The following is a 71,311-nucleotide window of genomic DNA, read 5'->3' as shown; positions in this document are numbered from 1 at the left end:
TATCTTTTTTCTATGTTCTCAGGGTTTATTGTTTTGATCTTCTGATGTCAATTAGAAAACTTGGTTATTCATTTTCATAAATCTTTTTACTTATAAAGATTTGAACTTTTGAAGATTCCAGCGTACTTGTAAGTTTCTAAGGGTCAGATCGTCTACATTATTGCTCGCCTAAGGCTTAGTTCACCATATAGCAATGTATATATTGACCTATTTTCCTCTCGACTTTCTGTGTTTCCCTACATCTCACCTTTCTTTGCAGACAAGCCATTTGAAATACCCTTAACTTATTTCACAGCCAATAAGTCTTTGAAATAATGTGTATGTTTTAGCGAAATCTTCTTATATAATTAGGCAGAAAATCTGACATGCCATAGATTTCAAAATAGCATAATTTCATTCTTCTCTATGATGAATCTGTTGTATTACACCAACTTTGAATATTTAGCTTTGTCAATGGCATGTACTTTAAAAATGTTTTAGAGATCCTACCAGTCTTTGAAAACATCCTTGTTCCTTGTTTCAGTTCCAGTTTTATGTATATTTTCTGCCTTGAACCTGATTATTCCAACATGTGATGGATGGCCTAGGGAATCTAATTCTGGTATAGATTGTTTTTGCTAATTGTCTCCCCCTTGTAGCTGATTTCTTCATTATTGTGTAAACTTAGATCATGAGCTCATGTTTAGCTAAACAGTTGACATTGTAAGAGGCTTAGGTGTGAAAGCTCGTAAGCTTCATCAGAAAGTCGGCAAAGATTTATTTGTGTCCTTCCAATGAGTTGCCCGCTAGGACCCAGTTTTCTACAAGTGTTGGTCCAATACTTCCTCTAGAGGCAGGGACTCAGACAGGGCTGCTTTCTGGCCTCCGATCTGGGGCCGGGACAGTGAGCGGCGTGTGGCCCTGGCAGGAGCCTCTCCGCGTGTGTCCCAGAGACCCATCTGCCTGCACACTTCGGTCCCCTGGCAGGAAGCTACGATGCCCAGACCTATGGTTCCCTCTGCAGCGAATTTTACTGCACGGACAGGTTTCACACACACTTCAAGTAAGATGGCGGCCTGAGTGGAAAGGTGAGAGATTGGGCAGCTGTGCAGACAAAGAAGGCGCCCTTTGGCCAGGGCCTAAATGCTTGTGACACCCCACTGGGCCTGCCGGGCTCTGAGGGCCCTGCCCTGGGCCTCCTGCTTCCCTGCCCTTTGTTCAGTCACAGCAGAGATGGCCACACCCACTCCCACAGTGAGGGCAGTGTTCCAACCGCCCTCAGCCCCGCCCTTTCTCCGCAGGTTACCATGGACTACAGATGCTGCATTCTGAGGCCAGGGCGTTCAAAGAATGCCAAGGGCAGACATGATGACCTTAAATGATTTCCTCTTGTGTCAGTTTTGGTAAACGTTAGGAGCTAGTAAATGGTCCACTTTACAAAAATGTTCCAATTTACTGGCATTTCAGATTTCTCTGCTATAACATTGTCCTGATTCTCTCTGTATATTCTTTACTTATGTTTGTGTTTTCCTAAATCAAAGTGTGTCTTTTAAATCTTGTCAAAGAATATTCTTTGGAATTACTACATCACCTGAATTTTATACGTTTTCTGTTGTATTAAGTTCTGCTCATATTTTTATTTATCTTTTTACTATGTTCTCAGGGTTTATTGTTTTGATCTTCTGATGTCAATTAAAACACTTGGTTATTCATTTTCATAAATCTATTTACTTATAAAGATTTGAACTTTTGAAGATTCCAGCTTACTTGTAAGTTTCTAAGGGTCAGGTCCTCTACATTGTTGCGGGCCTAAGGCTTAGTTCACCATATAGCAATGTATATATTGACCTATTTTCCCCTCGACTTTCTGTGATTCCCTACATCTCACCTTTCTTTGCAGACAAGCCATTTGAAATACACTTAACTTATTTCACAGCCAATAAGTCTTTGAAATAATGTGTATTTTTTAGCGAAATCTTCTTATATAATTAGGCAGAAAATCTGACATGCCATAGTTTTCAAAACAGCATAATTTCACTCTTTTCTATGATGAATCTGTTGTATTACACAACCTTTTAATATTTAGCTTTGTCAATGACATGTACTTTAAATATGCTTTAGAGATCCTTCCAGACTTTGAAAACATCCTTGTTCCTTGTTTCATTTCCAGTTTTATGTATATTATCTGCCTTGCACCTGATTATTCCAACATGTGATGGATGGCCTGGGGAATCTAATTCTAGTATTGATTGTTTTTGCTAATTGTCTTCCCCTTGTAGCTGATTTCTTCATTATTGTGTAAACTTAGATCATGAGCTCATGTTTAGCTAAACAGTTGACATTGTAAGAGGCTTAGGTGTGAACGCTCGTAAGCTTCATCAGAAAGTCGGCAAAGATTTATTTGTGTCCTTCCAATGAGTTGCCCGCTAGGACCCCGTTTTCTACAAGTGTTCGTCCAATACTTCCTCTAGAGGCAGGGACTCAGACAGGGCTGCTTTGTGGCCTCCGATCTGGGGCTGGGGCAGTGAGCGGCGTGTGGCCCGGGCAGGGGCCTCTCCGCGTGTGTCCCAGTGACCCATCTGCCTGCACACTTCGGTCCCCTGGCAGGAAGCTACGATGCCCAGACCTATGGTTAGCTCTGCAGCGAGTTTTTCTGCACGGACAGGTTCCACACACACTTCAAGTAAGATGGCGGCCTGAGTGGAAAGGTGAGAGTTTGGGCAGCTGTGCAGACAAAGAATGCACACTTTGGCCTGGGCCTAAATGCTTGTGACACCCCACTGGGCCTGCCGTGCTCTGAGGTCCCTGCCTTGGGGCCCCTGCTCCTCTGCCCTTTGTTCAGTCAGAGCAGAGATGGCCACACCCACTCCCTCAGTGAGGGCAGTGTTCCAACCGCCCTCAGCCCCGCCCCCTCTCCCCAGGTTACCATGGACTACAGATGCTGCATTCTGAGGCCTGGGCGTTCCGAGAATGCCAAGGGCAGACATGATGACCTTAAATGATTTCCTCTTGTGTCAGTTTTGGTAAACTTTAGGAGCTAGGAAATGGTCCACTTTACAAAAATGTTCAAATTTACTGGCATTTCAGATATTCTCTGCTATAACATTGTCCTGATTGTCTCCGTATATTCTTTACTTATGTTTTTGTTTTCCTTAATCAAAGTGTGTCTTTTAAATCTTTTCAAAAATATTCTTTGGACTTACTACATCACCTGAATTTTATACGTTTTCTGTTGTATTAAGTTCTGCTCATATCTTTATTTATCGTTTTTCTATGTTTTCAGGGTTTATTGTTTTGATCTTCTGATGTCATATAAAACACATGGTTATTCATTTTAATAAATCTTTTTCCTTATAAAGATTTGAACTTTTAAAGATTCTTAGGCTTACTTGTAAGATTCTAAGGCTCAGGTCCTCTACATTTTTGCAGGCCTAAGGCTTGGTTCAATATATAGCAATGTATATATTGACCTATTTTCCCCTCGACTTTCTGTGATTCCCTACATCTCACCTTTCTGTGCAGACAAGCCATTTGAAATATCCTTAACTTATTTCAAAGCCAATAAGAGTTTGAAATAATGTGTATTTTTTAGAGAAATCGTCTTATAGAATTAGGCAGAAAATCTGACCAGCCATAGTTTTCAAAACAGCATAAATTCACTCTTCTCAAAGATTAATCTGTTGTATTACACAACCTTTGAGTATTTATCTTTATCAATGACATGTACTTTAAAAATGTTTTAAACACACTACCAGTCTTTGAAAACATCCTTGTTCCTTGTTTCAGTTCCAGTTTTATGTATATTTTCTGTCTTGCACCAGATTATTCCAACATCTGATGGATGGCCTTGGGAATCTAATTCTGGTATTGATTGTTTTTGCTGATTGTCTCCCCCTTGTAGCTGATATCTTCATTATTGTGTAAATTTAGATCATGAGCTCATGTTTAGCTAAACAGCTGACCTTGTAAGAGGCTTAGGTGTGAACGCTCGTAAGCTTCTTCAGAAAGTCGGCAAAGATTTATTTGTGTCCCTCCAATGAGTTGCCCGCGAGGACCCTGTTTTCTACAAGTGTTGTTCCAATACTTCCTCTAGACGCAGGGACTCAGACAGGGCTGCTTTGCGGCCCCTGATCTGGGGCAGTGGCAGTGGGTGGCCTGTGGCCCGGGCAGGAGTCTCTCCGCGTGTGTACCAAGGACCCATCAGCCTGCGAACTTCGGTCACCTGGCAGGAAGATACGATGCCCAGATCTATGGTTACCTGTGCAGCGAGGTGTATTGCGTGGACAGGTTTCACACACACTTCAAGTAAGAGGGCGGCTTGAGTGGATAGGTGAGAGTTTTTGTATCTGTGCCGACAAAGAAGGCGCTCTTCGGCATGGACCTAAATGCTTGTGACACACCACTGGGACTGCCGGGCTCTGAGGGCCCTGCCCTGGGCCCCTGCTCCCCTGCCCTTTGTTCAGTCACAGCAGAGATGGCCACTCCCACTCCCTCAGTGAGGGCAGTGTTCCAACCTCCCTCACCCGCCCCCCTCTCCACAGGTTACCATGGACTACAGATGCTGCATTCTGAGGCCAGGGCATTCCGAGAATGCCAAGGGCAGACATGATGACCTTAAATGATTTCCTCTTGTGTCAGTTTTGGTAAACTTTAGGAGCTAGGAATTGGTCCACTTTACAGAAATGTTCTAATTTACTGGCATTTCCTATATTCTCTGCTATAACTTTGTCCTGATTCTTTCTGTATATTGTTTACTTATGTTTTTGTTTTCCTTAATCAAAGTGTGTCTTTTAAATCTTTTCAAAGAATATTCTTTGGACTTACTAAATCACCTCAATTTTATACGTTTTCTATTGTATTAAATTCTGCTCATATCTTTATTTATCTTTTTTCTATGTTCTCAGGGTTTATTGTTTGGATGTTCTGATGTCAATTAAAACACTTGGTTATTCATTTTAATAAATCTTTTTACTTATAAAGATTTGAACTTTTGAAGATTCCAGCTTACTTGTAAGTTTCTAAGGGTCAGGTCCTCTATATTGTTGCTGGCCTAAGGCTTAGTTCACCCTATAGCAATGTATATATTGACCTATTTTCCCCTCGACTTTCTGTGATTCCCTACATCTCACCTTTCTTTGCAGACAAGCCATTTGAAATACCCTTATTTCACAGCCCATAAGTCTTTGAAATAATGTGTATTTTTTAGAGAAATCTTCTTATATAATTAGGCGGAAAATCTGACTTGCCATAGTTTTCAAAACAGCATAATTTCACTCTGCTCAATGATGAATCTGTTGTATTACACAATCTTTGAGTATTTACCTTTGTCAATGACATGTTCTTTAAAAATGTTTTAGAGATCCTACCAGTCTTTGAAAACATCCTTGTTCCTTGTTTCAGTTCCAGTTTTATATATATTTTCTGCCTTGCACCTGATTATTCCAACATCTGATGGATGGCCTAGGGAATCTCATTCTGGTATTGATTGTTTTTGCTGATGGTCTCCCCCTGTAGCTGATTTCTTCATTATTCTGTAAATTTAGATCATGAGCTCATGTTTAGCTAAACAGCTGACCTTGTAAGAGGATTAGGTGTGAACGCTCGTAAGCTTCATCAGAAAGTCGGCAAAGATTTGTGTCCCTCCAATGAGTTGCCCACGAGGACCCCGTTTTCTACAAGTGTTGGTTCAATACTTCCTCTAGAGGCAGGGACTCAGACAGGGCTGCTTTGCGTCCCCAGATCTGGGGCAGTGGCAGTGGGCGGCCTTTGGCCCGGGCAGAAGTCTCTCCGCGTGTGTCCCAGGGACCCATCTGCCTGCGAACTTCGGTCACCTGGCAGGAAGCTACGATGCCCAGACCTATGGTTAGCTGTGCAGCGAGGTGTATTGCGCGGACAGGTTTCACACACACTTCAAGTAAGAGGGCGGCCTGAGTGGATAGGTGAGAGTTTGGGCAGCTGTGCAGACAAAGAAGGCGCTCTTCGGCCTGTGCCTAAATGCTTGTGACACCCCAATGGGACTGCCGGGCTCTGAGGGCCCTGCCATGGGCCACTGCTCCCCTGCCCTTTGTTCAGTCACAGCAGAGATGGCCACTCCCACTCCCTCAGTGAGGGCAGTGTTCCAACCGCCCTCAGCCCCGCCCCCTCTCCCCAGGTTACCATGGACTACAGATGCTGCATTCTGAGGCCTGGGCGTTCCGAGAATGTCAAGGGCAGACATGATGACCTTAAATGATTTCCTCTTGTGTCAGTTTTGGTAAACTTTAGGAGCTAGGAAATGGTCCACTTTACTGAAATGTTCTAATTTACTGGCATTTCCTATATTCTCTGCTGTAACATTGTCCTGATTCTTTCTGTATATTCTTTACTTATGTTTGTGTTTTCCTAAATCAAAGTGTGTCTTTTAAATCTTTTCAAAGAATATTCTTTGGACTTACTACATCACCTGAATTTTATACGTTTTCTGTTGTATTAAGTTCTGCTCATATTTTTACTTATCTTTTTTCTATGTTCTCAGGGTTTATTGTTTTGATCTTCTGATGTCAATTAAAACACTTGGTTATTCATTTTCATAAATCTATTTACTTATAAAGATTTGAACTTTTGAAGATTCCAGCTTACTTGTAAGTTTCTAAGGGTCAGGTCCTCTACATTGTTGTAGGCCTAAGGCTTAGTTCACCATATAGCAATGTATATATTGACCTATTTTCCCCTCGACTTTCTGTGATTCCCTACATCTCACCTTTCTTTGCAGACAAGCCATTTGAAATACACAACTTATTTCACAGCCAATAAGTCTTTGAAATAATGTGTATTTTTTAGCGAAATCTTCTTATATAATTAGGCAGAAAATCTGACATGCCATAGTTTTCAAAACAGCATAATTTCACGCTTTTCTATGATGAATCTGTTGTATTACACAACCTTTTAATATTTAGCTTTGTCAATGATATGTACTTTAAATATGCTTTAGAGATCCTTCCAGACTTTGAAAACATCCTTGTTCCTTGTTTCAGTTCCAGTTTTATGTATATTATCTGCCTTGCACCTGATTATTCCAACATGTGATGAATGGCCTAGGGAATCTAATTTTGGTATTGATTGTTTTTGCTAATTGTCTCCCCCTTGTAGCTGATTTCTTCATTATTGTGTACATTTAGATCATGAGCTCATGTTTAGCTAAACAGTTGACATTTTAAGAGGCTTAGGTGTGAACGCTCGTAAGCTACATCAGAAATTCGCAAAGATTTATTTGTGTCCTTCCAAAGAGTTGCCCGCTAGGACCCCGATTTCTACAAGTGTTGGTCCTATACTTCCTCTAGAGGCAGGGACTCAGACAGGGCTGCTTTGTGGCCCCCGATCTGGGGCCGGGGCCGTGAGCGGCCTGTGGCACGGTCAGGAAGCTCTCCGCGTGTGTCCCAGGGACCCATCTGCCTGCGAACTTCGGTCCCCTGGCAGGAAGCTACGATGCCCAGACGTATGGTTAGCTGTGCAGCGAGGGGTACTGCGTGGACAGGTTCCACACACACTTTAAGTATGAGGGCGGGCTGAGTGGAAAGGTTAGTGTTTGGGCAGCTGTGGAGACAAAGAAGGCGCACTTTGGCCAGGGCCTAAATGCTTGTGACACCCCATTGGGCCTGCCGGGCTCTGAGGGCCCTGCCCTGGGACCCCTGCTCCCTTGGCTTTGTTCAGTCACAGCAGAGATGGCCACACCCACTCCCTCAGTGAGGGCAGTGTTCCAACCTCCCTCAGCCCCGCCCCCTCTCCGCAGGTTACCATGGACTACAGATGCTGCATTCTGAGGCCAGGGCATTCCGAGAATGCCAAGGGCAGACATGATGACCTTAAATGATTTCCTCTTGTGTCAGTTTTGGTAAACTTTAGGAGCTAGGAATTGGTCCACTTTACAGAAATGTTCTAATTTACTGGCATTTCCTATATTCTCTGCTATAACTTTGTCCTGATTCTTTCTGTATATTGTTTACTTATGTTTTTGTTTTCCTTAATCAAAGTGTGTCTTTTAAATCTTTTCAAAGAATATTCTTTGGACTTACTAAATCACCTCAATTTTATACGTTTTCTATTGTATTAAATTCTGCTCATATCTTTATTTATCTTTTTTCTATGTTCTCAGGGTTTATTGTTTGGATGTTCTGATGTCAATTAAAACACTTGGTTATTCATTTTAATAAATCTTTTTACTTATAAAGATTTGAACTTTTGAAGATTCCAGCTTACTTGTAAGTTTCTAAGGGTCAGGTCCTCTATATTGTTGCTGGCCTAAGGCTTAGTTCACCCTATAGCAATGTATATATTGACCTATTTTCCCCTCGACTTTCTGTGATTCCCTACATCTCACCTTTCTTTGCAGACAAGCCATTTGAAATACCCTTATTTCACAGCCCATAAGTCTTTGAAATAATGTGTATTTTTTAGAGAAATCTTCTTATATAATTAGGCGGAAAATCTGACTTGCCATAGTTTTCAAAACAGCATAATTTCACTCTGCTCAATGATGAATCTGTTGTATTACACAATCTTTGAGTATTTACCTTTGTCAATGACATGTTCTTTAAAAATGTTTTAGAGATCCTACCAGTCTTTGAAAACATCCTTGTTCCTTGTTTCAGTTCCAGTTTTATGTATATTTTCTGCCTTGCACCTGATTATTCCAACATCTGATGGATGGCCTAGGGAATCTCATTCTGGTATTGATTGTTTTTGCTGATGGTCTCCCCCTGTAGCTGATTTTTTCATTATTCTGTAAATTTAGATCATGAGCTCATGTTTAGCTAAACAGCTGACCTTGTAAGAGGATTAGGTGTGAACGCTCGTAAGCTTCATCAGAAAGTCGGCAAAGATTTATTTGTGTCCCTCCAATGAGTTGCCCACGAGGACCCCGTTTTCTACAAGTGTTGGTTCAATACTTCCTCTAGAGGCAGGGACTCAGACAGGGCTGCTTTGCGTCCCCAGATCTGGGGCAGTGGCAGTGGGCGGCCTTTGGCCCGGGCAGAAGTCTCTCCGCGTGTGTCCCAGGGACCCATCTGCCTGCGAACTTCGGTCACCTGGCAGGAAGCTACGATGCCCAGACCTATGGTTAGCTGTGCAGCGAGGTGTATTGCGCAGAGAGGTTTCACACACACTTCAAGTAAGAGGTCGGCCTGAGTGGATAGGTGAGAGTTTGGGCAGCTGTGCAGACAAAGAAGGCGCTCTTCGGCCTGTGCCTAAATGCTTGTGACACCCCAATGGGACTGCCGGGCTCTGAGGGCCCTGCCATGGGCCACTGCTCCCCTGCCCTTTGTTCAGTCACAGCAGAGATGGCCACTCCCACTCCCACAGTGAGGGCTGTGTTCCAACCTCCCTCACCCCACCCCTCTCCGCAGGTTACCATGGACTAAAGATGCTGCATTATGAGGCCAGGGCGTTCCGAGAAGGACAACGGCAGACATGATGACCTTAAATGATTTCCTCTTGTGTCAGTTTTGGTAAACTTTAGGAGCTAGGAAATGGTCCACTTTACAGAAATGTTCTATTTTACTGGCATTTCCTATATTCTCTGCTGTAACATTGTCCTGATTCTTTCTGTATATTCTTTACTTATGTTTGTGTTTTCCTAAATCAAAGTGTGTCTTTTAAATCTTTTCAAAGAATATTCTTTGGACTTACTACATCACCTGAATTTTATACGTTTTTTGTTGTATTAAGTTCTGCTCATATCTTTATTTATCTTTCTTCTATGTTCTCAGGGATTATTGTTTTGATCTTCTGATGTCAATTAAAACACTTGGTTATTCATTTTCATAAATCTATTTACTTATAAAGATTTGAACTTTTGAAGATTCCTGCTTACTTGTAAGTTTCTAAGGGTCAGGTCCTCTACATTGTTGCGGGCCTAAGGCTTAGTTCACCATATAGCAATGTATATATTGACCTATTTTCCCCTCGACTTTCTGTGATTCCCTACATCTCACCTTTCTTTGCAGACAAACCATTTGAAATACCGTTAACTTATTTCACAGCCAATAAGTCTTTGAAATAATGTGTATTTTTTAGCGAAATATTCTTATATAATTAGGCAGAAAATCTGACCTGCCAGAGTTTTCAAAACAGCATAATTTCACTCTTCTCTATGATGAATCTGTTGTATTACACAACCTTTTAGTATTTAGCTTTGTCAATGTCATGTACTTTAAAAATGTTGTAGAGATACTTCCAGGCTTTGAAAACATCCTTGTTCCTTGTTTCAGTTCCAGTTTTATGTATATTATCTGCCTTGCACCTGATTATTCCAACATGTGATGGATGGCCTAGGGAATCTAATTCTGCTATTGATTGTTTTTGCTAATTGTCTGCCCCTTGTAGCTGGTTTCTTCATTATTGTGTACATTTAGATCATGAGCTCATGTTTAGCTACACAGCTGACCTTGTAATAGGATTAGGTGTGAACGCTCGTAAGCTTCATCAGAAAGTCGCAAGGATTTATTTGTGTCCCTCCAATGAGTTGCCCGCTAGGACCCCGTTTTCTACAAGTGTTGGTCCTATACTTCCTCTAGAGGCAGGGACTCAGAGAGGGCTGCTTTGCGGCCCCCGATCTGGGGCCGGGGCAGTGAGCGGCCTATGGCCCGGTCAGGAAGCTCTCCGCGTGTGTCCCAGGGACCCATCTGCCTGCGAACTTCGGTCCCCTGGCAGGAAGCTACGATGCCCAGACCTATGGTTAGCTGTGCAGCGAGGGGTACTGCGTGGACAGGTTCCACACACACTTCAAGTATGAGGGCGGGCTGAGTGGAAAGGTTAGTGTTTGGGCAGCTGTGCAGACAAAGAAGGCGCCCTTTGGCCTGGGCCTACATGTTTGTGACACCCCATTGGGCCTGCCGGGCTCTGAGGGCCCTGCGTGGGACCCCTGCTCCCTTGCCTTTGTTCAGTCACAGCAGAGATGGCCACACCCACTCCCTCAGTGAGGGCAGTGTTCCAACCTCCCTCAGCCCCGCCCCCTGCCCGCAGGTTACCATGGACTACAGATGCTGCATTCTGAGGCCAGGGCGTTCCGAGAATGACAAGGGCAGACATGATGATCTTAAATGATTTCCTCTTGTGTCAGTTTTGGTAAACTTTAGGAGCTAGGAAATGGTCCACTTTACAGAAATATTCAAATTTACTGGCATTTCCTATATTCTCTGCTATAACTTTGTCCTGATTCTTTCTGTATATTGTTTACTAATGTTTTTGTTCTCCTTAATCAAAGTGTGTCTTTTAAATCTTTTCAAAGAATATTCTTTGGACTTACTAAATCACCTCAATTTTATACATTTTCTGTTGTATTAAATTCTGCTCATATCTTTATTTATCTTTTTTCTATTCTCTCAGGGTTTATTGTTTTGATCTTCTGATGTCAATTAAAACACTTGGTTATTCATTTTTATAAATCTTTTTACTTATAAAGATTTGAACTTTTGAAGATTCCAGCTTACTTGTAAGTTTCGAAGGGTCAGATCGTCTACATTATTGCTCGCCTAAGGCTTAGTTCAACATATAGCAATGTATATATTGACCTATTTTCCCCTCGACTTTCTGTGTTTCCCTACATCTCACCTTTCTTTGCAGACAAGCCACTTGAAATACCTTTAACTTATTTCACAGCCAATAAGTCTTTGAAATAATGTGTATGTTTTAGCGAAATCTTATATAATTAGGCAGAAAATCTGACATGCCATAGTTTTCAAAACAGCATAATTTCACTCTTCTCTATGATGAATCTGTTGTATTACACAAACTTTGAATATTTAGCTTTGTCAATGGCATGTACTTTAAAAATGTTTTAGAGATCCTACCAGTCTTTGAAAACATCCTTGTTCCTTGTTTCAGTTCCAGTTTTATGTATATTTTCTGCCTTGCACCTGAGTATTCCAACATGTGATTGATGGCCTAGGGAATCTAATTCTGGTATTGATTGTTTTTGCTGATTGTCTCCCCCTTGTAGCTGATTTCTTCATTATTGTGTAAATTTAGATCATGAGCTCATGTTTAGCTAAACAGCTGACCTTGTAAGAGGCTTAGGTGTGAACGCTCGTAAGCTTCTTCAGAAAGTCGGCAAAGATTTATTTGTGTCCCTCCAATGAGTTGCCCGCGAGGACCCCGTTTTCTACAAGTGTTGTTCCAATACTTCCTCTAGACGCAGGGACTCAGACAGGGCTGCTTTGCGGCCCCCGATCTGGGGCAGTGGCAGTGGGCGGCCTGTGGCCCGGGCAGGAGACTCTCCGCGTGTGTACCAAGGACCCATCAGCCTGTGAACTTCGGTCACCTGGCAGGAAGGTACGATGCCCAGATCTATGGTTAGCTGTGCAGCGAGGTGTATTGCGTGGACAGGTTTCACACACACTTCAAGTAAGAGGGCGGCCTGAGTGGATAGGTGAGAGTTTGGGTATCTGTGCCGACAAAGAAGGCGCTCTTCGGCATGGGCCTAAATGCTTGTGACACACCACTGGGACTGCCGGGCTCTGAGGGCCCTGCCCCGGGCCCCTGCTCCCCTGCCCTTTGTTCAGTCACAGCAGAGATGGCCACTCCCACTCCCTCAGTGAGGGCAGTGTTCCAACCTCCCTCACCCGCCCCCCTCTCCACAGGTTACCATGGACTACAGATGCTGCATTCTGAGGCCAGGGCGTTCCGAGAATGCCAAGGGCAGACATGATGACCTTAAATGACTTCCTCTTGTGTCAGTTTTGGTAAACTTTAGGAGCTAGGAAATGGTCCACTTTACAGAAATGTTCTATTTTACTGGCATTTCCTATATTCTCTGCTGTAACATTGTCCTGATTCTTTCTGTATATTCTTTACTTATGTTTGTGTTTTCCTAAATCAAAGTGTGTCTTTTAAATCTTTTCAAAGAATATTCTTTGGACTAACTACATCACCTGAATTTTATACGTTTTTTGTTGTATTAAGTTCTGCTCATATCTTTATTTATCTTTCTTCTATGTTCTCAGGGATTATTGTTTTGATCTTCTGATGTCAATTAAAACACTTGGTTATTCATTTTCATAAATCTATTTACTTATAAAGATTTGAACTTTTGAAGATTCCTGCTTACTTGTAAGTTTCTAAGGGTCAGGTCCTCTACATTGTTGCGGGCCTAAGGCTTAGTTCACCATATAGCAATGTATATATTGACCTATTTTCCCCTCGACTTTCTGTGATTCCCTACATCTCACCTTTCTTTGCAGACAAACCATTTGAAATACCGTTAACTTATTTCACAGCCAATAAGTCTTTGAAATAATGTGTATTTTTTAGCGAAATATTCTTATATAATTAGGCAGAAAATCTGACCTGCCAGAGTTTTCAAAACAGCATAATTTCACTCTTCTCTATGATGAATCTGTTGTATTACACAACCTTTTAGTATTTAGCTTTGTCAATGACATGTACTTTAAAAATGTTGTAGAGATACTTCCAGACTTTGAAAACATCCTTGTTCCTTGTTTCAGTTCCAGTTTTATGTATATTATCTGCCTTGCACCTGATTATTCCAACATGTGATGGATGGCCTAGGGAATCTAATTCTGCTATTGATTGTTTTTGCTAATTGTCTCCCCCTTGTAGCTGGTTTCTTCATTATTGTGTACATTTAGATCATGAGCTCATGTTTAGCTAAACAGCTGACCTTGTAATAGGATTAGGTGTGAACGCTCGTAAGCTTCATCAGAAAGTCGCAAGGATTTATTTGTGTCCCTCCAATGAGTTGCCCGCTAGGACCCCGTTTTCTACAAGTGTTGGTCCTATACTTCCTCTAGAGGCAGGGACTCAGAGAGGGCTGCTTTGCGGCCCCCGATCTGGGGCCGGGGCAGTGAGCGGCCTATGGCCCTGTCAGGAAGCTCTCCGCGTGTGTCCCAGGGACCCATCTGCCTGCGAACTTCGGTCCCCTGGCAGGAAGCTACGATGCCCAGACCTATGGTTAGCTGTGCAGCGAGGGGTACTGCGTGGACAGGTTCCACACACACTTTAAGTATGAGGGCGGGCTGAGTGGAAAGGTTAGTGTTTGGGCAGCTGTGGAGACAAAGAAGGCGCACTTTGGCCAGGGCCTAAATGCTTGTGACACCCCATTGGGCCTGCCGGGCTCTGAGGGCCCTGCCCTGGGACCCCTGCTCCCTTGGCTTTGTTCAGTCACAGCAGAGATGGCCACTCCCACTCCCTCAGTGAGGGCAGTGTTCCAACCTCCCTCAGCCCCGCCCCCTCTCCGCAGGTTACCATGGACTACAGATGCTGCATTCTGAGGCCAGGGCATTCCGAGAATGCCAAGGGCAGACATGATGACCTTAAATGATTTCCTCTTGTGTCAGTTTTGGTAAACTTTAGGAGCTAGGAATTGGTCCACTTTACAGAAATGTTCTAATTTACTGGCATTTCCTATATTCTCTGCTATAACTTTGTCCTGATTCTTTCTGTATATTGTTTACTTATGTTTTTGTTTTCCTTAATCAAAGTGTGTCTTTTAAATCTTTTCAAAGAATATTCTTTGGACTTACTAAATCACCTCAATTTTATACGTTTTCTATTGTATTAAATTCTGCTCATATCTTTATTTATCTTTTTTCTATGTTCTCAGGGTTTATTGTTTGGATGTTCTGATGTCAATTAAAACACTTGGTTATTCATTTTAATAAATCTTTTTACTTATAAAGATTTGAACTTTTGAAGATTCCAGCTTACTTGTAAGTTTCTAAGGGTCAGGTCCTCTATATTGTTGCTGGCCTAAGGCTTAGTTCACCCTATAGCAATGTATATATTGACCTATTTTCCCCTCGACTTTCTGTGATTCCCTACATCTCACCTTTCTTTGCAGACAAGCCATTTGAAATACCCTTATTTCACAGCCCATAAGTCTTTGAAATAATGTGTATTTTTTAGAGAAATCTTCTTATATAATTAGGCGGAAAATCTGACTTGCCATAGTTTTCAAAACAGCATAATTTCACTCTGCTCAATGATGAATCTGTTGTATTACACAATCTTTGAGTATTTACCTTTGTCAATGACATGTTCTTTAAAAATGTTTTAGAGATCCTACCAGTCTTTGAAAACATCCTTGTTCCTTGTTTCAGTTCCAGTTTTATATATATTTTCTGCCTTGCACCTGATTATTCCAACATCTGATGGATGGCCTAGGGAATCTCATTCTGGTATTGATTGTTTTTGCTGATGGTCTCCCCCTGTAGCTGATTTCTTCATTATTCTGTAAATTTAGATCATGAGCTCATGTTTAGCTAAACAGCTGACCTTGTAAGAGGATTAGGTGTGAACGCTCGTAAGCTTCATCAGAAAGTCGGCAAAGATTTGTGTCCCTCCAATGAGTTGCCCACCAGGACCCCATTTTCTACAAGTGTTGGTTCAATACTTCCTCTAGAGGCAGGGACTCAGACAGGGCTGCTTTGCATCCCCAGATCTGGGGCAGTGGCAGTGGGCGGCCTTTGGCCCGGGCAGAAGTCTCTCCGCGTGTGTCCCAGGGACCCATCTGCCTGCGAACTTCGGTCACCTGGCAGGAAGCTACGATGCCCAGACCTATGGTTAGCTGTGCAGCGAGGTGTATTGCGCGGACAGGTTTCACACACACTTCAAGTAAGAGGGCGGCCTGAGTGGATAGGTGAGAGTTTGGGCAGCTGTGCAGACAAAGAAGGCACTCTTCGGCCTGTGCCTAAATGCTTGTGACACCCCAATGGGACTGCCGGGCTCTGAGGGCCCTGCCATGGGCCACTGCTCCCCTGCCCTTTGTTCAGTCACAGCAGAGATGGCCACTCCCACTCCCTCAGTGAGGGCAGTGTTCCAACCGCCCTCAGCCCCGCCCCCTCTCCCCAGGTTACCATGGACTACAGATGCTGCATTCTGAGGCCTGGGCGTTCCGAGAATGCCAAGGGCAGACATGATGACCTTAAATGATTTCCTCTTGTGTCAGTTTTGGTAAACTTTAGGAGCTAGGAAATGGTCCACTTTACAGAAATGTTCTAATTTACTGGCATTTCCTATATTCTCTGCTGTAACATTGTCCTGATTCTTTCCGTATATTCTTTACTTATGTTTGTGTTTTCCTAAATCAAAGTGTGTCTTTTAAATCTTTTCAAAGAATATTCTTTGGACTTACTACATCACCTGAATTTTATACGTTTTCTGTTGTATTAAGTTCTGCTCATATTTTTACTTATCTTTTTTCTATGTTCTCAGGGTTTATTGTTTTGATCTTCTGATGTCAATTAAAACACTTGGTTATTCATTTTCATAAATCTATTTACTTATAAAGATTTGAACTTTTGAAGATTCCAGCTTACTTGTAAGTTTCTAAGGGTCAGCTCCTCTACATTGTTGTAGGCCTAAGGCTTAGTTCACCATATAGCAATGTATATATTGACCTATTTTCCCCTCGACTTTCTGTGATTCCCTACATCTCACCTTTCTTTGCAGACAAGCCATTTGAAATACACAACTTATTTCACAGCCAATAAGTCTTTGAAATAATGTGTATTTTTTAGCGAAATCTTCTTATATAATTAGGCAGAAAATCTGACATGCCATAGTTTTCAAAACAGCATAATTTCACGCTTTTCTATGATGAATCTGTTGTATTACACAACCTTTTAATATTTAGCTTTGTCAATGATATGTACTTTAAATATGCTTTAGAGATCCTTCCAGACTTTGAAAACATCCTTGTTCCTTGTTTCATTTCCAGTTTTATGTATATTATCTGCCTTGCACCTGATTATTCCAACATGTGATGAATGGCCTAGGGAATCTAATTCTGGTATTTATTGTTTTTGCTAATTGTCTCCCCCTTGTAGCTGATTTCTTCATTATTGTGTACATTTAGATCATGAGCTCATGTTTAGCTAAACAGTTGACATTTTAAGAGGCTTAGGTGTGAACGCTCGTAAGCTACATCAGAAATTCGCAAAGATTTATTTGTGTCCTTCCAAAGAGTTGCCCGCTAGGACCCCGATTTCTACAAGTGTTGGTCCTATACTTCCTCTAGAGGCAGGGACTCAGACAGGGCTGCTTTGTGGCCCCCGATCTGGGGCCGGGGCCGTGAGCGGCCTGTGGCACGGTCAGGAAGCTCTCCGCGTGTGTCCCAGGGACCCATCTGCCTGCGAACTTCGGTCCCCTGGCAGGAAGCTACGATGCCCAGACGTATGGTTAGCTGTGCAGCGAGGGGTACTGCGTGGACAGGTTCCATACACACTTTAAGTATGAGGGCGGGCTGAGTGGAAAGGTTAGTGTTTGGGCAGCTGTGGAAACAAAGAAGGCGCACTTTGGCCAGGGCCTAAATGCTTGTGACACCCCATTGGGCCTGCCGGGCTCTGAGGGCCCTGCCCTGGGACCCCTGCTCCCTTGGCTTTGTTCAGTCACAGCAGAGATGGCCACTCCCACTCCCTCAGTGAGGGCAGTGTTCCAACCTCCCTCAGCCCCGCCCCCTCTCCGCAGGTTACCATGGACTACAGATGCTGCATTCTGAGGCCAGGGCATTCCGAGAATGCCAAGGGCAGACATGATGACCTTAAATGATTTCCTCTTGTGTCAGTTTTGGTAAACTTTAGGAGCTAGGAATTGGTCCACTTTACAGAAATGTACTAATTTACTGGCATTTCCTATATTCTCTGCTATAACTTTGTCCTGATTCTTTCTGTATATTGTTTACTTATGTTTTTGTTTTCCTTAATCAAAGTGTGTCTTTTAAATCTTTTCAAAGAATATTCTTTGGACTTACTAAATCACCTCAATTTTATACGTTTTCTATTGTATTAAATTCTGCTCATATCTTTATTTATCTTTTTTCTATGTTCTCAGGGTTTATTGTTTGGATGTTCTGATGTCAATTAAAACACTTGGTTATTCATTTTAATAAATCTTTTTACTTATAAAGATTTGAACTTTTGAAGATTCCAGCTTACTTGTAAGTTTCTAAGGGTCAGGTCCTCTATATTGTTGCTGGCCTAAGGCTTAGTTCACCCTATAGCAATGTATATATTGACCTATTTTCCCCTCGACTTTCTGTGATTCCCTACATCTCACCTTTCTTTGCAGACAAGCCATTTGAAATACCCTTATTTCACAGCCCATAAGTCTTTGAAATAATGTGTATTTTTTAGAGAAATCTTCTTATATAATTAGGCGGAAAATCTGACTTGCCATAGTTTTCAAAACAGCATAATTTCACTCTGCTCAATGATGAATCTGTTGTATTACACAATCTTTGAGTATTTACCTTTGTCAATGACATGTTCTTTAAAAATGTTTTAGAGATCCTACCAGTCTTTGAAAACATCCTTGTTCCTTGTTTCAGTTCCAGTTTTATATATATTTTCTGCCTTGCACCTGATTATTCCAACATCTGATGGATGGCCTAGGGAATCTCATTCTGGTATTGATTGTTTTTGCTGATGGTCTCCCCCTGTAGCTGATTTCTTCATTATTCTGTAAATTTAGATCATGAGCTCATGTTTAGCTAAACAGCTGACCTTGTAAGAGGATTAGGTGTGAACGCTCGTAAGCTTCATCAGAAAGTCGGCAAAGATTTATTTGTGTCCCTCCAATGAGTTGCCCACGAGGACCCCGTTTTCTACAAGTGTTGGTTCAATACTTCCTCTAGAGGCAGGGACTCAGACAGGGCTGCTTTGCGTCCCCAGATCTGGGGCAGTGGCAGTGGGCGGCCTTTGGCCCGGGCAGAAGTCTCTCCGCGTGTGTCCCAGGGACCCATCTGCCTGCGAACTTCGGTCACCTGGCAGGAAGCTACGATACCCAGACCTATGGTTAGCTGTGCAGCGAGGTGTATTGCGCGGACAGGTTTCACACACACTTCAAGTAAGAGGGCGGCCTGAGTGGATAGGTGAGAGTTTGGGCAGCTGTGCAGACAAAGAAGGCGCTCTTCGGCCTGTGCCTAAATGCTTGTGACACCCCAATGGGACTGCCGGGCTCTGAGGGCCCTGCCATGGGCCACTGCTCCCCTGCCCTTTGTTCAGTCACAGCAGAGATGGCCACTCCCACTCCCTCAGTGAGGGCTGTGTTCCAACCGCCCTCAGCCCCGCCCCCTCTCCCCAGGTTACCATGGACTACAGATGCTGCATTCTGAGGCCTGGGCGTTCCGAGAATGTCAAGGGCAGACATGATGACCTTAAATGATTTCCTCTTGTGTCAGTTTTGGTAAACTTTAGGAGCTAGGAAATGGTCCACTTTACAGAAATGTTCTAATTTACTGGCATTTCCTATATTCTCTGCTGTAACATTGTCCTGATTCTTTCTGTATATTCTTTACTTATGTTTGTGTTTTCCTTAATCAAAGTGTGTCTTTTAAATCTTTTCAAAGAATATTCTTTGGACTTACTACATCACCTGAATTTTATACGTTTTCTGTTGTATTAAGTTCTGCTCATATTTTTACTTATCTTTTTTCTATGTTCTCAGGGTTTATTGTTTTGATCTTCTGATGTCAATTAAAACACTTGGTTATTCATTTTCATAAATCTATTTACTTATAAAGATTTGAACTTTTGAAGATTCCAGCTTACTTGTAAGTTTCTAAGGGTCAGGTCCTCTACATTGTTGTAGGCCTAAGGCTTAGTTCACCATATAGCAATGTATATATTGACCTATTTTCCCCTCGACTTTCTGTGATTCCCTACATCTCACCTTTCTTTGCAGACAAGCCATTTGAAATACACAACTTATTTCACAGCCAATAAGTCTTTGAAATAATGTGTATTTTTTAGCGAAATCTTCTTATATAATTAGGCAGAAAATCTGACATGCCATAGTTTTCAAAACAGCATAATTTCACGCTTTTCTATGATGAATCTGTTGTATTACACAACCTTTTAATATTTAGCTTTGTCAATGATATGTACTTTAAATATGCTTTAGAGATCCTTCCAGACTTTGAAAACATCCTTGTTCCTTGTTTCAGTTCCAGTTTTATGTATATTATCTGCCTTGCACCTGATTATTCCAACATGTGATGAATGGCCTAGGGAATCTAATTTTGGTATTGATTGTTTTTGCTAATTGTCTCCCCCTTGTAGCTGATTTCTTCATTATTGTGTACATTTAGATCATGAGCTCATGTTTAGCTAAACAGTTGACATTTTAAGAGGCTTAGGTGTGAACGCTCGTAAGCTACATCAGAAATTCGCAAAGATTTATTTGTGTCCTTCCAAAGAGTTGCCCGCTAGGACCCCGATTTCTACAAGTGTTGGTCCTATACTTCCTCTAGAGGCAGGGACTCAGACAGGGCTGCTTTGTGGCCCCCGATCTGGGGCCGGGGCCGTGAGCGGCCTGTGGCACGGTCAGGAAGCTCTCCGCGTGTGTCCCAGGGACCCCTCTGCCTGCGAACTTCGGTCCCCTGGCAGGAAGCTACGATGCCCAGACGTATGGTTAGCTGTGCAGCGAGGGGTACTGCGTGGACAGGTTCCACACACACTTTAAGTATGAGGGCGGGCTGAGTGGAAAGGTTAGTGTTTGGGCAGCTGTGGAGACAAAGAAGGCGCACTTTGGCCAGGGCCTAAATGCTTGTGACACCCCATTGGGCCTGCCGGGCTCTGAGGGCCCTGCCCTGGGACCCCTGCTCCCTTGGCTTTGTTCAGTCACAGCAGAGATGGCCACACCCACTCCCTCAGTGAGGGCAGTGTTCCAACCTCCCTCAGCCCCGCCCCCTCTCCGCAGGTTACCATGGACTACAGATGCTGCATTCTGAGGCCAGGGCATTCCGAGAATGCCAAGGGCAGACATGATGACCTTAAATGATTACCTCTTGTGTCAGTTTTGGTAAACTTTAGGAGCTAGGAATTGGTCCACTTTACAGAAATGTTCTAATTTACTGGCATTTCCTATATTCTCTGCTATAACTTTGTCCTGATTCTTTCTGTATATTGTTTACTTATGTTTTTGTTTTCCTTAATCAAAGTGTGTCTTAAATCTTTTCAAAGAATATTCTTTGGACTTACTAAATCACCTCAATTTTATACGTTTTCTATTGTATTAAATTCTGCTCATATCTTTATTTATCTTTTTTCTATGTTCTCAGGGTTTATTGTTTGGATGTTCTGATGTCAATTAAAACACTTGGTTATTCATTTTAATAAATCTTTTTACTTATAAAGATTTGAACTTTTGAAGATTCCAGCTTACTTGTAAGTTTCTAAGGGTCAGGTCCTCTATATTGTTGCTGGCCTAAGGCTTAGTTCACCCTATAGCAATGTATATATTGACCTATTTTCCCCTCGACTTTCTGTGATTCCCTACATCTCACCTTTCTTTGCAGACAAGCCATTTGAAATACCCTTATTTCACAGCCCATAAGTCTTTGAAATAATGTGTATTTTTTAGAGAAATCTTCTTATATAATTAGGCGGAAAATCTGACTTGCCATAGTTTTCAAAACAGCATAATTTCACTCTGCTCAATGATGAATCTGTTGTATTACACAAATTTTGAGTATTTACCTTTGTCAATGACATGTTCTTTAAAAATGTTTTAGAGATCCTACCAGTCTTTGAAAACATCCTTGTTCCTTGTTTCAGTTCCAGTTTTATGTATATTTTCTGCCTTGCACCTGATTATTCCAACATCTGATGGATGGCCTAGGGAATCTCATTCTGGTATTGATTGTTTTTGATGATGGTCTCCCCCTGTAGCTGATTTCTTCATTATTCTGTAAATTTAGATCATGAGCTCATGTTTAGCTAAACAGCTGACCTTGTAAGAGGATTAGGTGTGAACGCTCGTAAGCTTCATCAGAAAGTCGGCAAAGATTTATTTGTGTCCCTCCAATGAGTTGCCCACGAGGACCCCGTTTTCTACAAGTGTTGGTTCAATACTTCCTCTAGAGGCAGGGACTCAGACAGGGCTGCTTTGCGTCCCCCGATCTGGGGCAGTGGCAGTGGGCGGCCTTTGGCCCGGGCAGAAGTCTCTCCGCGTGTGTCCCAGGGACCCATCTGCCTGCGAACTTCGGTCACCTGGCAGGAAGCTACGATGCCCAGACCTATGGTTAGCTGTGCAGCGAGGTGTATTGCGCAGACAGGTTTCACACACACTTCAAGTAAGAGGGCGGCCTGAGTGGATAGGTGAGAGTTTGGGCAGCTGTGCAGACAAAGAAGGCGCTCTTCGGCCTGTGCCTAAATGCTTGTGACACCCCAATGGGACTGCCGGGCTCTGAGGGCCCTGCCATGGGCCACTGCTCCCCTGCCCTTTGTTCAGTCACAGCAGAGATGGCCACTCCCACTCCCACAGTGAGGGCTGTGTTCCAACCTCCCTCACCCCACCCCTCTCCGCAGGTTACCATGGACTAAAGATGCTGCATTATGAGGCCAGGGCGTTCCGAGAAGGACAACGGCAGACATGATGACCTTAAATGATTTCCTCTTGTGTCAGTTTTGGTAAACTTTAGGAGCTAGGAAATGGTCCACTTTACAGAAATGTTCTATTTTACTGGCATTTCCTATATTCTCTGCTGTAACATTGTCCTGATTCTTTCTGTATATTCTTTACTTATGTTTGTGTTTTCCTAAATCAAAGTGTGTCTTTTAAATCTTTTCAAAGAATATTCTTTGGACTTACTACATCACCTGAATTTTATACGTTTTTTGTTGTATTAAGTTCTGCTCATATCTTTATTTATCTTTCTTCTATGTTCTCAGGGATTATTGTTTTGATCTTCTGATGTCAATTAAAACACTTGGTTATTCATTTTCATAAATCTATTTACTTATAAAGATTTGAACTTTTGAAGATTCCTGCTTACTTGTAAGTTTCTAAGGGTCAGGTCCTCTACATTGTTGCGGGCCTAAGGCTTAGTTCACCATATAGCAATGTATATATTGACCTATTTTCCCCTCGACTTTCTGTGATTCCCTACATCTCACCTTTCTTTGCAGACAAACCATTTGAAATACCGTTAACTTATTTCACAGCCAATAAGTCTTTGAAATAATGTGTATTTTTTAGCGAAATATTCTTATATAATTAGGCAGAAAATCTGACCTGCCAGAGTTTTCAAAACAGCATAATTTCACTCTTCTCTATGATGAATCTGTTGTATTACACAACCTTTTAGTATTTAGCTTTGTCAATGTCATGTACTTTAAAAATGTTGTAGAGATACTTCCAGGCTTTGAAAACATCCTTGTTCCTTGTTTCAGTTCCAGTTTTATGTATATTATCTGCCTTGCACCTGATTATTCCAACATGTGATGGATGGCCTAGGGAATCTAATTCTGCTATTGATTGTTTTTGCTAATTGTCTCCCCCTTGTAGCTGGTTTCTTCATTATTGTGTACATTTAGATCATGAGCTCATGTTTAGCTAAACAGCTGACCTTGTAATAGGATTAGGTGTGAACGCTCGTAAGCTTCATCAGAAAGTCGCAAGGATTTATTTGTGTCCCTCCAATGAGTTGCCCGCTAGGACCCCGTTTTCTACAAGTGTTGGTCCTATACTTCCTCTAGAGGCAGGGACTCAGACAGGGCTGCTTTGCGGCCCCCGATCTGGGGCCGGGGCAGTGAGCGGCCTATGGCCCGGTCAGGAAGCTCTCCGCGTGTGTCCCAGGGACCCATCTGCCTGCGAACTTCGGTCACCTGGCAGGAAGCTACGATGCCCAGACCTATGGTTAGCTGTGCAGCGAGGGGTACTGCGTGGACAGGTTCCACACACACTTCAAGTATGAGGGCGGGCTGAGTGGAAAGGTTAGTGTTTGGGCAGCTGTGCAGACAAAGAAGGCGCCGTTTGGCCTGGGCCTACATGTTTGTGACACCCCATTGGGCCTGCCGGGCTCTGAGGGCCCTGCGTGGGACCCCTGCTCCCTTGCCTTTGTTCAGTCACAGCAGAGATGGCCACACCCACTCCCTCAGTGAGGGCAGTGTTCCAACCTCCCTCAGCCCCGCCCCCGGCACGCAGGTTACCATGGACTACAGATGCTGCATTCTGAGGCCAGGGCGTTCCGAGAATGACAAGGGCAGACATGATGATCTTAAATGATTTCCTCTTGTGTCAGTTTTGGTAAACTTTAGGAGCTAGGAAATGGTCCACTTTACAGAAATATTCAAATTTACTGGCATTTCCTATATTCTCTGCTATAACTTTGTCCTGATTCTTTCTGTATATTGTTTACTAATGTTTTTGTTCTCCTTAATCAAAGTGTGTCTTTTAAATCTTTTCAAAGAATATTCTTTGGACTTACTAAATCACCTCAATTTTATACATTTTCTGTTGTATTAAATTCTGCTCATATCTTTATTTATCTTTTTTCTATTCTCTCAGGGTTTATTGTTTTGATCTTCTGATGTCAATTAAAACACTTGGTTATTCATTTTTATAAATCTTTTTACTTATAAAGATTTGAACTTTTGAAGATTCCAGCTTACTTGTAAGTTTCGAAGGGTCAGATCGTCTACATTATTGCTCGCCTAAGGCTTAGTTCAACATATAGCAATGTATATATTGACCTATTTTCCCCTCGACTTTCTGTGTTTCCCTACATCTCACCTTTCTTTGCAGACAAGCCACTTGAAATACCTTTAACTTATTTCACAGCCAATAAGTCTTTGAAATAATGTGTATGTTTTAGCGAAATCTTATATAATTAGGCAGAAAATCTGACATGCCATAGTTTTCAAAACAGCATAATTTCACTCTTCTCTATGATGAATCTGTTGTATTACACAAACTTTGAATATTTAGCTTTGTCAATGGCATGTACTTTAAAAATGTTTTAGAGATCCTACCAGTCTTTGAAAACATCCTTGTTCCTTGTTTCAGTTCCAGTTTTATGTATATTTTCTGCCTTGCACCTGAGTATTCCAACATGTGATTGATGGCCTAGGGAATCTAATTCTGGTATTGATTGTTTTTGCTGATTGTCTCCCCCTTGTAGCTGATTTCTTCATTATTGTGTAAATTTAGATCATGAGCTCATGTTTAGCTAAACAGCTGACCTTGTAAGAGGCTTAGGTGTGAACGCTCGTAAGCTTCTTCAGAAAGTCGGCAAAGATTTATTTGTGTCCCTCCAATGAGTTGCCCGCGAGGACCCCGTTTTCTACAAGTGTTGTTCCAATACTTCCTCTAGACGCAGGGACTCAGACAGGGCTGCTTTGCGGCCCCCGATCTGGGGCAGTGGCAGTGGGCGGCCTGTGGCCCGGGCAGGAGACTCTCCGCGTGTGTACCAAGGACCCATCAGCCTGCGAACTTCGGTCACCTGGCAGGAAGGTACGATGCCCAGATCTATGGTTAGCTGTGCAGCGAGGTGTATTGCGTGGACAGGTTTCACACACACTTCAAGTAAGAGGGCGGCCTGAGTGGATAGGTGAGAGTTTGGGTATCTGTGCCGACAAAGAAGGCGCTCTTCGGCATGGGCCTAAATGCTTGTGACACACCACTGGGACTGCCGGGCTCTGAGGGCCCTGCCCCGGGCCCCTGCTCCCCTGCCCTTTGTTCAGTCACAGCAGAGATGGCCACTCCCACTCCCTCAGTGAGGGCAGTGTTCCAACCTCCCTCACCCGCCCCCCTCTCCACAGGTTACCATGGACTACAGATGCTGCATTCTGAGGCCAGGGCGTTCCGAGAAGGACAACGGCAGACATGATGACCTTAAATGACTTCCTCTTGTGTCAGTTTTGGTAAACTTTAGGAGCTAGGAAATGGTCCACTTTACAGAAATGTTCTATTTTACTGGCATTTCCTATATTCTCTGCTGTAACATTGTCCTGATTCTTTCTGTATATTCTTTACTTATGTTTGTGTTTTCCTAAATCAAAGTGTGTCTTTTAAATCTTTTCAAAGAATATTCTTTGGACTAACTACATCACCTGAATTTTATACGTTTTTTGTTGTATTAAGTTCTGCTCATATCTTTATTTATCTTTCTTCTATGTTCTCAGGGATTATTGTTTTGATCTTCTGATGTCAATTAAAACACTTGGTTATTCATTTTCATAAATCTATTTACTTATAAAGATTTGAACTTTTGAAGATTCCTGCTTACTTGTAAGTTTCTAAGGGTCAGGTCCTCTACATTGTTGCGGGCCTAAGGCTTAGTTCACCATATAGCAATGTATATATTGACCTATTTTCCCCTCGACTTTCTGTGATTCCCTACATCTCACCTTTCTTTGCAGACAAACCATTTGAAATACCGTTAACTTATTTCACAGCCAATAAGTCTTTGAAATAATGTGTATTTTTTAGCGAAATATTCTTATATAATTAGGCAGAAAATCTGACCTGCCAGAGTTTTCAAAACAGCATAATTTCACTCTTCTCTATGATGAATCTGTTGTATTACACAACCTTTTAGTATTTAGCTTTGTCAATGACATGTACTTTAAAAATGTTGTAGAGATACTTCCAGACTTTGAAAACATCCTTGTTCCTTGTTTCAGTTCCAGTTTTATGTATATTATCTGCCTTGCACCTGATTATTCCAACATGTGATGGATGGCCTAGGGAATCTAATTCTGCTATTGATTGTTTTTGCTAATTGTCTCCCCCTTGTAGCTGGTTTCTTCATTATTGTGTACATTTAGATCATGAGCTCATGTTTAGCTAAACAGCTGACCTTGTAATAGGATTAGGTGTGAACGCTCGTAAGCTTCATCAGAAAGTCGCAAGGATTTATTTGTGTCCCTCCAATGAGTTGCCCGCTAGGACCCCGTTTTCTACAAGTGTTGGTCCTATACTTCCTCTAGAGGCAGGGACTCAGAGAGGGCTGCTTTGCGGCCCCCGATCTGGGGCCGGGGCAGTGAGCGGCCTATGGCCCTGTCAGGAAGCTCTCCGCGTGTGTCCCAGGGACCCATCTGCCTGCGAACTTCGGTCCCCTGGCAGGAAGCTACGATGCCCAGACCTATGGTTAGCTGTGCAGCGAGGGGTACTGCGTGGACAGGTTCCACACACACTTCAAGTATGAGGGCGGGCTGAGTGGAAAGGTTAGTGTTTGGGCAGCTGTGCAGACAAAGAAGGCGCCCTTTGGCCTGGGCCTACATGTTTGTGACACCCCATTGGGCCAGCCGGGCTCTGAGGGCCCTGCGTGGGACCCCTGCTCCCTTGCCTTTGTTCAGTCACAGCAGAGATGGCCACACCCACTCCCTCAGTGAGGGCAGTGTTCCAACCTCCCTCAGCCCCGCCCCCTGCCCGCAGGTTACCATGGACTACAGATGCTGCATTCTGAGGCCAGGGCGTTCCGAGAATGACAAGGGCAGACATGATGATCTTAAATGATTTCCTCTTGTGTCAGTTTTGGTAAACTTTAGGAGCTAGGAAATGGTCCACTTTACAGAAATATTCAAATTTACTGGCATTTCCTATATTCTCTGCTATAACTTTGTCCTGATTCTTTCTGTATATTGTTTACTAATGTTTTTGTTCTCCTTAATCAAAGTGTGTCTTTTAAATCTTTTCAAAGAATATTCTTTGGACTTACTAAATCACCTCAATTTTATACATTTTCTGTTGTATTAAATTCTGCTCATATCTTTATTTATCTTTTTTCTATTCTCTCAGGGTTTATTGTTTTGATCTTCTGATGTCAATTAAAACACTTGGTTATTCATTTTTATAAATCTTTTTACTTATAAAGATTTGAACTTTTGAAGATTCCAGCTTACTTGTAAGTTTCGAAGGGTCAGATCGTCTACATTATTGCTCGCCTAAGGCTTAGTTCAACATATAGCAATGTATATATTGACCTATTTTCCCCTCGACTTTCTGTGTTTCCCTACATCTCACCTTTCTTTGCAGACAAGCCACTTGAAATACCTTTAACTTATTTCACAGCCAATAAGTCTTTGAAATAATGTGTATGTTTTAGCGAAATCTTATATAATTAGGCAGAAAATCTGACATGCCATAGTTTTCAAAACAGCATAATTTCACTCTTCTCTATGATGAATCTGTTGTATTACACAAACTTTGAATATTTAGCTTTGTCAATGGCATGTACTTTAAAAATGTTTTAGAGATCCTACCAGTCTTTGAAAACATCCTTGTTCCTTGTTTCAGTTCCAGTTTTATGTATATTTTCTGCCTTGCACCTGAGTATTCCAACATGTGATTGATGGCCTAGGGAATCTAATTCTGGTATTGATTGTTTTTGCTGATTGTCTCCCCCTTGTAGCTGATTTCTTCATTATTGTGTAAATTTAGATCATGAGCTCATGTTTAGCTAAACAGCTGAAATTGTAAGAGGCTTAGGTGTGAACGCTCGTAAGCTTCTTCAGAAAGTCGGCAAAGATTTATTTGTGTCCCTCCAATGAGTTGCCCGCGAGGACCCCGTTTTCTACAAGTGTTGTTCCAATACTTCCTCTAGACGCAGGGACTCAGACAGGGCTGCTTTGCGGCCCCCGATCTGGGGCAGTGGCAGTGGGCGGCCTGTGGCCCGGGCAGGAGACTCTCCGCGTGTGTACCAAGGACCCATCAGCCTGCGGACTTCGGTCACATGGCAGGAAGATACGATGCCCAGATCTATGGTTAGCTGTGCAGCGAGGTGTATTGCGTGGACAGGTTTCACACACACTTCAAGTAAGAGGGCGGCCTGAGTGGATAGGTGAGAGTTTGGGTATCTGTGCCGACAAAGAAGGCGCTCTTCGGCATGGGCCTAAATGCTTGTGACACACCACTGGGACTGCCGGGCTCTGAGGGCCCTGCCCCGGGCCCCTGCTCCCCTGCCCTTTGTTCAGTCACAGCAGAGATGGCCACTCCCACTCCCTCAGTGAGGGCAGTGTTCCAACCTCCCTCACCCGCCCCCCTCTCCACAGGTTACCATGGACTACAGATGCTGCATTCTGAGGCCAGGGCGTTCCGAGAATGCCAAGGGCAGACATGATGACCTTAAATGACTTCCTCTTGTGTCAGTTTTGGTAAACTTTAGGAGCTAGGAAATGGTCCACTTTACAGAAATGTTCTAATTTACTGGCATTTCCTATATTCTCTGCTGTAACATTGTCCTGATTCTTTCTGTATATTCTTTACTTATGTTTGTGTTTTCCTAAATCAAAGTGTGTCTTTTAAATCTTTTCAAAGAATATTCTTTGGACTTACTACATCACCTGAATTTTATACGTTTTCTGTTGTATTAAGTTCTGCTCATATTTTTACTTATCTTTTTTCTATGTTCTCAGGGTTTATTGTTTTGATCTTCTGATGTCAATTAAAACACTTGGTTATTCATTTTCATAAATCTATTTACTTATAAAGATTTGAACTTTTGAAGATTCCAGCTTACTTGTAAGTTTCTAAGGGTCAGGTCCTCTACATTGTTGTAGGCCTAAGGCTTAGTTCACCATATAGCAATGTATATATTGACCTATTTTCCCCTCGACTTTCTGTGATTCCCTACATCTCACCTTTCTTTGCAGACAAGCCATTTGAAATACACAACTTATTTCACAGCCAATAAGTCTTTGAAATAATGTGTATTTTTTAGCGAAATCTTCTTATATAATTAGGCAGAAAATCTGACATGCCATAGTTTTCAAAACAGCATAATTTCACGCTTTTCTATGATGAATCTGTTGTATTACACAACCTTTTAATATTTAGCTTTGTCAATGATATGTACTTTAAATATGCTTTAGAGATCCTTCCAGACTTTGAAAACATCCTTGTTCCTTGTTTCATTTCCAGTTTTATGTATATTATCTGCCTTGCACCTGATTATTCCAACATGTGATGAATGGCCTAGGGAATCTAATTCTGGTATTGATTGTTTTTGCTAATTGTCTCCCCCTTGTAGCTGATTTCTTCATTATTGTGTACATTTAGATCATGAGCTCATGTTTAGCTAAACAGTTGACATTTTAAGAGGCTTAGGTGTGAACGCTCGTAAGCTACATCAGAAATTCGCAAAGATTTATTTGTGTCCTTCCAAAGAGTTGCCCGCTAGGACCCCGTTTTCTACAAGTGTTGGTCCTATACTTCCTCTAGAGGCAGGGACTCAGACAGGGCTGCTTTGTGGCCCCCGATCTGGGGCCGGGGCCGTGAGCGGCCTGTGGCACGGTCAGGAAGCTCTCCGCGTGTGTCCCAGGGACCCATCTGCCTGCGAACTTCGGTCCCCTGGCAGGAAGCTACGATGCCCAGACGTATGGTTAGCTGTGCAGCGAGGGGTACTGCGTGGACAGGTTCCACACACACTTTAAGTATGAGGGCGGGCTGAGTGGAAAGGTTAGTGTTTGGGCAGCTGTGGAGACAAAGAAGGCGCACTTTGGCCAGGGCCTAAATGCTTGTGACACCCCATTGGGCCTGCCGGGCTCTGAGGGCCCTGCCCTGGGACCCCTGCTCCCTTGGCTTTGTTCAGTCACAGCAGAGATGGCCACTCCCACTCCCTCAGTGAGGGCAGTGTTCCAACCTCCCTCAGCCCCGCCCCCTCTCCGCAGGTTACCATGGACTACAGATGCTGCATTCTGAGCCCAGGGCATTCCGAGAATGCCAAGGGCAGACATGATGACCTTAAATGATTTCCTCTTGTGTCAGTTTTGGTAAACTTTAGGAGCTAGGAATTGGTCCACTTTACAGAAATGTTCTAATTTACTGGCATTTCCTATATTCTCTGCTATAACTTTGTCCTGATTCTTTCTGTATATTGTTTACTTATGTTTTTGTTTTCCTTAATCAAAGTGTGTCTTTTAAATCTTTTCAAAGAATATTCTTTGGACTTACTAAATCACCTCAATTTTATACGTTTTCTATTGTATTAAATTCTGCTCATATCTTTATTTATCTTTTTTCTATGTTCTCAGGGTTTATTGTTTGGATGTTCTGATGTCAATTAAAACACTTGGTTATTCATTTTAATAAATCTTTTTACTTATAAAGATTTGAACTTTTGAAGATTCCAGCTTACTTGTAAGTTTCTAAGGGTCAGGTCCTCTATATTGTTGCTGGCCTAAGGCTTAGTTCACCCTATAGCAATGTATATATTGACCTATTTTCCCCTCGACTTTCTGTGATTCCCTACATCTCACCTTTCTTTGCAGACAAGCCATTTGAAATACCCTTATTTCACAGCCCATAAGTCTTTGAAATAATGTGTATTTTTTAGAGAAATCTTCTTATATAATTAGGCGGAAAATCTGACTTGCCATAGTTTTCAAAACAGCATAATTTCACTCTGCTCAATGATGAATCTGTTGTATTACACAATCTTTGAGTATTTACCTTTGTCAATGACATGTTCTTTAAAAATGTTTTAGAGATCCTACCAGTCTTTGAAAACATCCTTGTTCCTTGTTTCAGTTCCAGTTTTATGTATATTTTCTGCCTTGCACCTGATTATTCCAACATCTGATGGATGGCCTAGGGAATCTCATTCTGGTATTGATTGTTTTTGCTGATGGTCTCCCCCTGTAGCTGATTTCTTCATTATTCTGTAAATTTAGATCATGAGCTCATGTTTAGCTAAACAGCTGACCTTCTAAGAGGATTAGGTGTGAACGCTCGTAAGCTTCATCAGAAAGTCGGTAAAGATTTATTTGTGTCCCTCCAATGAGTTGCCCACGAGGACCCCGTTTTCTACAAGTGTTGGTTCAATACTTCCTCTAGAGGCAGGGACTCAGACAGGGCTGCTTTGCGTCCCCAGATCTGGGGCAGTGGCAGTGGGCGGCCTTTGGCCCGGGCAGAAGTCTCTCCGCGTGTGTCCCAGGGACCCATCTGCCTGCGAACTTCGGTCACCTGGCAGGAAGCTACGATGCCCAGACCTATGGTTAGCTGTGCAGCGAGGTGTATTGCGCGGACAGGTTTCACACACACTTCAAGTAAGAGGGCGGCCTGAGTGGATAGGTGAGAGTTTGGGCAGCTGTGCAGACAAAGAAGGCGCTCTTCGGCCTGTGCCTAAATGCTTGTGACACCCCAATGGGACTGCCGGGCTCTGAGGGCCCTGCCATGGGCCACTGCTCCCCTGCCCTTTGTTCAGTCACAGCAGAGATGGCCACTCCCTCTCCCACAGTGAGGGCTGTGTTCCAACCTCCCTCACCCCACCCCTCTCCGCAGGTTACCATGGACTAAAGATGCTGCATTATGAGGCCAGGGCGTTCCGAGAAGGACAACGGCAGACATGATGACCTTAAATGATTTCCTCTTGTGTCAGTTTTGGTAAACTTTAGGAGCTAGGAAATGGTCCACTTTACAGAAATGTTCTATTTTACTGGCATTTCCTATATTCTCTGCTGTAACATTGTCCTGATTCTTTCTGTATATTCTTTACTTATGTTTGTGTTTTCCTAAATCAAAGTGTGTCTTTTAAATCTTTTCAAAGAATATTCTTTGGACTTACTACATCACCTGAATTTTATACGTTTTTTGTTGTATTAAATTCTGCTCATATCTTTATTTATCTTTCTTCTATGTTCTCAGTGATTATTGTTTTGATCTTCTGATGTCAATTAAAACACTTGGGTATTCATTTTCATAAATCTATTTACTTATAAAGATTTGAACTTTTGAAGATTCCTGCTTACTTGTAAGTTTCTAAGGGTCAGTTCCTCTACATTGTTGCGGGCCTAAGGCTTAGTTCACCATATAGCAATGTATATATTGACCTATTTTCCCCTCGACTTTCTGTGATTCCCTACATCTCACCTTTCTTTGCAGACAAACCATTTGAAATACCGTTAACTTATTTCACAGCCAATAAGTCTTTGAAATAATGTGTATTTTTTAGCGAAATATTCTTATATAATTAGGCAGAAAATCTGACCTGCCAGAGTTTTCAAAACAGCATAATTTCACTCTTCTCTATGATGAATCTGTTGTATTACACAACCTTTTAGTATTTAGCTTTGTCAATGACATGTACTTTAAAAATGTTGTAGAGATACTTCCAGACTTTGAAAACATCCTTGTTCCTTGTTTCAGTTCCAGTTTTATGTATATTATCTGCCTTGCACCTGATTATTCCAACATGTGATGGATGGCCTAGGGAATCTAATTCTGCAATTGATTGTTTTTGCTAATTGTCTCCCCCTTGTAGCTGGTTTCTTCATTATTGTGTACATTTAGATCATGAGCTCATGTTTAGCTAAACAGCTGACCTTGTAATAGGATTAGGTGTGAACGCTCGTAAGCTTCATCAGAAAGTCGCAAGGATTTATTTGTGTCCCTCCAATGAGTTGCCCGCTAGGACCCCGTTTTCTACAAGTGTTGGTCCTATACTTCCTCTAGAGGCAGGGACTCAGAGAGGGCTGCTTTGCGGCCCCCGATCTGGGGCCGGGGCAGTGAGCGGCCTATGGCCCGGTCAGGAAGCTCTCCGCGTGTGTCCCAGGGACCCTTCTGCCTGCGAACTTCGGTCCCCTGGCAGGAAGCTACGATGCCCAGACCTATGGTTAGCTGTGCAGCGAGGGGTACTGCGTGGACAGGTTCCACACACACTTCAAGTATGAGGGCGGGCTGAGTGGAAAGGTTAGTGTTTGGGCAGCTGTGCAGACAAAGAAGGCGCCCTTTGGCCTGGGCCTACATGTTTGTGACACCCCATTGTGCCTGCCGGGCTCTGAGGGCCCTGCGTGGGACCCCTGCTCCCTTGCCTTTGTTCAGTCACAGCAGAGATGGCCACACCCACTCCCTCAGTGAGGGCAGTGTTCCAACCTCCCTCAGCCCCGCCCCCTGCCCGCAGGTTACCATGGACTACAGATGCTGCATTCTGAGGCCAGGGCGTTCCGAGAATGACAAGGGCAGACATGATGATCTTAAATGATTTCCTCTTGTGTCAGTTTTGGTAAACTTTAGGAGCTAGGAAATGGTCCACTTTACAGAAATATTCAAATTTACTGGCATTTCCTATATTCTCTGCTATAACTTTGTCCTGATTCTTTCTGTATATTGTTTACTAATGTTTTTGTTCTCCTTAATCAAAGTGTGTCTTTTAAATCTTTTCAAAGAATATTCTTTGGACTTACTAAATCACCTCAATTTTATACATTTTCTGTTGTATTAAATTCTGCTCATATCTTTATTTATCTTTTTTCTATTCTCTCAGGGTTTATTGTTTGGATGTTCTGATGTCAATTAAAACACTTGGTTATTCATTTTTATAAATCTTTTTACTTATAAAGATTTGAACTTTTGAAGATTCCAGCTTACTTGTAAGTTTCTAAGGGTCAGATCGTCTACATTATTGCTCGCCTAAGGCTTAGTTCAACATATAGCAATGTATATATTGACCTATTTTCCCCTCGACTTTCTGTGTTTCCCTACATCTCACCTTTCTTTGCAGACAAGCCACTTGAAATACCTTTAACTTATTTCACAGCCAATAAGTCTTTGAAATAATGTGTATGTTTTAGCGAAATCTTCTTATATAATTAGGCAGAAAATCTGACATGCCATAGTTTTCAAAACAGCATAATTTCACTCTTCTCTATGATGAATCTGTTGTATTACACAAACTTTGAATATTTAGCTTTGTCAATTGCATGTACTTTAAAAATGTTTTAGAGATCCTACCAGTCTTTGAAAACATCCTTGTTCCTTGTTTCAGTTCCAGTTTTATGTATATTTTCTGCCTTGCACCTGAGTATTCCAACATGTGATTGATGGCCTAGGGAATCTAATTCTGGTATTGATTGTTTTTGCTGATTGTCTCCCCCTTGTAGCTGATTTCTTCATTATTGTGTAAACTTAGATCATGAGCTCATGTTTAGCTAAACAGTTGACATTGTAAGAGGCTTAGGTGTGAACGCTCGTAAGCTTCATCAGAAAGTCGGCAAAGATTTATTTGTGTCCCTCCAATGAGTTGCCCGCTAGGACCCCGTTTTCTACAAGTGTTGGTCCAATACTTCCTCTAGAGGCAGGGACTCAGACAGGGCTGCTTTGCGGCCTCCGATCTGGGGCCGGGGCAGTGAGCGGCGTGCGGCCCGGTCAGGAGCCTCTCCGCGTGTGTCCCAGTGACCCATCTGCCTGCACACTTCGGTCCCCTGGCAGGAAGCTACGATGCCCAGACCTATGGTTATCTCTGCAGCGAGTTTTACTGCATGGACAGGTTCCACACACACTTCAAGTAAGATGGCGGCCTGAGTGGAAAGGTGAGAGTTTGGGCAGCTGTGCAGACAAAGAATGCGCTCTTTGGCCTGGTCCTAAATGCTTGTGACACCCCACTGGTACTGCCGGGCTCTGAGGGCCCTGCCTTGGGCCCCCTGCTCCCCTGCCCTTTGTTCAGTCACAGCAGAGATGGCCACACCCACTCCCTCAGTGAGGGCAGTGTTCCAACCGCCCTCAGCCCCGCCCCCTCTCCCCAGGTTACCATGGACTACAGATGCTGCATTCTGAGGCAAGGGCGTTCCGAGAATGCCAAGGGCAGACATGATGACCTTAAATGATTTCCTCTTGTGTCAGTTTTGGTAAACTTTAGGAGCTAGGAAATGGTCCACTTTACAGAAATGTTCTAATTTACTGGCATTTCAGATATTCTCTGCTATAACATTGTCCTGATTGTCTCTGTATATTCTTTACTTATGTTTTTGTTTTCCTTAATCAAAGTGTGTCTTTTAAATCTTTTCAAAAATATTCTTTAGACTTACTACATCACCTGAATTTTATACGTTTTCTGTTGTATTAAGTTCTGCTCATATCTTTATTTATCTGTTTTCTATGTTTTCAGGGTTTATTGTTTTGATCTTCTGATGTCATATAAAACACATGATTATTCATTTTAATAAATCTTTTTCCTTATAAAGATTTGAACTTTTAAAGATTCCAGCTTACTTGTAAGATTCTAAGGCTCAGGTCCTCTACATTTTTGCAGGCCTAAGGCTTAGTTCAACATATAGCAATGTATATATTGACCTATTTTCCCCTCGACTTTCTGTGATTCCCTACATCTCACCTTTCTGTGCAGACAAGCCATTTGAAATATCCTTAACTTATTTCACAGCCAATAAGTGTTTGAAATAATGTGTATTTTTTAGAGAAATCGTCTTATAGAATTAGGCAGTAAATCTGACCAGCCATAGTTTTCAAAACAGCATAAATTCACTCTTCTCAAAGATTAATCTGTTGTATTACACAACCTTCGAGTATTTATCTTTATCAATGACATGTACTTTAAAAATGTTTTAGAGATCCTACCAGTCTTTGAAAACATCCTTGTTCCTTGTTCCCACGTGCCATCTGCCTTGTGGTCGGGAAAGCAACAGGCTGCACAAACAGCCGTCCCCCACTACGACGCCCACGGGCCTCACAGGCAGGCTCCTGACAAAGGGCCCTCGGCCCGCGGTGAAGTGCAGGGCAGCGGGTGTCTGCCTTCTCTCCGCCTCTGCCCTGGCTAGAATGCCTGCTAGCCCCCAGCTGCTTGCCGCTGCCCACCTGAGCCTGCAGCTCCCAGGAGGCAGAAACTGGCCTCTTGGCCATCGCGTCCCTGGGGAGCAGGCTCGGGGCCTGGCCGCCACTTGGCCGCCGCTCAGGGGAAACGTGCCCGTGGATTAGGTCCCCAGACACCCCACCCCTCGACCCCACACCTCCCCTGGGAGACATGCCCTCCCCGACACCCATGTCCTTCCTGGGCACCTGCCCTGAGCTGCTGATCCCTCCTGTGTCCAGGGGATCCCTCCCCACACAGAGCACCTGGGGTTACCTGCAGCTTCCTGGCCATGGCCACCACCTCGTGGTCTGGGGGGTTGTACTTGTAACAGTTGGAGAACATCAACCGGATGTCGGCTGCAAAGCCCTGTGCGTCTGGGTACTCACGGCTGTCCATCTTCTTCTGTAACACACAAGCCACGGGGCGTGAGGGCACCGCTGTGCCTCGGGACCCTCCGCATGTCCACCGCCAGCCCGAAACCTCGTCTGGGAGCCCAGGGAGAAGGTGGAAGGGTGGCCCCGAGGGCTTGGAGGGGAGGGTCCAGGACCCCACAGAGAGGCTGACACTCTGGGAGAAAGAAAAAGGTGCTCCCAAAAGTCCCAGCTCCCGCAACCAAAGTCCCCAGCTCTACGTTTCGGCTAACTTTTCACACGCCGATATCCCCATTGGCAGGAGCTCCGGTGGGGAGTAAGCAACTTGTGGTGAAAAGTCACTCTCTACCAGTTTAGGGGGCTACTCAGTCCTCAGAATGAGACATTTAATTTTCTCCCCTGAGAATTCAGGTGCTGTTAGCTAGCCTGCTTCACAGAGCACCAGGTCGTCCCACTGCCCCGCCGGGAGCACGGGATGACTGGCTCTGCATGTGGGGACAGAAGTGCAGCCAGCCAGGGACCACAATGTGGCAGCTAAGATCGGGGCAGACGGGGCAACGGCTCTCGAGGGAGAGAGCTCCCCACGCCTAGACGGGTTCACACAGATATGAGCTCATCGGTCAAGGACCTCGTGTCGGGGGTATGAGGCGCCCGCTCATGCTGGGGGCCATGCTCTGCTGCAGCAGGACACTGTGAGCTGGAGCCTAACCACCTACCTCGCCGGCACCTAGACTAACAAAGTCCTGGCCTCGATGGAGGGGTTGGTGGTGGTCAGACTCTACAGCCTAGGACAAAACCGTCCTCCTCTGCCCCGCCTGGAGAGCTTCCAACAGCACTGGGGCTGCCTAGCTCCAGCCCTCTGCACAGCCTCCCCAGTCTGGGGTAGCTCAGCCAGGAAGGAGAAATGGGCACCCGAGACCCTCTCAACTTCTGTAAGATTCTCAGACTCTGGCCCTAATCTGACAGCCGGCCACTTTCCTGGTGCATGTGGGAGCCCAAGTACCACTGCCCCACAGTCAAAACCTGCTGGAAAGAGCCAGCCTGAGCCAGGAGCTAATCCAGAGAGATGGAACCAAACCATTAGCTAGAAACATCTCTGGAAAGGGTGGCAACGATACCAGAGGTTAGGTCTTCTCTCCACCCACCTCTGCTTTGCTTGGATTTTTGACCCTCTGTTCCTATCTTACTCACACAAATTAAAAGAAAAAATCAGTCAAAGAAAAGTAGCTGACACCCCTGGGCTCCCAGTAGGAGCAGGGCCACTGCAGCACTGAGCGAGTCCAAGAAAGCCGGAGCCCTGCCCTCGCAGTCAGGAGGAGGATCAGAGAAGGTGACGAAGCTGCTCAGTCACCCAGCCCAGCCAGGCCCTCCTGACTCAGCCAGTTCCCCGAGAACCACTGCCCTAGGTGGCCAGGTCTGTCCTGTCCCTTGGCGGGGAGAAAGACTTCCATTAAGGAGAGTCCGCCCCAGACAGGTACTCGAGGCAGAATGACTGAACCCAGCGGCTCAGGGCCCAGACCCCATGGGTGCAAAGAAACCACCTGCCCCTTTTGTGGGGTTACCGTTCCAGGTAACGGTCCAATGGCCAGGGACGTTCCTCAGACCGTCAGAGACTGATCCAGACCGAGGAAGGGCAGCCGTGCTGGGGCCCAAGCCCGACGGGGGCTCAGGAAGCCCTCCTGCATGCACTCAGGGAAGACCCCGGGTCCCCTGCCCTCGAGGCTGCCGCTGCCAGCCGGGGAATTTTCTCCATCTCTGCCTGGCCCAGACCTGCTCTTCTCTGCTTGTACACAACTGAGCTGACCTGGAGGAAACCCCACAAAAGCCAAGGGGGAAGCCCCCAGTGCAGGAAGACCCTGCTGCGGGAATCGGGAGGCCGGGGCTCCTGGTCTCAGCTCCGCCACCACCCCCTCCAGCGCCCACTTCTGTCCAGGGAGGGGCTGGGCCGTGGGAAAGGGCCACCTTGCCTAACATTATGACAAAGACCTGCAAACGCACTGGGATGAAAGTGAACGAGATGACGAGACCGGCTCAAGAGGAACAGATGACCAGGAAGCTGCCGGTCCCGTGAGCGTAGGGCAGAGCACACTTTCCTCCCCGACCCTGCCAGACCCACGCCAGGGCCCCAGGCCGGCCCTGAGGCCCCGTGTGCTGCTGGAGGGCAGGCCAAGGGAGCCGGGCGATGCCCCAAGCCTACCGAGCTGCCCCCAGGCTGGCATAAGACACCAGCACCGCGACAGCCGCTCGGGACGCCAGGCCACCCTGCAGATGCCAGGGGCCGCCCAGACGGGGAGCGGGCCCGGCCGGCTCGCCGCCCGCGTACCTTGACGGTGCTCAGGTCCATCGGGTGCTTGACGATGTCATGGTAGTCGTGCAGCTCCAGGGCCGCGGCATCCACTGGCTTGTAGAAGGGCCAGGCATAGGCCGCATGCTTCTTGGACAGCATCTCCCTGAGGATACTGTCGCAGTGCTGCAAGTGCTCCGAGAGCCGGCCCTTCTTGCCCGCGTGCTGGGGCACCTCGCCGTCCTCTAGGTCCTTCTTGGGCGGCTTGATGGGGCGGCCCCCGCTCTCCCGCCGCGCCACCACCTTGGCCTGCTTGGGGTCCGACAGCGGTGGGGGCGACTCGCTGCGGCTGGCGGTGATGGCGGACGTCGTGGGCGTGGTCGTGTCTGCTTTCCGCTTCACGCCCTTCTTCTGCGACAGCAAAACAACAGTGAGCCCCGGGATCCGGGATCAGAACCGCTGCGGTGGCGCCCCTGGAGCGCGGACCAGCTGCCGGGCACCGAGCGAAGCGAGGACATGCATGGCCGTGGCCATCCTCCCGGGGCCCCGCGCCACGCAGGACGCCGAGGCTCAGAGGGGCCACGTTGCCGACCCGAGGTCACACAGCTGGCAGTGGTGAAGCTGGACTCCGAACCTACCCCCGGGCCGTCCCTGGGCCCCGCCCACCCGCCAAGACCCCAGGCCCCGCGCCGTCACGGCGGGCGCTCACCACCCCAGCAGTGTGAGATGCAGCACACGGCCCGCCTGCGCCCAGGGTTGGGCCGCGGCTCAGGGACTCGCACAACCGAGGTGGCACCGTGACTGGGAGCATCGCCAAGTGGGGCTGGGGCTTGGGGACAGCAGGGACGAGAGGACCCCCGCTGGTCAAAGGCCAGAGGGGCGTCCCAGACGCGGGCCTCAAAGCTGGCGCTCCCAGGACAGTGGCAGCCACGGGACGAGGGGTGCAGGAGGAGCATGCGGGGGGCGGGGCAGGGGCAGCGGCCCAGCCGGGAAACACAAGCAGCAGCACAAGTTTGGGGACCGAGGACTCCGGGGGGCTAAGTGCCTGGGCAGAGCTGGACTTGACCCTGAGGGCAGCAGACGTCACAGAGCTACTTCCCACCGGGGAGGAAACACTGAAATGACCAACGAGCACTTGGTGGGTGTGTCCAGTGCATGAAAGCGTGTTTCGTGCCTGGGTGGCCAGGGTCGCTGTGACCCCGAGGCCAGCCCGGGGGGCTCCCCTCCCCTCAGCTCGGGCGGACGGAGAAGCCCCTGGGAGCCAGGCGCACCTGGGCCGCCGGCCTCACGGGGGTCTGCCGTCTGAGCGCCACCAAAGTCGCCGCCCCAGCCAAGCCGCTGCCCCCAGGCTGGCGGGCACGAGCCAGCCACCCACACACACTTCACGGGCGCCCACGGAGGCCAAGCAGGTGCCATGGGGCCCGGGGGCTCATTGGGCCATGGCAGATGGGACATGCTCCAAGACAGCCGGGAGCTGAGTGAGGCGGCCGGGCCAGGCGCCGCCCGAGTACAGGCAGTGAAGGCCACGGGGGAGAGGAAAGCGATGGAGATGGCATTTTACCTTGGGGGAGCCATTTAACCCCTCTGAGCGCCTGCTTCCTCATCTGTAAGATGGGGGAAATACTGCCTGCCCCAGAGGGTCGCTCGCTGTGAGGGTCAAATCGGAGAAGACGATACACATCAGTGGCCGGCGCGGGGGCCTGCTCAGAGCAGGAGACTCAGCCGTCCTCGCTGGCCCCGGATCTCGCGGGGAGCGCCCGCTCGGAGCCCAGGCCCGGCCGTGGAAAGCCCCCAGGGAGCCGGGGGAGGGACGTGCGCGCACACTCATGGCGGCCGCGAGGAGCGGGCGGAGGCCGCCACCGCCCTCCCCACGCCCAGGCAATCCGAGCGCAAGCGCGGGCGGCGAGGGCCGGGACGCCCCTCCTTTCTGCACCCCCCGCCTCGGCCCACGCCCTGCAAAGGCCGGCGAAGCTGGGGCTCAAGCGCAGCCGCCCTCACCAGCTGTGTGACCTGCCGCTCCGAGCCTCGGGCTCCTTGTCGGTGTCAGGAACCGTGGCCCACCTCGTGGGCGTGGCGGGGGAGGGGACCCGTCCAAAGGCACATACGCCCAACGCCCGACGAGCGGTCGGTGCCAGGGGAAAGCGGCGGAGCGCCCTCCTGCCCGCCCCGCACCCGCCTGCGTCCAGGACGCCCCCGGGGGAAGCTCACCTTGACGACGGGCGGCGTGGGAGGGACCACGGGGATGATGGGCGTCGCGGGCGGGGGCGGGGCGGCAGCCGGGGGGACAGGGGCTGACGTGACGTTTGCAGTGATGGTTGGCACAGGGGTGGCAGCAATGACGGGCGTCTGGGAGACCGTGGGGGGGACGCTCTGGAAGGGGGTGGCCGGGGAGACAGAGGACACGGCCGCCACTTGCTGCGTACCTTGAGGACAAAGGAAAGGAGGCTGAACTGACCCGGCTCCACCAGCGATGCTTCTGGACGTTGCCGGGACCATCCCCTCCAGCCAGGGCCCGCCGGGTGCCAGCGGAGCCCCTCCTGCCGAGACCCTGGCTCTCATCGTGGCTGCCTCCGTGGTCCAAATGAGTGAGCCAGGACAAAGCGCACAGCCCGGAAGGAAGAGCCAGGGGGTTGACTCGGGTTCCACAGGTAACCAGCCTCAGCCCCGTCTGTGAGTGTGAAACACCCTGGCCTCTCTGGAGGGCTGGGCCGCCCAGGAAGCTCACCATCGGGGTGCACCTTTGCTCCAGGTTCCCGGACCAGGTAAGGTCACCCCCCGTGCTGACCCTAACCCCCACCGCTCCCTGACAGGCCACAGAGAACACAAAGCATGCTGAAGAGGCAAATTCCTCAGAGGGGACAAAGGGACAGTGTGGCTTCCAGAAGAGGTGTCCTCAGAGCTGGGGGGTGAGGGGGGTGGGAGATGGGCAGCGCAGGAACACAGCAGGAGCACGATCCCTGCCCGGAGCAAAGGTCACCAGGCCTGCAGGCCACACACAGCAGAGGCCCGGTGCCCGGAGCTCTGGTCATCACTGACCCAACCTTGCAGAGTGGGTCAGGAAAACGGAGCCCAGAGGGGCGGAGGGACCCTCAGAAGATACGCTGTCATCGGCACCCTGCCCATCTGCCAGAGGTGGAGAGGACTGCACGATCCACCCCTTTACCTGCACTCTGGGTTCCCGAAGCTGGTTTCCGGCCTTTGCCCTTTGGAGCAGGGGGTAATAACTCAACTTCCTCCTGGGGCATCTGGGCCACTTTCTGCAGAAAAATCTTCTCTAAGGCTTGGGCCATGAGCACTATGTCATCTGTGGGCTGAAGACACAGGAGAGGCAAGGTTACCTGCTGGAAATGAGCCGAGTGTCTGCAGCAGACAAACACATGGTGGTTGCTCAAGAAAAATATTTATTTAGAAAGCTGTGAAGGGATGTGGCAGGGCAGGAGGGAGGCAAAAAGAATATATTTTAACGTGGAAACTCTTGGAAGAATTCAAAAAACACAAAGGATAAAAACCACCCTTCATCCCGTCCCACGGAGGAAAAAAGGTCCAAGCGTGTGGACTTTTTAAAGCGTCTGGTATGTATCAACACCCTCCAAAAAAAGGCTGTTTTAATGTTCCCTCCTTGGAGCAGGGGACGGGGCCGGGGGGGAGGGCAGTCCACACACAAGGCGACCGCTCAAACGCGTGGCCTGTGGGGCCCGCACAAGGGGATCGCGGCCAGACAAGGGCTGAGTGCGAGGCTGGGATGCACCCTGGGCCTGTCTGAGAGCTGTGCAAAGTGCCCAGCCCGGCGGGCACCGGCCAACCCCAGGCTGGCCCTCCACCCCAGGCCTCCCCGGGCCGGGGGCAGCTCACAGGGGCGTGCAGGGCCCACGCCACACCGTCTTCTTACCTTGTTATAAATATAACAATTTGTAAACATGGTGTTGAAGTCCTGCATATATTCACTCGCGCTCCAGTAATAATTATTCTCCAGTCTCTTCTTAATAGTTCCCATATCCATTGGGTTTTTAATTATCTTATGATAATCCTAAGAAAGAGATTTTCAGGGGTGTTACTGTTGGATTCAAATTCATGACAACTTTTGCGATTCCCAAGTACAGAGATCGTGCAGGAGACAGTCTCCTCAGGGATCTGGGTACTGGGGCTGGACCCAAGTTTCTGTTCACCTGAGGGCAGGTGGGCGTGAGGTCTGGGGCGAGCGCTCGGCCAGCATAATCCCTGCCAAGCCCCTGGCCTAAGCAGGGTCCTGTGTGGACGCACAGACCCACAGAGCTGGGGCAGAGCCCAGAGCTGTTCTAGGCTCCGGAGGTGGGGCTGAGACCCCTCCCCAGATTCCAAACTTCACTTGGGGGCCCACAGGGCCCGGGGGCCAAGCTGGCCCAGGACCCAGGCCGCCAAGCGCTGGCCCAGGGCTTCCCCTCACAGGACTCAGGGGCTCTCTACTTGGGTCCAAAAGAGAAAGCCGTCAGATGGTCAGGTCGGCACCGGGCATGCAGCTGAGGCGCTAACCCTGGGAAAGTGGGCCACACCCCTCTCGAGCACAGGGTTTCAGGTGTGGACGCGTCATTCTGCAGGACAGTGCCGGGCACAGGATGAAGACACAGGTGAGCCTCTAGGCCTCAGCCCCATCGCCGGCTCCCCCTTCATCCCCCCACAGGCCACGGGTTCTCCCCGCTTCCTGCACCTGGGCAGCCGCCCTCCATTGCCCCACTCGCCTAAGTATCCTCTCTGCTACTTGGTCATTGTGGGTCCTGAGCTGTGCCTGGCTTATCAGGACCAGCCGCCTCCAGGCACCATCTCTGCCAAGACCAGGGGGGCCGTCCTCCCAGGAGTCGGGCCCGCGGAGGGGCAGGGGCGGCGGGTAGGGGGCCACTCACGGGCAGGTTCAGCTTGATGGCGTCCACGGGCTGGTAGAAGGGCCAAGCGAACTGGTGTTTCCAGAGCGTCTTCACCACCACGTTCTGCATGTACTGCAGCTGGTTGGTCTTGCGGCCAGGCTTGGAGGGGTTGGAGACCTCCGGCGGGGGCGGGTTCACGGGGCCCGCGACCGCCGGGATCCCCGCAGGGGCGACCGTCGTCGTGGTGGACATCCTCCGGCTGCTCGCTCACTGGCCGTCACGGCAGCAGCTCGGCGAGGCCCTGGCTTCCTCTGTGCTCCCCGCCGAGGTGCGACATCCCATGTCTGGGCCCAGCCAGGCAGCACCTGCGGGGGAGGAGGGACAGCAGGGAACGGCCGGTCACCCCAGGCCCCTCCATCTCGCCTGGGTCCCCGAGCACAGCCGCGCGGGCGTGTGAGGCCACGTTGGCGCGCTGCCCCCGGTCAGGCCAACCCTCACCTGTCAGAGAACCACTCACCCACTGCTGCCCTCAGGCTGGGGCAGGGAGAGACACAGGTGACGGGACAGAATGCCAGCAGGTGCCACCTGGGCAGGCGGGGCGGCGGCCGTGCAGGTGGGGGCCCCTGTTGGCTCACTGCCCACCAGCCGCCTGCTGCTCTTGACCGTCGCAACTTTTTAGGGAATGATCCACACGTAGAGGGCTACGACGTGGACGGGCACACGGGGACCGGCACACGTGGACCACACAGGGCAAGGGCCCTCTGAGTGAGGCCACCGATGAAGGTTCTAATGTAACCATGAGCACGGGCTCTGGTTTGTGATGGTGGCTGGGCCCTCGGCCAATCGGGGTGAGGGGGGTGGGAGAAGGCGATGGGAGCCGGCAGCCTCAGCGAGTGAGGGGCTGCAAGGCCACACCCCGACTCTCGGAATGTTCTGAGCGTGGAGCTGGGAAGGAAGCGGCCGCCACTGCCCCACGTGTGTCACCAGGAGACCGACTAGCACCAAGAAAAATGTTGTGCCGTAAAGGATGAAGGGGCCGCCCCCAATATCAAAACCCCACGTCTTGGGAGGAAGTCAGTGGCCCCAATGTCACTTGAGGCCACAGAACGCCCTGGGGGCTGCATACGAAATCTGGACCCGGGCGGCATCTGTGCACGTTGCGACCCCGTAGGTATTTATGTGCATCTGTCACGGGACTGAGCCGGGTTGGGCTGGGTGGCAGGGCCCGCCTGGGGGCCAGCCTTTGGGAGGACACAGCAGCGCGTGTCGGCCGCTGGAAGCACGCCCTCTACGACTTGCGAAAGCAGATCGTTAAAACTTGGGAGAGTGTTCGAGCTGGCTGACGGACGTCCTGCCGGCAGCCTGCTGTGCCACGTGGGCGTGCTTACACCACGGTCATCAGCACGAGGTACAGACCAGGGCCCCCCATGCCGGCTTGTTAAACCCCAGCCAGCGCCTCCTCAGCGCCCCCCGACCAAGAGGGAAGAGGACTCGAACCAGACGTCGCGCACATCTCGCCACCGAGCAAACCTGCCCCGCTTGCCCGCCCTTCCTCGGAGGAATGCTCTGGAGCACCCCTAGGGGCCACCCGCCCGCTGTCCTGGGGGCCTGCAGCCCCTCTCCTCCACGCTCTCCCCGGGCGAGCGGCGCCTCTCATGCGCCCCCGTCTTGCCAACCCGGGGCAGCGCCCTGGCCCCCAGGGCAGCTCCGTACAGAGAGCGGCCGTGCCCGCCGGGCCCCCAGACGGAAAAGCGCCGGAGCGCTCACCCTCGAGCCCCACCCCCAGCAGGTCTGACCTCTTCTGGCCCAGCACCACCGCCTCCTGCTGGGGTCTCTGCGAACCTCCCACGGGCCTGCCCTCCCCTCGACGGCCTTGCCCCACACGGGGCTCCTGTCCAGACCCGCACTGCCTGTCCGGCTCTGGCCAGTGGCTCGTCTCGCTGTCCTGGCCGCTGTGGCTGCGCAGGCCCGCGCCCTCCCTCCCTCTCCTCCTCTGGCGCCTCTGCCCCAACGCCACCGGCCGCCAGGGCCTCCCGGACCCTCCTGGAGCCCGGGCAGCTCAGGGGTGCACAGCAGATGCCGGGGCCAGGCTCCTGTTCGCAAACCCAGCTCTGCCCTTCGCCAGCCGTGGGATCTGGTCCCCCTGTGTCCACACGGGGCTCTGTGAGACTAAAGGGATCCAACGCAGAGCGCTCGGGTCAGTGCTGGACACGTACCAATCGCCGCACGGTCCTGCCGGGATGGCTGCAGCGGCTCCCTACGTGGGGGGACCCGGGATCCGTGAGGGGAGGATGCACCCTGTTCCCATCACACACCCCCACCCTAGATGCCGGCCCGGTGCACTGCGGGCCGCCAGATGTGGGGCGGGTGGGCAGATGCCCAGTACCCAGTACCCAGCGCTACTGCTGCACGGTCCAGGGAGCAGGGAACGGGTGGCACACAGCACACCGGCCTCCTCCGAGCACAAGGACAGATGGACACAGCTCTCTGCGGGGACGTGCCGGGGCCGCCGTCAGGACCCTCAGCCTGGCCTCTGCACTGCCTCCCTCTTCTGGCCAATGACCGACTACCCCACCCCCGCGGCTGAGCAGGAAGCCCGCAGCAAACACAGGACACGTCCCCGTCGTGGGGTGAGCACCCGGCGGCTGCGAGGCGGAGTCGGGCGGTCCCAGACTGCGTGGCTAAGCTCTGAGCCCAGGGCCTGGCCCGGCACATGCTCACCGAATGCCAGCGTTCACCCCAGGCCACAGGGAGTCCCGAGGTGTGGAAACACTTGGGACCCCAGCAGGGTCTGTGAGGTCTAGAGGCGACACATGCAAAAGGTGCTGGATGCCCCACGGCCTGGGGGACGGCACGTGGCAATGGGACCTCCCCCTCTCTGCAAACAGGAATGTTGCCCCCAGCACCTCCACTGGGACGAGGCGGGGGTCCCCCCATGCACTCAGAAGCCTGCAGGAACGTGCGGATGACCGCGGGGGTCGTGGTGTCCCCTGTCAGGTGGTGCCACATAGCACCCCCCACGGCAGAGGCAGGCGCCTGGCTTGTCCTCTGTCCCCGGCAGCCTGGGCACCAGCTCAACAGGGAGGAAGGAAAGGCAGCTAGAGCGTGAGAGGTTGGGGTGGCACCCCCCTCCCCAAGCCCCTTCCATCCCAGGAGCCAGGACCCATCTCCTGGGAAGGGCTGCGTGGCCGGGGAGGAGACGGGCAAGGGACAGCCGGGGCACTTGGGCATGACCCTCTCCGGTGGGACATACGGGTCGCACAGGTCACCCCACGCTGTCCCCTCTGGGGTGGCGGGTGGAGTAAAGGGGCCACGCAGCTCCCTGCTGGGGCACAGCCTTCACTCCTTCACACGGAGCGCAGACCTCAGGGCCGGCACATCCAGGGCAAGCGGAGCCGCAGCGAGAGCCTGGCCTTGCCTGTCCCGCAATCCCGCAGACCCAACAGCGACCCCGAGGAAACCAGACCCCGGCTGAGCAGGGATGGGAATGCAGAAGGCCACACGCCGCCTCAGGACGTTCCCACGAGGGGCAGGAAGATGATGGAGGCCCCCAGCCCTCAGGACCTCACACCCACAGCAGACGGGCCCCAAGGCTGCTTCCTCCCTTTCTGCTGGCGGTTCTGAACCGGTGGATTTTTTTTTTCTTTTTAAGAACGTGTTACTTTTGCAAAAAGAGAAAAGTGTAAAGGGATTTCTCTTTTGGAAAAATGTACAAACATAGCCAAGCATCTCAGAGCTCGTTTCCCTTCCTCTGGGCCTGGGGACACTGCCCCAGAGTCTGGGGACAGGCCAGGCAGCCCCGTGTGCTCCGTCCAGGGGAAATCCGGGGGCCGCGACGCCCCCGAAGTCTTGGCTCGCCCTCGGCAGGGCCACCAGTGGGAGGCGCGGTCAGCCGCCCCCGTGTCTCCTGGAAGGCCGAGAAATCCCCTCAGCGCCCACCTGTCGGGGCAGCAGAGGGACGAGGATGGACGCCAAGGGTGCCGCCCACGCTCCCCGCCGCCAGCAGCTGTGCTGTCCGTCAGCCTCCTGGTCTGGGCAGGGGTCAGGGCCACATTCTGAGACCGGAAGGCACAGGCGGCTTCCAGAGAGAAGCTGGAACTTAAACCGTCTACCAGCTGACCCTCTCACAGGGCTCAGCCCTGAACCGATACCACTAACGGACAAGAGGTGTGGAGGGACATGGGGGTCTGAAACACCAGGAAGGGGAGACTGCGGGGGGGGGTCCCCCACTACCCACGCCCAGGGTCCCCCAGCCACACAGGAACAGACTCTCACCGTGCTTCTTGGAGAAGCACCAAGAAATACACTGGGTGGTCGGCCACGGCCAAGAGCCCTTCAAACCTCTGCTGAGGGTGAGACACCATGTGATCCTATGAGGTCAGTGACCAGGCCCATCGCACAGATGACAAAGCTGAGGCTCCTCCATCCCTGGGCTCTTTCCTGAGCGTACCCACATGGAGATTCAGGGACATAAGCCCAGGACCCCGTGCCTCCCCGAACTGGCTCCTGGCATCACGGGTGACACAGGGTGAGAGGAGGAGCCGGGCAGCTAAGGAACCAGGTGACCCCACTGCAACCAACAGCAAGGCTACCTGGCGAGCCCTGGGGGCAGGCACAGGCCAGCAGTGCCCCTCCAAGTCCCTGGTCTGATCCTAACTTCCGGCCAGAGATGCAAAGAGGGCCCCAGACACGAGGACCATGCAGAAGGTCGGCGGGGAGTGCCCACTTGGGCCTGCCACACTGGGGTTCAAATCCCAGCTCCCCTCCTGGCTGAGCCCCGGCAGCATGGCCATCAGCTGTCTAGTGCCCCCAACGCAGCCCCACGGATGGAGGCATGGCTCCCCACCCACGAGGACGTGGGAGGCCAGGGACATCACGGAGAGTGGTTAGAGAGCTGGGTGACACTGGCCCCTCGGGCGGAAAAAAGGAGGTGCCCGTGGTTCCCAAGCCACGCGGGGAGGAGCCACAGCAAAGGGACAGAGCCCGAGGGTCCCTAGATACCCACCTCTGTGTGCCATGAAGACACAATGAGGTCACACTTGGGATGGGCCCAGCCTGTGCAATGGGATGGATCCGTTTAAAACACAGATGCAGCTTCCCACTTCTCCCAGCCGCCACGTCCCAGAGCACCAGGAGCAGCCCGTCACCCTCTTCCCGACTCCACATGGTCCTGGCAGGGAACCACAGGCCACCCAGCTGAGGCGCCCTGGCCGGAACCGGGGAGCCGGGCAGGAGACGACAAAGGTGCAGACAGAGGCGGCCTGTCCATCGGAGAACGAGGAAGCGTCCTGCTCCTCCCCACAGCTCCCCCCGGGCCTGTCCCCTCCCGGCGGGCGCTGGCCCCTCACGTGGTCTCCTCGGCCCAGCAGGCCTAGGCTCCATGTGGGAACACAGGCCATGCCAGGCCCCACCCAGGAGAGAGGCCTGGTCACCCTGCCCACCAGGCCTCACCAGCTGGGGACCCAAAGTTGCCATGGGGGCCGCCAGACCTCCTCCTCGAGGGAATCCCAGTGGGGTGCCCACAGGCCCCCAAATCAAGGGAAACAAGGCAAATTCAGAGCAGGGGGTGGGTACCAGAAGGGTCCGGCCTGTTCCCATGTTTCAAGCCATTGAGGCTGGGCGGAGACACCACGAGGGGCCACAGAAGGAGCAGACGGAAGGTCCGGCTGGGACCCCACCCCGGGTCCCCCAGTCAGCCCGTGGCACCCAGAGCTCACAGGTGGCGTGTCAGCTCAGGCTCTCACCACACTGTCGAGCTGCCCCCTGGGGGCAGGAGCAAAGCCCCCACAGACGCCCACCCTCCTGGGACAGCCCGTGAGCCCCGGGAACACCTGACATCCCCTCTCCAGCACTCGGACACGAGAAGGAATCGCCCGCTGGGAACAGGGGGAGCAAACACCGCCCCCCGGCCTCATGGGACAGGCCAGAGCCTGACAGCCACTCTCCCCGAGCCAGGCGTGTCCTGAGTGAACCTTTCCGGTCTCAGAACCCAGCGAGTGCACCATTCCGTGGGGCAGGGGGAGGGGGTCTCCCAGAGACACCCCCAGCCCCCTGGGTCTGAGATAACATACCAAATCAGACACGACATTCTGCAGGGAAACACACAAATGTTCAGTCTAAGAGTAAAAAAGGACCACAGACAGCCTTGTATCAGCTGTCAAGGGTCAGCTTTCATCGCAAAAGAATCAGGAGAAAAGCTCACCCCCCAGAGTAGTGTTCTGGGGTCACAGCTGGAACGGAGGAAGGCAGCCCATCATGGGGGTCGGATCCTCCGCCCAGCCCGGGACCCCTCCCGGCCCCCACGTGGCCTGGGGGGAGGATGGCCGGGGCAGACGAGGTGGTGGCGCCCGACCCCAGCGCCTGCCCTGGGCCAGTTTGTGAGAAACACCTGCCGGGCAGTGAGGCAAGAGGCATTTACTTCAACACTGTCTCTCTGACCATCTTTGGGATCCAACGTCAACGCTCTGGGGTTGACGGTGGTGCTGTGGCTTTTTATAACTCTTAAAAAGCCCTTGTCTTTTAGACGCGGGCACCAAACGTCTTACGAAGGAAATGTGCCTGGAGCTTGCTTCGTGATAACGGGGAGGTGGGAAGGGGGCTGAAATGAGCGGGGGTCTGGAGGGGACAGGACGGAGCAGGGGTGATCATGGCAGAAGATGAGCACCCTGGGGGCCTCTGCTGTCTCTCGACTGGCCACACTGGAAAGCCCCTGTCCCACCACAAGAAGAGGGTGATGCCCCCTTTCCCTGGGTGCTCAGGACCCTGCACTGCCCACCACCACAGCAACAGCGATATTTGGGGGACATGACCCTACTCCTTGTCCCCCCCACCCCGCCTGGCAGGGAAAAGGACTACAGGTGGGGGGGTGGGGGGAGATGGACTCAGGCAGGATAACCCGGGACCGGGTGGGGCAGTGCAGGTGACACAGCCCAGCGCCCTAAACCCAGATGTATAAAACCTGCAGGCTACCAAGTCCCACCTGCACCACCCCCCAGCCCCCAGCGGGACGGGGGTGTCTCATCTCCTGCGGGCAAAGACGTGCAGCCCGATCTCACCGGCGTCACAGCCCACCGGGCCCGCTCCACACTGGCCGGGCTGGAAACCAGCCTTCTAGGAGGTGGGGTTTGGAAAGGAGCCTTGAGGATCCGCTGGCCCGGCTGGTGGTGCGCACCGCGCGGGGACACCCAGGCCGAGGGCAGGGACGGGGCCCCACTCCTCAGACGGGAAAGCGAGGCTCGGAGAATCCCCCCCCACCCCCACCTCCCGGGGCTGCCCGACGGGGCGGGAGGCGGCACCACAAACGGGGTGAAGGTCAGAATGAAGACAACCTTCCCTCGAAGCAAGAGGATCTGAAACCGCCCAGAGAGGAAATGCTCAGACAAACCACAAAAGCCCTTGAACAGCAAGAGAAAACCCAGAGACGGGGGTTTTGGCGGGATCCTGAAGAAGCATCCAGAAAGCCAAATGGCCGGCCAGCGGCAGGCGGGGGACACGGGCCGGTCACCCCACCCTCCGGAGTCACACACTCGCCACTCCGTGAGGGACTCTGAGCTGGACACACCTGGCTGCAGAGCGGGGGATGGGGACCCGAGAGTCCCCGGCTCTGGGGCAGGCGGACCCGGAGGTCATGGCCATCTCCCCGCCCTTGGACTCATCCCCTGGGGCCCACCTCATTCCCCCCTGGGGAACTGGAATCCGAAAGAAAATGCAGAGAACCGGCCCCTGTAGGCTCGCTCAGCCCAGAGGGACACATCAGAGGAGCCTGGACACCAGGGCTATTCAGCGTCCTGGACAAACAAGGAGAGAGTGGGGACCTCTGTCCAGGTGCCACTGTGGGAAACACCCTGAAAATGCAGCAGCAGCAGCTCCAGCCCTCCTGCCACAGACAGGACCACAGCAGGCAGAGGAGGGCACGCCGGGGCAGCCTGGACCCCGATAGGTGTTGGGGGGATGCTAGATGGAGGGTGCCGGACGGAAGGGCAGAAGGAGCCTCACTCACCAGCATCAGGGGAAGGGCCTCCAGCCACGGGGGCGGGGATGAGGCTGGGGGTCAGAGGAGGAGGCAGGTGGAGGGGGTCCTCAGGAGGCTCCTAGGTTGGAGGGCGTTGGGCCTGAAGAGGGAAGTCCTGAGCCAGGTTCAGGAAGGAGGGGAGGCTTGTAGGGGGTGCTGACATTCAGAGGGGTGGTCAGAGGTAGGAAAAAAGCCAGGGACTGACTCCTCCATCCTGGGGCGGGGGGCGGGGAGGGGCAGGGCCTGCGCTCCCTCCGCCTCCATTCTTGCCCTGCTCAGACCCACTAGCCCTGCGGGAAACGAGAACAGCCTTCCTGAGTCGCGTGGCTCAGGGGTCAGGTGAGTCAGGTACCCCTGGGGGGCACCACGCTACACGGCCCCAACTCCCTGGGCCCCATCCTGGCGTCAGTGGGGGTCACGTGGGCTGCACTTTCCAGGTGGGGGGGCAGAGGCTCAGAGATCAAGGGGCACGAGGCCATCCAGTCAGAAGCAGAGCCAGGCTGTGAGCAAGGCCGTCCACCCAAACCCAAAGACTCCTCTACCTGACCTCCCTGGTGGCACGGTGGTTAAGAATCCGCCCGCCAGGCTTCCCTGGTGGTGCAGTGGTTAAGAGTCCGCCTGCCAATGCAGAGGACACGGGCTCGAGCCCTGGTCCGGGAAGATCCCACATGCCGCGGAGCAACTAAGCCCATGTGCCACAACTACTGAAGCCCGCGCTCTAGAGCCCATGAGCCACAACTACTGAAGCCCGTGTGCCTAGAGCCCAAGCTCCGCAACAAGAGAAGCCACCTCAATGAGAAGCCCACGCACCGCAACAAAGAGTAGCCCCTGCTCGCTGCAGCTAGAGAAAGCCCGCGCGCAGCAACGAAGACCCAACGCAGCCAAAATTAAAATAAATAAATAAATTTATTTTTTTTAAAAAAAAGAATCCACCTGCCAATGCAGGGGACACGGGTTCGAGCCCCGGTCCAGGAAGGTCTCACGTGCCGCAGAGCAACTAAGCCCGTGCACCTCAGCTACTGAGCCTGTGCTCTAGAGCCCGCGTGCCACAACTACTGAGCCCACGTGCCACAACTACAGAGCCCGCGTGCCAAAACTACTGAAGCCCGTGCACCTAGAGACCGTGCTCCGCAACAAGAGAAGCCACCACGATGAGAAGCCCGTGTGCGGCAACGAAGACCCAACGCAGCCAAAAATAAATAAAACAAATAAATTTATTTAAAAAAAAACCACTCCCCCACCGCCTCTCGGAGCTCCTGCGACAATCCCGCAGAGACAGGGGGCGGCAAGCTGCAGGAAGGGGCCAGGCCCGCCGCCCCAGCTCCTGTGCCCCCGGGCAGCCGGGCCTCAGGAAACAGGATCCGTGCAGGCAGGGTCGGCTTCAGTGACAGACGGAGCCCACTGCCTCCTCCCGTGGGGCCCCAGGGGACGTTAGGTGGGCGAACGGGGGCCCTCCGCACACTGGGCCCTGCTGGCCACCACCCCCTGCCCGGGCAGGAAGCAGTGCCACCACAGCTGCCCCCGAAGGGGCTCTGCCCGGAGCACCTTGGCCCCGACCAGGGCCCCAAGCCCACCGCCGGTCTGGATCACTTCTGCTCCCCACCGGCAAGGGACCCCATCGGTCCCACGGAACGTCTGCAGCACCCCAAGGCCTGAGGGGTCTCCTAAGTCACCCGGCCTGGCCCACTGAGGGGCCGGCGGCCGTGGTCCCCATTCCTGACGCCACCGTGTCCTCTCAGCTCTGCACCCCCGGCACCCAAGCACCTAAGCCTCCTTCTCCATCCGGTTTTCCCTGACGCCCCATGTTTCTCCCCAGCCTGCCAGCCCCCCTCGGGGAAGTCAGCCTCTTAAGGTTTCCTTTCTGGCCAGAACATCGGCCTCACCGTGGACCCGAGATACCAGCTCTGGTGGGCATCGCCAGCCCTGCTGAGTGGGGCTCACTGTTCACGGCGGGGGTCAGGCCAGCCGCCCCCCCCCCCCCGTCACCTCTGTGAGGCTCTGTCACCTCCCACCTTTCAACCAAGCTACCCAAAAGAAAAACCAACTGAAAAACCACAAGAAGCTGCTGTACCAGCGATGTGTGATGTGTGTGTGTGTGTGTGTGTGTCGGGGGCGGGGGGCATGTAAAGCTCCATGGGGCTCCTGGGAGGGGGGTGAGGGACCCACCACTCGAAGGGGAAGGTCCTCAGGGGACACAGTGAGTGAGGACAGCGTGACCGGCGCCACACTTTGTCTTGGAGAGGGAAAGGGGGGACCATCCTCTCTGGGTCAGTCGGTCCCACAAAGGATGCTAGGGGTCAGGGGGTCACATGAACTTACAGGGGGACCCGGCCCTGCGAGCACCCAGGCTCGGCATGCTGTCATCACCCACGGGGGGTGTTCTGTGCCTGTCCCAACAGAACACCCCCCATTCAACGCCCGACGCCTGTGCATTAGCAACCCTGAAAACCCCCAGCCAGGCACTGGATCCCAGACCAGACCACGGAAATGGCTGTCCCCCCAGGTCCCTCTCAACCTGAGACCCCAAGGAGAAGCCCTCGGAAGGAAGCTCTGACCCCATCACCCCACCTAACAGATGGGACATGAGGCAGAGAGGGCCTGGGAGGCCACGGAGCCCAGAGGCACAGCGGCAGGCAAGCAGGCTGGGAGCCCCCGACCACTGCCGGATCCTGATGTCGAGGGGCAGCCAGCCCTCCCCACCCCTCCCCCTAGCTGCCCCTCGGGGTCAGCGGCAGGAGGGGTAGCCCACCGGCGCCAGCCCAGAGCGGGGCCGAGGATGGGATGGTCCAGCCTCCGTAAACCAGGGTCTGAGTTAGGCTCTCGCCTCCCCCACCCTGCCCAACACAAACACATTCCCACGCCTTTCCAGAACAGCAGGTGCTCCCATGGGAGGGCTGTCCGGAGCCTGGAAGCCCTGGAGAGGGACCGGCATGCATTCCGGAGCACAGGGAGGCGGCCGTGCCCCAGCAACCAGCACCAGGCTTAGCTCAGGCTCCCAAGGGCTGGGCACCCTGGCCCGCCGTCCTGGGACGTTTCCCACAGCCGAGTGCTCGCATGCCTACCAAGGGCATTCTGCGGCCTCTCCCAGCCTGTGGGGCGTGGGGAGGGAGTGTCTGTCATCCCAGGGGACAGTCACACGGTCACTGGTGTCTCCCCACCCCAGACGTAGGACAGCCTGGCGGCAGCTAAAACAACAGAGCACAGGGTGGGTGTGCGCCTTATCTGGGGTGCACAGCCAGCAGGGCCCCAGCTCTTAACAAGCAGCCTCCAGCACCGGGCTGGCACCTCCACGGCTCTGCCCGACGGCGCAAGCGGGCTTGGAGTTGGGCAGCGCCCCGTTCCTGCCTTTCCTTTCCCTTTGCCCCTGAGTTTCATCCCTGAGACACCGTCAGGCCAGGCTGCCCCCAAGCTCCGCCTCCTCCTGATAATGCGTCACGAGGGTCCAGCCACGCGACGCGCATTCGGCCTCACAGGAGACGAGGACATTCCTGCCCCCATGTACCGGGGACCTCGGCGGGGACCCTGGAGCCCCAGCTCCTCACGACGGTTTGGCACCTGTGACACAGGTACCCCCAGCCCCCCGAACACTCTCCTGACCACACTCCTGAACACCACTGTGGAAACGCTGCCACACGGGTCACCAAGCCCAGCTTCCAGCACTGGCAGAAAAACCCCACTGGGGCACCTGAAGCCCCCCCAACCCCGCTCCCAAGTGGCAGTTCCCAAGCAGCGGCGAAAGGACTCTCCCAGGCACCTCGTTCCCTTCTGGCGCAGGAGGCAGGTGGAGGGGGTCCTCCCAGTACTGCAGCGGGGAGGGAGGGGGGCTTCCCCCCAAATGCACCTGCCGGTTCTAACTTGAGGTTATAAAGGCCCTAAAAAAGGAGTTAGGTTGAGAACTGATTCTCCTGTGGGATAGTTAAAACCTGGCAAAAGAAATAAACACTCACCCACAGCACTGACACAGCAGAGTCTCCGGGCTCTGGACAGACACCCCCACACAGGTAACCGTCATCTCCACTCCAGATCCAGAAACTGACGCTTTGCCTTTAAGAGGCCCGTGCTTCTCAGAGGCAGGACCACAGGAGCAGGGGTGCGGGTGCCAAAGGGATTCACAGTGGGCGGGGCGGGGCGGCTGAGGAGGTGCAACAAGCCACTCATCACCTGGGCACCTACCAGCAGCCCCGAGCCAAGCACACCGGGCCGCTGCGCGCTGCTCTGACACCTGCTGCAACCAGGGGGCAGAGCCTCGGGTGGGACGGCGGGCGGGCTCCCAAGCAGGAGCTGCCCTGACAAGTTCCCAGCAGGCAGGTATACAGCAAGCAGGATGCTGCTTTCTGCCACAATTCACTAAAGTCTCCTTCGGAAGCAAGGAATGCTGACTAGATACTGACCTGCTAATGTAGGGTCTGTGGGCCCTGCCTGGGGGTTCCGTCACTTTACAGCTGGGCCATCACGTGGGGAGACGGGAAAGGCAGACCAGGCTACTCACCCACCCACACGACCGCCCCGAAAATCCAGCGACCTGCACAGAGGCTTGAAGCAAGCGGCCAGGTGCAGCCGCTCGCTGGGGGGCGGTGGGCCCCCCCACTCCCGACCCGGCCCAGCTCCCCCTGGACCCACTGGATGAGACCCGCTCTCCCGAGGAGAACAGGGCCCACCAGCGGTGGACGGAGAGCCAGGCAGACGCTGGGGCCGGCCCGCGGAGGTGGCCTGCTGGTCCCGAACCAAGCACTCCACTCGGGGCCGCGGCCAGCACTCCCCAGAGAAAGCTCTGCCGCCGAGAACCAGGAAATGGCCGTGCGCCTCGCCGCTTGCCCGGCGCAGGGCTCGGGCAGCTGGCAACTCGCCAGCCTGGAGGCAGAGGGTGCAGGAGCAGCCGCCGGCTGCGGCGGGCGGTAGGCGGTTCACTTTTTACCCCGCCACCACCCCCCACTTTCACTTTCTGCCCGTGACCACTCTGCTGGGCCAGGCAGGCAGGAGCAGAATAATTACAAATCCTCTCCCTTTATTCAGAGCTCACTTCCCAAGCACGCGCGGGCTGGGGTGGAGAGAAAGCAATTACTCCACTTTCTAAAAACAAAACAAAAATTGACCTGGTGCTGCCCGTCCCTCCTCCCCGGACGTCCCCGTGGCAGGGCTGGGACTGGATCGAAGCTTCTGAGAAGCTGCTTGGGGCGGGATTCCAGAGTCCTGGGGCCCCCGAGGTTACCAGAAAGGTCAAAGCGAAATGGCCCACACCGCCCGCCCCAGATGCCGTATGCCCTATCTCTCCCGATCTGTAACCACCAGCACACATCAAGGCCTCAAGACAGAAAAGGGCAAACACAGAGCTTTATTTGCAAATGAGAGGCCGCACTCAGGGCTGCCAGAGGACGGAGGGAGGTGGGGAGGAGGGAAGGGGGGGAGGTGGGGAGGAGGGAAGGGGGGGAGGGGGGGAGGGGGGAGGGAGGGGGGGAGGGAGGGAGGGAGGGAAGGAGGTCCCTAACTCCTGAAGACAGCCTTGCACGGGTTCAGGCCTTTTCTTGATACCCTTGAAAGCCAACTACTCCCCCAGGAGACATGCCGCCCAGGCAACTTTGCGTAGATTTCAGGATCTCCCCAGGGCCACTCCATGGACCCAGGAAAAGAACCCCTATTTAAAGAAAGAGTCAGGAGGAAAGCCTACAAAAGCAGGATTAAAAAAGAAAAACAAACAAACAAAAACTTTCTTCTTCGTCTTCACTTGTGGGGGGGGCACGAGGAGGAGGGGCCAGAGCGACTCCTTCATTTACTTGCCTTCCGCCCTCCAGCCAGTTTGCCCACTGATACCCAATACCACCTCCCCATTAACTCTGCAGCCACAACCCAGGGAACACACGGGGGCAGCCCCAGTCATGCACTTCTGGGTAGAAAGCTTTCAGCCAAAATGAAGGATTGCAGAATGGTCAGGGACTGGGCCCAATTGCGGGAACCCTCAGGATGGACCACCGGACCGCCCCACGTGGGTCTCCAGGAGGACCTGTTCCGTGCCCCCACTTTCATCTTTCCAAAACTTCCCCCTAGCCCCGAGGGAAAGGAGGCGGCCCAAGACCTCCACCCCGGCCTGCCCCCGGATGAGCAACCGGTGGAGGAAGAGGACTCCCCCGAGCCCCAGCTTTATTCACGGGGAGTCCACGAGGGCCGGGGGGCCGAGTGAGGTTTGGGGTGGGCACTTCTCCCCGATGGGCTTGTGCCGTGCTGTCAGGCCGCGGCCCACCCTGAATGGGAAGGAGGGCACGCACCCCCGCTCCTCCCGCAACTCAGCCTTGCCCGGATTAAGCGCTTTTCGGGCTGATTTCAAAACGGGAACTGGGTCTCCTCTTGGCCGCGCTGCAACGACCCAGCAACTCCAAAGGGCTCAAAGTCAGCTCGGGCCCCTAACTCTGGAGAAAGCGGCCTCCACGCCACGCCGCCCGCTCCCTGGCCCGGCCTCGCCCCCGCCCCAGCCGTGGCGACGGCCCCCGCGTGAGCCCCGCGGCCAGGAGCCAGGACGGGCGGGACGGGCGCGGGGAACGGGGCGCGGGGAAAGTGGCGCCGAAGCGCACCTTCCCCTCCACATCCGCCCCGATCCCCCCTTCGAAAGATGGCGGGCGGAAGAAAGGGGGAAAAAAATCCTTTCCGTAAGGGAGGGCGCGCGGGAGATCGCTGGCGCGGGGCGCGCAGGCCGTGCCAACTCTGGGCTGCGCGCCCCGGCCGCGGCGACGCCCCCGAGCCCGGGACGCGGGCGGCCGGGAGGGCGCGGGCAGAGGGGAGGGGGCCCGCGCCGCCGCCGCCGCCGTCGCGACCCCGGGCCGCCGCCGCGCTTTGTTGCATCGTGGCCGCGCACAAAGGCGGAGGCGGCGACGGCGTCCCGGGCGCCCGGCTCCCCGGACGCGCCGGAGGCCTGTGCGGGGTGTACGGGGCCGCGCTCCCCGCCCCGCCCGGCCCGCCGCCACCCGCGCCGCCCGCCGGTCCGCGCGCGCAAGGAAGCAAGAGAAAGGCGTACTTGGCCTCGGCGGCTCCGGCGGCCGTCCCCTCCCGGCCCGCGCGGCCGGCTCCTCTTTGGCTCGCCGGCCCCGGCAGCATAATAGACGCGCCGGAGCCGAGCAGGGCTCATGCGCTGCGCCGCGGCGCCTGGCGGGAGTCGTAGTCCGCGGCCGGGCCCGCGCCGGGGCCGCCCAGGAGAGGCCGTGGCGGGCGGACTACATGTCCCGGCCCTGCCGGCGCCGCGCCCCGCCCCTCCCCGCGCGCCCCCGCCCGCTGCCCGCCCCGCCCCGCCGACCCGGCCGCGAGCGGGCCCGGGCCGGGGGGCGCGCGGGGGCGGGGCGCGGGGGCGGGGCGCGGGGGCGGGGCGCGGGGGCGGGGCGCGGGGGCGGGGCGCGGGGGCGGGGCGCGGCGCCGGCGGCGACTCGGGGACCCGGCGCGGCCCTCCCGCGCGCCCTGCCGCGCAAGGGACGTGCGCCTCTGGGAGTATTTCCTGATGCTCGGGGAGGCGCGCAAAAGGCGGGAGTGCGGCCAGCACTCGCTCGCCGCTGCCGCCCGCACCGGAGGACCCCGGAGTCCGGGGGGCCGCCCTCGAACCTCAGGCGCGCACGGTCTGGGCGGCGCGTACCTGCCGGGCGCCCATGTTTGTAAACAAACCGCGTGCCTAATTAGCCTGGCGGGGGCGCGCGCAGGAGGGCAGGGGCGGGGCGTCGGCGCGCGCGCAGGGGCGGCCCCGCCCGGGGAGGAGTCTCGCTCGGTCGCGCCCCTATCTACCTACCTCCCCCAACCCCCCACCTCCCGTTCCCACCCACATCAGGCCAGGGCCTGGGCCCCCCGAGTTCGCTGTCGTGGGAGAGGGCGCCAAGTGCCAGGAGCTGGCGAGGAGCAGGGGATGTTCCCGGCTCTCCCCGGAGACCTGGCCCCCCAGCCTCTTTTCCCATCTGCCCAGTGAGGGGCAGGAATGAGATCAAAGGTCCCTAGCCTGAGGTTCCAGCAGTGGGCCACAAAGGTAAAACCTGGGGACTCTGGCCCTTTTTCTGTATTTTTGAAAGGTTCAGCTCGTGGACACGTTTCAGATCTTATTTTCAGTGGCAGTTCCTCCTGTGTATACTTTAAGTTTTTATCCAGCTGTAACTTAAGGTGGACACACGTTGGGTATATTAAACCCCCATAAAAAGTCAAAAACAAAACAAGTTTTCCTTGGTACCCACTGAACCTGCCAACTACAAGGTCGAGTTGCCTCGTGTGGGCTGAACCCCTCCCAAGCCCCTGGGGTCACTGGGTTTATTTTAGGTTGAGCAAGAGAACTACTACCGCAAACACATACGTCTTTATAACATTAAAGTGAATGACGACTCGGCTGAGCCCATGCAGCCCCACACCCACCCAGGACAGGCCTTCTGTGCCCGGCTTACAGGTGAGGCAACTCTGGGAGGTGAAATGGCCCTGGGTCACAGAGAGCTGAGATGCCAAAGCCTTGGGTCCTGGGAAACACAGCTTGCAGGAGAGGCCAAAACCTCCCCCCACCCTCCCCACTGTCCCTTTCCTGGGAGCCCAGGACTTCCTACACCCCCGGATGCCAGACTCTGGCTGGGGAAGACCTTTGCCTTTTTAGTTTACAAAGTGGGAGAAAGTCGAAAGAGGGAAGCGTGGATGGTGAGGACCTGCAGGTTGACCCCTTTGGAACCATCATCCTGGTTGCATCCCTCCCGAAGCCCGAGTTTGGTACTCCAGTTTGCAGACTTCTCTTTTAGTCACCTCCAAGGCTACATCCCCTTCCTTCCACCTGGGTCTCATTCTCTTGGACATTCTGGGGTCTCTGGCCATCAGCAGGGTGCACCGCACTGCTAGAAACGATCCCACCTCTCTCCTCATGAGGCCGAAACAGAGAGACTCTCCACCTGGTCTTAATGTTGCAGGGCTTGGATGGAGCGCACACAGAGGCCACCCGAACCAGCCAGGCTGGCAAGGCTGCCAGCCGAATGCCCAGGACCCTGATGAGCCCCCTCTGCCCTGCCACTGGCCTGAGGAGTCCCTCCCAGGAGTAGAGAAGGACCCTGGGCCACCCTGGGAGGCTGGCTCTGATGGAAGGACCTAGGTCCCTGCCTCTCTCTTCCCCAGGCCCACTCACCCATAGCCCAGGGAGCTTGGTGGAGTGATCTTCCCTGAGGCTAAAGAAATCTCTGGAGGCAGAATCTGTAGGAGAAATGTGACCAATACGCACATTTGAGCATCTCAGCCCCTGGGCTAACGACCCCTCAAGCCTAGTGCAGGAGCCCCTCCCGGGGGCTTCTTGGGAAGCCCCAGGCTTCCCCAGGCTGCCTTGGGAAGGGATTTGGGTGGCCCTGACTGTCCCCACCACCACCACCAGACACCGTCTTCTCCCTTCCCAGGCTCTTGTAGCTTCAACGCCAGAGGCTGGGCCTCCGTGGACTGCTGTGTGCCTGGGGTACAGCCACTTAATCTCCCCAACCGGGGTTTCCTCATCTGTCAAAGGAGGACTAAAAATAGGACGTCATCCTGCAGCTGTGGGAGAGGAAAGACGGTGCAGGCTGGGCCTCTAGCCCCTCTTGGTCGTGGCTCACCTCTCTGCCTTGGTCTCTTATTACTGGGCTGTTTATTGGCTGTCTCCACCCTCCACTGGGGCAGCTCCCTGAGAGCAGGGCTCTAGACCCCCAGGGCCTACAATAGGTCTGGCACGGCGTGGGTGCCCCATACATATTTGCTTAGTGAATAAACTTTCTCTTCTGTACATCTGTCCCACTCTCCAGCCTCCATCTGCAAAACTTGGTGTAGCCAGACCCCTACCAGCTAAGGCAGCTGCCACGATCTCCCCCACTGGAGCCCTGCAGACCTTAAAGCCATGGCCTTAAAGCTTGCAGTTGGCCTTAAACCCTTGCTCAGGCCAGCCCAGGGCTGGGGCCTTGGCTCCCTCCTGCTGCCTCCTGCAGTCTTCACCCACGATGCCCCAGGAGGCACAGAGCAGTTATGGTATTGCTTTATAGTTAATACCTGAGTCTCTTAAAAGTTTAGTTCTCGGGCTTCCTGGTGGTGCAGTAGTTAGGAGTCCACCTGCCAATGTAGGGGACACAGGTTTGAGCCCTGGTCTGGGAAGACCCCACATGCCGCAGAGCAGCTAAGCCGGTGCGCCACAACTACCAAGCCTGCGCTCTAGAGCCTGCGAGCCACAACTACTGAAGCCCGCACGCCTAGAGCCCGTGCTCCGCAAGAGAAGCCACTGCAGTGAGAAGCCCGCGCACTGCAACGAAGAGTAGCCCCCACTCACCACAACTAGAGAAAGCCCGCACACAGAAACGAAGACCCAACACAGCCAAAAATAGTAAATAAATGAAATAATTAAAAAAAAAAAGTTTAGTGTGCATGAGTCCTTCCCCCAGAGGCTGATCAGCACTCGCCAACAGCTAAAAAGGAATTTCTGTCTCCACCAAGCAAAGGCTGCACCATGGCTGATGGGGAGCAAAGGTTTCTACTTATACCAGTACAATCACGTATTGACCATTTACTGTGAGCCACGCACTGTGTCAAGAGTTTTATATACATAATTTCCCTGAATCACCAATTTTGTGAAGCAGGAATAATTCTGCCCACTTTTTATAGATGAGAATGAAGGTGCTGTGAGGTTAAATTACTAGCCTGAGCTTTGGTTTGAACCCAGGGGGGTGGGGTTCACATTTCACCTGCAAAATACATTCCAGGAGCTGCGTTGTGGTGGGAGAGATGAGGTGAGTGTTTGAGGCCGCAAACACCCAAGTATGTTAGTTGGTTCTCTTATAAAAGCATGGGGAGCCCCTGGGATGGGATGGAACTTGGAGTGAGCCATCTCACTTCCCTGTTTTTCCTGCTCCTAACGTGGAAGATCATTATTAGAAAAGTAATAATAAAGTCCTTAGAAACACAGTGTGGAAATGTCTTGGACATGACTTGGGGCTCAGGTGAACAGAGAGAGAGAGTGGGCTATGCTGCAGCTGCATAAATATGGCCGCAGAAAGACGGTCAGCAGGAGGCAGGGCGAGAAGACAGGTGGTGGCCCCCAGGGTTTCAGTCTACCCGTCTCTGAAATAGGATAGTAAACACCTGCCTTGTAGGATTGTTGTGAGGGTAAATGCGGTAGACGTTTTCATTCATAAGACGGCACGTGCATTTGTTCGTTCACTCCAAAGGTGCTGATGGAGGGAATGGTGCCCCACACTCCCGCTTCCCAGCTCTGCAGGTACAAGAGGGAGCAAGACAAAGTGCCAGCTGCTGCAGAGCTGACATGCTCCCGGGGATGCACAGACTATCAGAAATAAGTAAAATATGCAGTGTGCCTGACTGTGCTCAGTGCTGTGGAGAAAAATCAAGTCCGGAAGGGAGCTGGGGAGCTGGGCTAGTTGGCTCATGGCAGCTAAATATGGAAACTAGGATTCTGGGTGATTTTAGTTTATTTTTCTTCTTGATCACTGTTTTCCCAAGGCAAACGGATTGCTATGTAATGAAAAATGAGTTTTGTTTGAAGAGGCGATCATTGTGATATGATGGAGAGAGGGTTGGCCTCTCAAGCGCTTCAGTCCCTGGGTCTCCTGGAATCCTTGCTCAAAGTTTAGGTGCCCCTGGAATCCCTGTGGCTCTGATGGCTTAAGAGATGATGTAACCAGCCCTTCTTGGCTTTGCATCCACAGGAAAGCTTTCTGCATTGATGTCCTGCGACACCATGGCCCTGTGTCCCCTCCCTATGTCCTCTGCCTCTGAGAAGGAACCCCAAGGCTATTAAATAAGTGTGTTTAAAATGATTGAAGAAGTGATTAGGACTGAGCACTTCCTCCACAGGGGGCATGGGTTCGATCCCTGGTTGGGGGACTAAGATCCCACAAGCCATGGCACAGCGCCCCCTCCAAAAAAAGTTGAAAAGCAACTAATGTAATACACTATATTAAAAGAAAGAAAGGAAAAAAACACACACGATCATGTTATGGGCTGAATTGTGTGCCCCCAAAATTTATATATTTAAGTCATAATCCCCAGTACCTCAGAATGTGCCTGTATTTGAAGATAGGGTCTTTAAAGAGGTAATTAAGTTAAAATGAGGTCATTAGGGTATGCCCTAATCCAATATGACAGATGCCCTTATAAGAATAAAAAATGTGGACACTGACAAGTATAGAAAAAATAATCTTTTCAACAAATAGTGCTGGGATAACTAGATATCCATATACAAAAGAATAAAATTGGACCCCTACCTCACACCATATACAACAATTAACTCAAAATGGATCAAAGACCTAAAGATAAAAGCTAAAACTATAAACCCGGGACTTCCCTGGTGGCACAGTGTTTAAGACTCTGCGCCGCATAGGCAGGGGGCCCGGGTTTGAACCCTGGTCAGGGTACTAGATCCCACATGCATGCTGCAACTAAGAGTTCGCATGCCACAACTAAAGAGCCTGCCTACCGCAACTAAGGAGCCCACCTGCCACAACAAAGGAGCCCACATGCCACAACTAAGGAGCCCACCTGCCACAACTAAGACCCAGTGCAACCAAGTAAATAACTAAATAATAAAACTATAAAAACCTTGGAAGAAAGTATAGGGTCCTGGTCAGGGAAGTAAGATCCCTCATGCCATGTGGTGTGGCCAAAAAAATTTTTAATAAAAGGAAGATAACCAGTATTGGCAAGGAGGTGGAAAAATTGGAACCCTCATACATTGCTACCCTGGGAATGGAAAATGGAGCAGACCCTTCAGAAACTAGTTTGTTAGTTTCTGAAGAAGTTAAACATAGCTTTACCATAGGACCTAGCAATTCTACTCCTAGATATGTACCCAAAAGAACTGAAAACAGATGTTCGAAATTGTACACAAATGTTTACAGGAGTACTATTCATAATAGTCCCAAAGTGAAAACAAACAAAATGTCCATCAACTGATGAACGATAAGTGAAACATGGTATGTCCACACAATGGAAAATTATTTAGCCATGAAAAGGAATGAAGCACTGATACATGCTACAACATGGATAAACTTTGAAGCCATTGTGCTAAGTGAAAGAAGCCAGAAACAAAAGATCACATATTGTATGATTTCATTTACATGAAATATCCATAATAGGCGAATCCATAGAGACAGAAAGCAGATTAGTGGTTGTTGTGGGCTGGTGGGTGGGGGGAATGGGGAGTGACTGCTTGATGGGTGAGGGGATTTTTGGGGTGATGAACACGTGCTGGAATTAGGTAGTGGTGCTGGTTGCACAACATTGTGAATATACTAGAAGTCATTCACTTTAAAGTGGCTAAAGTGGTGAATTTTACCTCGATAATAAGAATACTTAAAAGCTACTGGCTGACCCTCATTTTTAAAAATTATTTATTTATTATGGGCTGCGTCGGGTCTTAGTTACGGCAGGTGGGATCTTCGTTGTGACATGGGGGCTTCTCTCCAGCGTGGCGCGCTGGCTCCAGAGCTCACGGGCTCAGTAGTTGCAGTGCACGGGCTCTCTACTTGTGGCTTCTGGGCTCTAGAGTCGGGGGGCTTAGTTTCCCCGCAGCACGTGGGGATCTTAGTTCCCCAACCAGGGATTGAACCTGCGTCCCCTGCATTGGGAGGCAGATTCTTAATCACCAGACCACTGGGGAAGTCCTTTTTTTTTTTTTTTTTTTGCTGACCCTCATTTTGATGGCTGGTTGACAGGGAGACTGCAGGAAGGGAAGGGGATGGCTCCACCCTTGGAAAATGCCTCTGGTCTGGAGCATGGGTCTTCAGAAGCCATGGGGTCCTGGGTAGGTTGGTTTTGGTGAGGAGGAGAAGGGCATGGGGCTGGAGGTCAGTTAAATAAGAGAGAAAACAACCAGCGGAAAGGAACGTGTTACCTATGAAGGAGCGGCAATAGAACAGCGCAGGGCTCCCAGCAGCGGTGATGGAAACGCTGGGTAACAGCGGCGTACGGAGAGAGCACAGCTGTCAGCCCCAGTTCTCTGTCGCTTACGGGCTAGGGCAAAGGAAAGCCTTGTGCAGATTAATGTTAGAGCCCTCGGCACAAAGAGACCTCGACCTCGTTCAGAAGACCACTGAAATTTACACTCCAATGAGAGGACATTGCACCCAGAAGGACCGATGGCTGCTACAAGGGATGGTGAGCCAGGAAGTCGACAACATGTGGGTAACCACTGCTGAGCGTGGACTGACCGTAGGGCGGATGGCGGGGTGACCTCAAGTGTCCATGTTCCCCCTTCCTGGGGCCACACGTTGCCTTTGCTCTGCCATCTGCAGGATCCCCCATCCCGCGAGCCCTGGCCATTCCCCCCGGACTCTGTTTCCACGGGAGAGAAAGAAAGTCCAGTTCTGTTGAGGGTGTGCTGCTTTGGGCTTCTCTCTCCGGAAGCTGATGTTAACCCAGCTCATCTAAAGAGAGAGATTTGGGGGCGGCCGGGGGATGAGAGCAGCGCGTTCTGAGTTCTCTCCACACTCGGGAGGATGACAGAGAGCCACTTTCGTCTCCAAGGAAGGAGGTCTTTAAAATGCCAAGGGTAACCGCTACCATAATAGCAATAGGATGGGTAGCTCCCAAGCCATCACAGGACACAAGAAAATAAGTGATCCTCCATTGCTTGCAGTGCATCGCCCGCACTGCCTGGGCAGGAGGTCACGGGGATTCAGAGCAGCGCTCCCTGGACATCTGCTGTTGAGAGGTGGCACGTGCGACCCTGGAGGGCACCCAGAGTTTTGGCGTCTCTCATACCTGGGTTGAATCTTAACGGCCCCCTCTCCTGTGACCCGCAGCAGCTAAACCCCTCTGAGTCTTGGTTTCCTCACATGGGAAGCAGGGACGAAAACAGAACCAACATCATAGGGGTTCTGGGGGACAAATAATAAGAGGGGCCTGTGTGTGGAGGTGGAGCGGCCCCGGCCACGGCCCTGAGAGGCGAGCTTATGACTGAGCAGCGGGCCTCAGGCCTGGCAGCTGAGACCTGGGAGGTGGCGGGCAAAGGGCAGACCCGTGGGACACCCCGTCCCCCAAACGCCCCAATAGAAACTGGCATTACCCTTGACTCCCGCCGCCCCCCCCGCCCGCATCCAGTCGGCCACCAAGTCCTGTGGATTCTACCTCCTACCTACCACTCCAGGATGTCTGGTCCCTCTTTTGCTGTACAACCGCAGCAGCCTCTGGCTTCCACAGAACAGCTGGAGGAACACCTCATTGCTGCTCGTCAGAGCTGTGCCATGTCCCCAGCCCAGCCTGCAGGTCCCACGCGCTCCAGCCCACCACATCCTGGGCACGCTGGCCACCTCCCAGACCCTTGGGCTCGCCAAGCTCCTTCCTGCCACAGGGCCTTTGCATAAGCTGTTCACTCTGCTTATAACACTCCTCCTGTCCCCTGCCTCACTGCCCCTGGCTCCTGCTGCTGACCTTCAGGCTCTCAGGGGCCCGCTCCTCAGGAGGCCTGCCCGACCTGCCTCACACTCTGTAGCCCACACGCACGGCTGCACCCACCCATCGCAGGACTCGCCCCCACTGAGGGGCACAACCCTTGGGCCGTGTGTTGCTCCCAAGGGCCGTGGTGCTGAGGCTGTTTCCGTCCACCTGCACCGCCCTGGTGCTTAGCACAGGCGAGCTCTCAGCCCTCGGGGGTGAGTGCTGGGCAGGGCTTGGTGCACGACCCTTGCCGGACAGCCAAGGGGAGACACCAGGAGCAAATGAAGTCACCGAGGCAGTCCTTGGTGTGTGGCTGCTTTAATTGTAATAGCTGCTCATTTGAGAAAGAAGACTTTTATCTTGTTTATTTATTTAGTCTTAGTCGTGGCACGCGGGCTCCTTAGTTGCGGCATGCATGTGGGATGTAGTTCCCTGATCAGGGATCAAACCTGAGCCCCCTGCATTGGGAGTGTGGAGTCTTATCCACTGCACCACCAGGAAAGTCCCAGAAAGACTTTTAAAGCTTTTCAAATTGATGCTGTTTCTTTTCTTTTCTTTTTTAAAATTTATTTTATTGAAGTATAGTTGATGTACAAGGTCATGTTAATTTCTGCTGTAGAGCAAGTGATTCAGTTTTACGTATATACATTCTTTTTGTATTCTTTTCCATTATGGTTTATCACAGGATATAGAATATAGTTTTCTGTGTTATACAGTAGGACCTTGTTGTTTATCTATTCTATTGAATATATATAATAGTTTGCATCTGCTAATCCCAAACTCCCAGTCCGTCCCTTCCCACCCCACTCCCCCTTGTCAACCACGAGTCTGTTTTCTAGGTCTGTGAGTCTCTGTTTTGTAAACAAGTTCATTTGGGTCGTATTTTAGATTCTAGATGTAAGTGATATCATATAGTATGTGTCTTTCCCTTTCTGACTTACTTAACTTAGTATGGTAATCTCTGGGTCCATCCATGTTGCTGCAAATGGCATTACTTCATTCTTTTTTACGGCTGAGTAATTTTCCATTGTATATATGTACCACATCTTTTTTTTTTTTTTTCTGCTGCACTGTGCAGTTTCTGGGATCTCAGTTCCCCAACCAGGGATTGAACCCAGGCCATGGCAGTGAAAGCCTGGAACCCTAACCACTAGGCCACCAGAGGACCCCCTACTACATCTTCTTTATCCATTCACCTGTCAATGGACATTTAGGTTATTTCCATGTCTTGGCTATTGTGAATAATGCTGCTGTGAACATAGGGGTGCGTGTATCCTTTCGAATTATAGCTGCTTGTGCCTTTTCTTAAGTAGGAAAATGAATGGCTATTCAAGTCCGTCTACGCTCTCCCCTCCTCCCCCCCAACATGTCTCTGCATTAGGGGGGGATGGGCAGAGTGATGCCCCGTGAGACCTTCTCTAAGCAGGGAGAAGAGTCGTCTTCCTAAAAGCCTTGAGACACAGTAGAAAGTACGTGTGAGGGGCAGAAGGTGAGGGGGCCCTCACACCTGCCTCTCCCTCCTGGGGGGCCTCCGTTCCTCCACCTGGGTGCTCCCTCTGAACCACTTTCCACGCAGGACCAGGCCGCCCCACCACAACGGCAGCACTGCCCTGCTCCAGCTCTGCACCGACCCTGGAGCCTCCACGCCTGCACCTGCACTGGGTGCTGCTACTGACCCACCTTACAGAAGAGAAACCGAGGCTAAGGGGATGTAGGCATCAGTAGGTGTCAGTAGGTATCAGAGCCGGGATCGGCCAACACCCAAAAGGGCTCCCCCACTGGGCTCCCCTGCATGGACTGTGCCCATATTGGCAAAGTTCTGCACACAACACCAGGAGGTCCACAGAGGCCAAGGGGGTGCAGGGACCCCAAATAGGCGGGTCATAGAGCGGAGCAGGGAGCGAGGGCGGGGCACAGTCGCGGTAACCCCTAGAGCTTGGCCGGGCTGGGACAACACCACAGAGGGAGCTGCATTCAGCCCTGCCGGTCTTCCCGGTGCCCGAGGCCATCCAGGGCAGCCACACCACCAGGGGAAGAGAGAGAGCCGGAGAAGGATGGACGCCTGCCTCTAGTTTACAGTGTCTGTGCGCTGCAGTGAGCCCAGGCGTCTACACACCCACAAGCCTGTGACCCTTGCCTGGCCCCTCCAGTCTCTCTCTCTCTTTTTTTTTTTTTGCGGTACGCGGGCCTCTCACTGCTGTGGCCTCTCCTGTTGCGGAGCACAGGCTCCGGACGTGCAGGCTCAGAGGCCATGGCTCACGGGCCCAGCCGCTCTGCGGCATGTGGGATCTTCCCGGACAAGGGCACGAACCCGTGTCCCTTGCATTGGCAGGCGGACTCTCAACCACTGCGCCACCAGGGAAGCCCCCTCCAGTTTCTTTAAAAGTAAGCTTTTAATTTTGGAATGGTTTTAGATTTACAGAAAAGTTGCAAATGGCTCACAGAGTCCCATAGACCTTTCTCACAGTTTCCCCATCCTTCCCATCTTACATAGCGCAGAACGTCCGACACAACTAAGAAGGCGCCTTTGGCACAGACTGCATCTGGGGTTTGCCAGCGTGTCCGTTAGCCTCGTCCTCTGTTCAGAATCCCCAGATACCGCTTGGACTCCAGCTGTCTGCCTCCTCCCCACTGTGGCAGTTTCCCAGATTCTACTTGTTTGGAGAAGCATTGGTGAGGTGTTTCGCAGAATGTCCCCCAACCTCGTGTTGTCTGAGGTTTTCTCATGATGAGTCTGGGATTATGGGGTCTGGAAAGAGACCACAGAGGTGGAGAGCCCGTGTCATCCCATCTCATCCTGTTGGGGTCCACGCTGTGCATCGCTGCCTGAGGCCGTGCCTTTTGAAGTGAGTCACAGGCACTTTCCACCCCAACTGGGCAGAGGGCTAAGCGCCCCCTCCTGGAGGGGGCAGTTACTACATGTACGATTTGGGCTGCTTTGTCTCTCCTCCTCCCTCATTTTTTAAAAATAAATTTATTTATTTGTTTATTTTTGGCTGCATTGCGCCTTCGTTGCTGCACGCAGGCTTTCTCTAGTTGCAGCAAGCGGGGGGCTACTCTTTGTTGTGGTGCGCGGGCCTCTCATTGCGGTGGCTTCTCTTGTTGTGGAGCACGGACGCTAGGCACACGGGCTTCAGTAGTTGTGGCAGGTGGGCTCAGAAGTTGTGGCACGTGGGCTCTAGAGCACAGGCTCAATAGTTGTGGTGCATGGGCTAAGTTGCTCTGCAGCATGTGGGAATCTTCCCGGACCGGGGCTTGAACCTATGTCCCCTGTGTTGGCAGGTGGATTCTTAACCATTGCACCACCAGGGAAGTCCCTCTCCTCCCCCATTTATTCAGTCATTTCCTTTTATCAGTGTGGACCCATGTACATCTATTTTATACTTTGGGTCATAATCCAATGCTATGTCATTTATTTACTTATTTGCTCAAGTCACTCCAGCTCTGGCCTGCAGCATCTCCTTCGGGTCCCCCCTCCCCACCATGTCCCTGTGACTCACCGCCATCCTTTTGTCTTCCGAGCAACTTCCAAACTTTCTGGCACCACAAGGTGCTCCAGGCTTGTACCAAACGCTGCCACACCCACTCTCTGGCTGATTGACTAAATCCTTGGTAAGTTTCTTAAGCACCTGCTGCCTCCTGCTGCTGTAATGGCACCAGGAATAAAGTTGGGGTTCCTAAAGTGTCCTCCCATCCTTCTGCTCAGCAAAGAGCAGCTCGTGAAGCCGGTGCTTCATCTCCAGGGTTGCATCCAGCTCGGGGAGCTCTGGAGAGCATGATGAATGTAGCAATAACTCTGTAATTAGGAGCGTGATGAGGTTGAGGCAGGAGGAAGTCATGGGAAAGTTTGGAACCTCTCAAGTAGATGGAGACTGTAAATCTCTGACTCTTTGGAGCCAGCCACCATCTCCATCCTCTTGGCAACCACATGGCACACAACAGTGTGCACAGCACCTCTCCAGAATCCTCTCTCGTTCTACGGGTGGCTCCTTGGACACGGAGGTGGAGGGAACCTGAATACAGGTCTGTCTGAATGGCCTGGGCACAGGATGGCAAAGCTGGCAGGTATCACCATGGCAACCAGCCTCCCATCCCTGGCAGCCCTCAGCTGAGGGCACTCTGGTTTCCCACACCTGGGTG

General features: G+C 51.5%; 1 protein-coding gene across 1 annotated transcript; it reads right to left on the bottom strand.

The window, feature by feature from the left end:
* Positions 1-36,253: 36,253 nt before the first annotated feature.
* LOC308609655 (bromodomain-containing protein 3-like) lies at positions 36,254-58,880 on the bottom strand (the record flags this gene model as incomplete). The annotated part of the gene is made up of 8 exons (XM_081223386.1): positions 58,785-58,880; positions 43,810-44,135; positions 42,822-42,959; positions 42,096-42,243; positions 41,141-41,355; positions 38,972-39,343; positions 36,541-36,679; positions 36,254-36,375 (listed from the first exon to the last, which is right to left on the bottom strand). The coding sequence occupies exons 2-8, from the start codon at positions 44,020-44,022 to the stop codon at positions 36,254-36,256; spliced, it is 1,347 nt and encodes a 448-aa protein (XP_081079512.1). The 5' UTR covers positions 44,023-44,135; positions 58,785-58,880.
* Positions 58,881-71,311: the final 12,431 nt, after the last annotated feature.

The sequence above is a fragment of the Mesoplodon bidens genome (genome assembly GCF_964165515.1).
Source record: "Mesoplodon bidens genome assembly, chromosome: Y".
NCBI classification, from domain to species: Eukaryota; Metazoa; Chordata; class Mammalia; order Artiodactyla; family Ziphiidae; genus Mesoplodon; species Mesoplodon bidens.
The sequence above is the reverse complement of the archived record's forward strand: the minus strand, read 5'-3'. Positions and strand labels throughout refer to the sequence as shown.